A 72089-nucleotide genomic window follows, 5' to 3' on the forward strand; every position below is an offset into this window, starting at 1 on the left:
CCCCTGAAAAAAAAGTGATTACAATTCCTTTACCTTGAATTCTATGAAAGTCAGGGGTAGAGCTAGGGGTGGCAGCGTACATTAAAGAACTATGGAACATCCTCACTACAATTTCAGTTAAATTTATTGACAACGACAACATTGAATTTATTTTTGAACAACATGCAGACAAAAAAGTAGTCTTGGAAGGAGGTTTATGGTTCTATAAGTCAAGCTGGATTTTATTGGAAGAATGGTTAGACTTTGCTACCGGGGCAGTAGAGAAAGTATGGACCCAACAAGTCTGGTTGCAGACTCACATGATCCCACAAAACATGGTAGAAGACACAAGAATTTGCTTCCTAGCAAGCTTTGCAGGGAAAGTTGTTCCAGATCAGGAAAAGATCAGCTCGGGCCACCTTACGAGAGGCCTTTATGTCCGCAAAAAAAATCATCATCAATTTACAGGAGCCCCTCTACACAAGTCATTTCATTATCTTCTCTGGGAAAACTATCTAGCTTCGCTACTGCTACGAGTTGCTACCAAGGGTATGTACAAACTGTGGTTTAGTAGGGCAGGTTTAGTACAACTACAAAAGAAGAGATCCAATAATCAACAACTACAAAGTCTTTCTAGAAAACCACACAATAAACCATCCGGGTGATTGGTTATGAGCGGAGCACAAGCAAGATGCTCCCCTAAATATTTTGACCTTCTCTTCGCAGCTGCATGCCCCGGAACCTTGCAAAACCAGACATGGAGACCATGGCTCCGATGAAGATACTGAAGATGAAGACCGATGTCCCCATAAGCACAGATGCCTTAACACATCTGGCGAAGGTCACCAACAACACAACACAGTTGAACTGAACACTTGGTCTGAGTCACACCCTCAACTCGGCCCGAACACCCAAGGCTAGATGGACTTGTTGTATGCACAAGCTCTTCCAAGCCACGTGTGCCACATGCAGAACATTGTCAAAACCTAGCTGAAGGAACACTAGTAGTGCCAACTAGTGAAGCTTCTTTTCAGCACGTTTCGGGAGGTGGCCACGTCTCTTACTATCTCACGAAATCTGGCCAACTCGGGGCCTACAATATGGCAACGGGAAAGAGAAAGTGTGGACCTTCTTTTAAATATGTTGTAGATTCCAACTCAAAATAGCTAATGATAATAGTTAAAGGACAAATATCACAACTCCACTTAGGATTCCCGATGGATGGAAAAGAGTTCAACAATCCCACAGTGGACCAGTTTCAAAGCTCTTTGATGAGCCCAAGAATTCCAACAACAGCTTCTTATCAACATCAATCCAATAATCTTGCATTGGACCAATACATGACTAATTTGATGGCTTTCAATTCTCACTGTAACAACCTCTCACTTGTTCAGAAAAACACGCCATATCTCCATCAGGTACCTCCTTTTCTTACCTTCAGCTTCCAATTGAAGATAGGTTATTTCTTTTATGAACTATTCTTTTATCATGATCTTTCTGGCATGGAACATAAGAAGAGCAAAAAGGCTCCAAAAAGGTTAGAGATCTCCAAAGCTTGAATGCCACTAAGAGACCCGACCTAATTTTTCTAAGTGAGACCAAAATTACTAAACAAAAAAGTGAGGATTTGATCAGCAACCTATACTTACAAAACTTAGTGATTTCCGAGGCTCAAGCTCAATCTGGTGGCCTTCTATGTGGTTAGTCAAATAGTCTACAAATCAGGGTTATATCAGTTAGTAGACACTTGATCCATCTTGTAGTAGAGAATGCTCCACCAAGCCACCCATGGAATCTTCTGCTATTCTATGGCCATCCTCAGAAAAGCCACAGGAATCTCCTTTGGAAACAAATATCATCACTAATGGATCAAATGCAACAGCACCCTTGTCTCCTTCTAGGTGACCTAAATGATATTTACCAACTTCATGATCAAAAAAATTTTAGAAGTGCTCCTCCAAAACTCTCCAAATCCCTGCAAGAACTAATCTCAACTCACCAACTAATGGACTTGGACTTCTCTGGTCCTTGTTATACATGGACAAATGGTCAAATGAGACACGGTAAGGTTCTAGAAAGACTAGATAGAGCCCTAGCATCCACAAACTGGGTAAGATTGTTCCCAAATGTTATTTCCTTCCATCTCCTAATCATTTCCATAGACCATGCTCCAATTAAGCTAAACACTTCTCATATCCAATCAACCTTTATATCTCAATTCCACTTTCTCCCATTCTGGTCAAAACATCCAGAATGCTCCTCTGTCATTGAGGAAGTTTGGTCCAAGCCACTCCAAGGAAGCTGGGGTTACAGGGTGACACAAAAACTCAAAGAATGCAAAAAAAAACCCTGAAACAATGGAACAAAGAGAGTTTTGGAAACATCAGAGATCATCTACAAAAGATAGCTCTCAAAATATCAAATTTTCAAATGTCATACAACTCTACTGATCACATGGATGAGCTAAATTCTCTAAAGAACTAGTATCACTACTAGCTCCAAAAAGAAGAACAATTGTGGAGACTAAAATCTAGAGAGCTTTGGCTCAGAGATGGAGATAAAAACACAAAATTCTTCCATCAATCAGCAAAATGGAAATACTTAAAGAATACAAACCTATGGCTACAAAAATTAGATGGGTCATGGGTGCATGAGAAAAAGAGCATCTCTAAACTTGTTCTGCAATCCATACTTCAAACAGGGGACATACCAAAAAATTTTGATCCCAACTCCTTAAGTCATTTGTCAATCCCATGCCTAAAACCACATCAAATAGAATCCCTATTACAAGAGTCAACAATGGCGGAAATTCACAACATAGTGCAGCAACTACACCCGCACAAAGCTCTAGGCCCCGATAGCTCACAACTTATTTTTATCAAAAGTACTGGAATATTGTGGGGGAGGATATTTGTGCCTTGATCAAGGATTTCTTTCGATCAGAGCAACTACCCAAAGAATTAAACAACACAAATCTAGTCTTCATACCAAAAATCAATGCTCCATCAAATGTTGCTCATTACAAGCCAATCAGTTTATGTAATGTCATCTACAAGATCATTTCTAAGTGGATGATAAACAAGATGCAACTGTTACTACAACACCTCATATCACCAACCCAAGTGGGTTTCCTCAAAGATAGGAAAATAACAGATAACATACTCTTAATGAAGGAAGTCACCCATCTCTTGAGGACACAAAAAAAAGGAAAAGGTTATGTGGTAGTCAAGCTCGACATGTCAAAGGCTTTTGACAGAATGGGTTGGCAGTTTTTGAAAGCAATTTTAGGAAAAATGAATTTCCCAACAAAATGGTGTAATCTCATACATCAATGTATCTCCATCCCCACCTACTCCACTAAAATTGGAGGGAAAGCCTTTGAACATTTCTCTCTGCGTAGAGGACGTAAAGGAGATCCTCTCTCACCCTATCTCTTCATCACTGGCTTGGAAGTTCTCAGTAGGCTTCTGGACCAAGCAAACATGAATGGAGAACTCAAAGGCATAAAACTGAGCAGGAATGGACCTGAAATTACACATCTGCTATTTGCAGATGTAGTTTTCTTCTGCCAAGCAGAATTATCACAAGTTAAAACTCTGGTAGACACCCTCAAAACTTTCAAGTTACTTTTTGGTTAGAATATAAATCATGGAAAATCGTCCATCATGTTTAGCAGTAATGCGGCAGGACACTACCAGAAATTTATCTCTGCAGTCCTACAAGTCAGAAAACCTATGGTTGGCTCAAAATACTTGGGGTTAAAGATTGGTACAAAGGACATAAAATCCCCTCTCACCAAGAATTGGTAGAAAAAGTAAACTTGTGGAGCTTAAAACTTCTCTCACAAGTTGGTAAGACCACTTTAATAAAAATAGTGGCACAATCAGTGCCAGTCTACCCTATGTTGACCACCACATTGCCAAAAACAATTCATAACACACTAGAGAAACTCCTTCGGGACTACTGGTGGAGTAACTCGAATACAAAGAGCAAACACTAGATAGCTTGTCAAAGTTATGCTCAACAAAAGACCAAGGAGGATTAGGACTCAGAAAACTCTGTCAGATGAATAAAGCACTCTTTAGTAAACATGTATGGAAGTTGTTACAATTTCCAAATTCTTTTTGGAGCCAGGCTATCAAGGGCAAATACATTCCAAGTACAAGCCTACTCAGAACTAGAACAAAGCAAAACAACTCCATCTGGTGGAACCAAGTTCAGAAAATTATTCCAGAACTGAAGGAAAGCATGCTCTGGCTAATCAAGGATGGAGCGAAGATAGAGGTCTTCCCTGATCCTTGGGTTCCTACTTTAACAAGAAGAACCCCAGTGGCAATCAGTAATGGCTCCTTACACCATATGGATCTTAGAGTGGCAGAACTACTAAATATTATGGCTCATGGAACTAACAATCTCTTACAGACAGATTAGAGGCCAGTCATATTCGAAATGTCAAGGAAATAAATCCAAATCTCTACTTGGAATCCAATACCCCAATATGGTTGAAAACCTCAAAGGGAACCTTTTCTGTGAGCTCCACGTACAGAAATCTAACAGTATCATTGGCTTCAAGATCCTCATCCTTCTTTGATTGGAAATTTCTATGGAAACAAAATCTCCTTCCAAGAGTGAAAATCTTCATGTGGAAATTCTTATAAGAAGGGCTGTTAACCAAAGACAAGTGCTCTTTGTGGCTGCAACTGGAAGAACTAACTTGCTCCTTCTGTAAGCAAACCAAAGAAACATTTAAACACCTCTTCTTCACATGCCCTTACGTGCGAGCAGTATGGCTTCAAAATCTCTCAGGCCTCAATCCAGACAAAATCAAAGAGAAACCACCCCATGAAATCATTCTGAATTGGGGCGATAAAAATATTTTCAACTCCCACTATGGTATCCATTGTCTTCTGTACAATCAGCATAACTCTATATCTGCTTTGGAAGGCTCGAAACAACCTAGTGTTTAAGAATATTCTGATGAGACCCTTGAACTGCTGAACAGCTTGCGAAGTTATCAGCTTGACACCCCTACGCAAAACAACAATACATGTATTGCTCCCTCTAGCTTGAATCTCACGCAAAATATGTTATAGGTTGATGGATCTTTTGATCATTTAACAGGAACTGCAGGAAGAAGTTTCATCTTCAAAAGAGAACAAGTGAAACCATTGTTGAAGGGAGGTCATGCTGGGCGGTTTCAAGTTACGATTCAGAGATAAAAGCTTTAATAGTGGGTCTTGAAGCAGCTTCTACCTTAACTGACCAAGACATATATATATATACAGTGACTCCTAGAAGTTAGTACGTTTTCTGAGTAGCAAAGAAGCACCCTCTGAATGGATCAAGCAACTCCAGTGGCCAAAGCTCAGAAAGCTTATATCACTTTTTTGCTAAGACACTTTTTGTTCATGTAAGTAGAAGTCTAAATAGAGCTGCTCATGGGCTGGCTTATTCTGCTTGTAAAGACAAATGGTCATAAACTACAATCCTATATTCTGCTTGTAATATAAGTGACTTTTTGTGAAATAAAAAACACTGCCAATATGAATGGGAACAGTATTTGAAAGAATAAATACATGTCAGCCACTAATCTACATTACAACTTTATGAAAACTGTCATATATTAAGTACAGGTGGCACAAAACTGCCGTGTGTTATTTGTTTGAATGTTTCTTACCAGTAGAGATGGGTTTGTGTTTGTTTTGTCTCTGTTGAGTGGGTTTGGTTCTAAGAGTGATAGGATTATGGTTTTATTTTGACTGCCTATTGCTCCTTATTGTATTTGGTCTACAAGGAATGCTCGAATTCCCCCCGACCCCGATGTCGGCTGTGGAATCGGAAACCAGAAGTCTTCTTGAAGGCTTGAAGTTCTGCCTAGAGTTGGATATCACTTCAGTTGTAAATTGTAATTGAGGAAGACGTAAAAAACGTAATTCAGGCTCTGTTGGAGAATACTATTTCTCCTGTGGCAAATCTAGCATCTAATTGCCAATTGCAGAGCCATTCTCAGCTCCTTCAACCTGTTCTCAGTGTGTTACACACATGGTCTGTTTGCCCTGATTTTCTTTCTGATTGTATCTCTTCCGATGTTTCACTGAGTTATCCTTAATGAATCCGCTTACACTGGCTTCAAAAAAAAAGGTCTGCCTTTGTTTGGCGTCTAATTAATGGTTCTTGTAGTAATGCTGTAGGGAAAATATGCAATTTATACTAGTGTTTTGGAAGCTGAATTATCTTCTATTTTGAAGGTTGTGGATTTTGCTCTTTCCGAAGTGTTTTATAAATTTTTTGAAGTCACAACGACTTGGTTGCGGTGCAAGCTCGATCTTAATAGTCTTCAAGTCTTCAACCTAAAATCCCTTGATTTTACCTGGATATTGTGCAAAAAAAAAAAAAAAAAATTGTCTCCTAAATGAACTTTTCTAGGTTATGTTTTTAACATTTAAATGGGTATTTGTCTCTTTCACCCTTCCTCCTCATGTTAAGGCTTTGAGGGTGAAATCTTTTTAGGTGGGAATTATGTTCGGAGAATGTGCCTCCCCCTTGGAGGTTGTTTATTAGAGGGTGTTTGGTTTATGGTTGTATTGATGTTTTATTTGGTTTACAAACACAACTAGGCATTTTGTATGTATGCATGGTTCCAAAATTAATAAAATGATTTTCTTTTAATACAACTTTTTATAACTTTCTTAACTAAATAAATATGCTATAGCATGACATGGAAGCAAATTTCAAGATATCAATATAAGGCACCATGCATGTATGAATGTATCCCTGGGTCAGTACTGGTACATATCTCACTCACACACCAATATGATTAAACGGAAAAAGTATGAACAGGCTCAAAGTAGATTTTTAATTTTCATTGTAGAGTTATAAACATTTAAAATGTCTAAAAATCCAGATTTTATACACCAATGTCAGTCTATAAATTAACATTAATTCCGAACTTCCACCTACCCCAACAGTACTTTTAGCCTACAGGCCCAAAAGTAAATGGTGTACATATAAACATCAATCATCCCATCAATGCTCAATTATCAAGAACCATAAACAAAATAGTCTCTGTAGTTTATATATATAAACATACCATCCTTTTTCAGAAAATAAAAACCATTCTTTTTGAAAACCATATCTTCCACGTGGTTAAAATTTTATAATTTTGTTTACTTTGTTTGTACAGTTTAATTTTAGGGTAAACTCTATATATCTTTTATTTCTCTCTCTGTTAGACTTCTTTACAGGTTAGGCTAGGCCAGGATTTATCTCTTTATTAGCAGGATACATTTAGGCCTGAGCCTCCTCCTATAAAGTCCAAAGCCTAGTCGGTGAATTGGGCAAAAGACTTTTTGTGTTTTTTTACTCAATAATTAAATTGATTTATTAATTTTAAATGACATCAAAATCGAAAAATATTGAAAGATCTCACTATATATTATATGACTTGAAAAAAGAAAAGGTGAAATAAGAAGCAAACGTATATTATATATTTTTCGCTTTTTATTATATATAATATTATTAAAATGAGGGCCCAGCCTGATAAAAAGTTGTACTTAATATTTTAGGCCCAAAACCGAAGCTTGCAGATCTAAAAGTCGGCCAAGTTACTTGGCCATGAAATACTAAACCTGACAAAGAATAAGTCGGCCAAGCTACTTGGCCCATGAAATTGCCCAGAAAACAGAAATCGCTCATTCTTTGATGTGTGAGTGATTGAGATTTCATCAGTCTTAATCATTTAACTTTTTTTTTTAATTCTAGAAAATGTAGGATGTAAAATGAGGTACCAAATAATATCTAAAACGGAGGCTGTCAATTATTACCTCGCACCCAAACTTTGAATATCCCTAATGGTATTAACCATTAATGAGCAATTATGTTTTCTCAAAGGAAAAATAAAATAAAATAAAACAAAATTGCCCATTATATCCCTAATGGTTAAGTGTGTAAATGGATGGAATTCGAATAAAATAAGATAATATCCAAATTCGAATCCGATTAGAAAAATTGATATTTGACCGACATTATAAATTAATATTTGAATTTGAATTTAATTAAATATTCAAATATTTAATTCAATTCGAATTCTACCAATTAATATTTTAGGTAATTAATAAGTATATAAAATAAATATTTTATTTATATAAATATATAAATTATTTATATAATTTAATTATTATATATAAATATATAAATATTTTATATATTATATATAAGAATTAAATAATAGATCGAGTTCAGATATTTATCGAATCAAATCAGGTCATATTTAAATTTGAATCTGATTAACTATTCAATATGTTCAATTATGTCGAATTTCAAATTCTAAGTCAAATTTTCAAATGCCGTTGGCACACATACTAATAGTGCTAAGTATGAGTGATTAAGATTTCCATCCGGTCTTAGTCATTGAACTTTTTTTTGGATAAATTGCCAAAATCTCCCCTGTCTGACTATCGCTGAAATCTCACCACAAGTTTGGTAATTGTCTAATCTCTCCTGAAATTTCGAACACAGTTATAAGTAGATTCTTCACCGATGAAAGCCACTATGCAATGTTGGTCGTAGTCATCTGGGTTTTGGGAGGGGTGGACTGACCATCTTAACCCTTGTCATTTTTGTACAAAATCGCCACCCTTATACTTAAACCCACATTCACTTATAAAAAGATAAAAAATAAAAAATAAAAAATAAACCCACATTCTCTTATATTTGTCGATTTTACCATTGCATTACGTAATGGTCCCTGATATTCTTTATCACCAATACTACAATCTTAATATTGACCATGTTAAATTTTGTTGATTTAATTGAAGCACCCATTTACAGCTCAAACGTGATGCTCTACTCCAAAGAACGGAATGTTCCAAGCAGGGTGGGCCACAAAATCTTAAGCCCGGTCCATTACCTCTTGAAAACTGGAGAAATAATTGATAGTGCAGAGAAGTGGAATAGAGTGGTAAAGAAGAGACAGAAAATTGAAACAGCTGATCAGAGAATGTTGACTGAGCGCCCCTTGTTGGATCCTTGGTAATAACAACTTCCTAATCTTTCTTGCTTCCTCTGTTTCAAATCATGTGCCATTGCCTTGATATCTAACGCTTACTTCAATAGGGCACAGGTTTATTGGTTATAGTTTCCCTCTCTAGATTACCTTGTTTTTTGTATTTTGCTCTGTAGGGAACTGATAAACAAGGAGTAATGGAATCTGCTCAGTGAAAGCATATATAATCTAGCACTGATAAAGGTCATCGGTTTTTTTGTTGATTGAGCTATTTATAGTTTGCATTGGAAATAAATTTTGCACCCAATTCAATTTTGAATCCATTTGTTTGGAACTATGGTATGTATGCAAGAATTGCATTTTTTTTTTTTTTTGTCTGCTTCTATGCTTATTAGCAATTTAAGTCTTGCAATATATATATATATATATATATATATGTAAGTGTGATGCAAAATTTATAGACCTTCCCCAACCTTGATTCTTTCTCATATAAAGTGGGGATTTTTTTAAGCACCAAATGAATACACATCACAGGGGGGAAGGGGATTAAGGGTGGTGAAGCATGTGCACATGAGATCCACTAACGCTATGTTTGGTTTGAAGGAAAGAGTAGGGAAATGAAGAGTAATCTATACAAGATTTATAAAGATTTCCCTTCTTTTCCTTTCCTTTCCCTACTCTTTCCTTCAAACCAAACATAGCCTAAGTCAACTTCAAAGCAAAAAGTAAAGCAAAAGTTACAATAAACCCATTTGCATAAAATTAATCTTTCCATGCCCTGATCACAACATACTTAGTCCAATACTTGGACGGAAGGAGAAAGACGTCCTAGAGAATAGAATAGCGGGGATGTTATTTATAACATAGATACGATGAGTGCTTACATCTCAGGCTAAGCCATATTCATAATTTCATACAGCACTAATGAACCAGCCCTTTGCACTCTTGGGCAAAAGAAAATAACGAAATTTCCTCTCTTAGTTTAGTTCTGAAGTAGTCCTTTAGTCTTGAAGTAGTCAACGCATTGATCGTAAATTTCTTCAATTCCATACTTGAAGCTGAAGCCTTCTTTAATGAGCTTCTCGGAAGGAAGGATCAGCTTGGCTTTTGTAGGGAAATCTCCAAAGCTGCAAGCAGTTATTAACATGAGCAACAAAGTACGTAGTACTGCCCTTGGACGGATGATTAAAACTTAAGAGTGTGTAAATAAGATGAGGGTAGGGACTCACTCAGTAGGGACTTTGTATTGGGGATATCTTTCGCTCAGGAACTTGGCAAGCTGAGTAACACTTGTGTTGATGGGGCAACATATGTATCGACCAGAAGCCATTTCATTCTCAGCTAAGAATATGTGGGCCCGACAAACATCTTCCACGTGTGCCATCGATATTGAACCTGATAGCATTTGCATGCCTTTCAAACCGTTGATCAGGAACTCGTTCCCTGTTAAAAAATGACAAGCATGCCACTGTGGTGAAACTGAAACCTTTCATTTCATACGAAATTAATGGAAACTAAATGGGCTTGGCCCAATCCAGATCCAAGCTCATAATGCTACGCAATTTAGGCCCAGGCTCACTACAAGAGAATCAGTGTCAGTGTCAGACTCAATTAAGGTCTGGTTGTGGTTGGGTAAGACAGGCACAGCTTAAACTGATGATGGATCCATGGACTGTACTAACATTTGCATCGTAAGTGCAACTCAGTCGGAATTGGACAAGAAGTTAAGACGAGAAAAATGTTGACTCAGCTACAGACCTGTGAGCAAGGACATGGCAAGGCAAGCACTGCTGGGTACGTCCAGGGTAAGAGATGGACCAGCCATGAGAGAAGGGATGATGGTAACGAGATCAATCTGGTTTTCTTGGGCGAATTTCCATGCTTCTTTTTCAGCTAGTGTCTTTGACACTGGATAACCCTGTAGATGCAGCAGAGGAGGTCATTAGCTAGAGTTCCTTTAATTAATACAAGAAGAAGGAACATAAGACAAGACAGAAAAAAATACCCAAGTCGGTGGCTTCTCTGACGTCAGGAACTCGGTATCACTCCAGCAACTCTCGTCCATTACGAGCCCTGTTCCAGTCTGCTTATTAATGGAAACAGCGGCTGCCGACGATGTCAAAATCACTCGTTTCACGGACTTTGATTTCTTGCATGCTGTTAAAACGTTTAGCACCCCTTGAATTGCTGGCTTGATCATGTCATTCTGTTTCAATCAACAACATTAATTTGGGATCGGAGTTTTAAACAATTCACTCTAAAATCCTTAATCTGTTATTAACTTGAGAAAAAAGAAAAGCAATACCGTTTCGTCATTGTTGTTGAGACAGAGCAGCTGTAAGTTGCCTCAAAAGGATACATATATATATATACAAAGAAAATAGCCCTAATCCAACGGCATCACATTACCTCAGGATCCGGAGAAGCAAAGTGGACTGGAGTAGCGACGTGGAAGACAACGTCGCATCCGGAGACAGCGGCATCGAAGCTCCCTTCATCAGTTAGGTCTGCTCGAAAGAGTTTTAATTCTCCCAAACTTTGGAACTCCAGGAGGTGAGAGACCTTCTTCAGGTTATCTACACAGTAACCCCGAAATTAAACAGAGTAGATAAGTAAAGTGTACATACATTAGTCTTCATTGTACCGTGAAGAACTTTTTAGTCAGAAATCATCTGTAATCAACGTTAAACCTTACCGGCCGAGACAGCCAAGAGACCACAAGAGCATGGAACTTCCTAGGCACTCTTGTGATCAAGACAAAAGGATAAAAAGCCAGAAACAGAGGAGGAGAAAAAACGTATAGAAACTTCGAAGAAAGGTAGAGCTAGAAAGAGGAGGGAAAGGAATAGACGAACCAGGGTCCCTGACAGTGGTGTTGACAGAATAGCCCTTCTCAAGCAATAATTTAACAAGAAGAGAGGCGACGAAACCGCTGCCTCCGACGACGCAGGCCGTCCTTTTTAACACCGTCTCCGGTTGCGTGGCCATGTTTCTACTATAATATAAATTTGCTTTTCTGTAAACTCGTGGACAGTTTAGACAACAAGGCCGAGAGATGTCTGCATCCTCGATACCACCAGCGTCCTTTAAATACACGGAATAAAAGTTGGGAGAAAAAGAAGAAAGAAGAAGGTGAGCACGTGATCTGCCAAACCCACCCGTAAATCAAAAATCGAAGTACTTTTGGCGATCAAATAGAAATTCGTAATGATGCTCTGATTCTAATAGGTTACTCCGGAAGTGTAGGGGAAAAACAAATCTCAGCGAAGAATAATATTTGTGTTACTATGTTAGTTGGGTTGTTGAGAGAATCGTAGTTCATCACGTGTTGGACCTTCTCAGGTGACGGTTAGGTGGTGCCATGTTTTCAGGGATCGTTTGGGGTGATCATGGGCCGGGCCGGGCTGGAATTTTGGCCCATATCCCAAAAAATTTTATACTTACCGATATGTCCTTCTGTTGGAGTGTTGAAGCTTTTGGATTGGCGGAGGAAAACATAGAGTTCGTTGGGCTTCTTGACGAGTTGGCTAGCAGGAGGGGCAGAGGAAGTACGAAGGCTGCTGAGGCCGAGGGCCACTGGAGTCCGAAGTGATGAAGGCCGAGGACTGGTGAGGTCTGCTCGAGGTTGGCCAATGCTGAATACCTGTGAGGAAGGCAACGTCAGATGCCTCGGGTGTTAACCCAAGGCGGGGACTCTAACGGTCAAATTAGTGAGCGCGTAGCCAAGAAGGCGGATGAAGTCCGAGGAGTTTGGATGAGGTCATCAGTAAACTAGAGAGCTAAAGAGCTTGGAGAGATGAGAATCTGGGGGCCCTTTACCTTGGTGGAGTCGTGCCCTATTTATACTTGGGGTCGCTTGGTGGCGGACGGACGCGGATGGTCAGGATGTGATTCGGCCCTGAGCAAGTGGTCATTAAAGCTCGCTACATGTGGTCATGCCATTGGTCCCATGTTGGGGGCACCGACTTCCACCCTGCCAAGCGCGCTGATTGGCTCCACCATCAACCACGTGTCAACATGCTAATGGTCCTACCTAAAGCGCCTACATCATTTGCCCCCCACTCTCGAGGCTGCGGTGGAGGTCTTAGCTAAGGACCTCGGGTTTGGTTGAAGAGAGTGTCGTTCTTGCTGGAAGGTAGGAATGGCAACAGGGCGGGTATGGGGCGGGGCACCCCCCTCCCTGTCCCCGCCCTGAAGTCAAGATACCTTGCCCCGTACCTGCCCCGTCCCCAGTGATGTGGACGGGTTCGGGGCTAAGGCATCCATTCCCCATCGGGATGGGGAATCCCCGAATTTTCCCCGCTCCAAGGCAATTATTTAAAAATTATCTATTTTATGGACAATTTATACATAGGATATAGGAATTTGGGGGTATTTTAGAATTGAATTATAATACTTTAGGGGTAATTCAAAAATAAAATTATGGGATCCTAGGATTTTAAGAATTTATGGAAAATTTAGATATATTTTAAATATCAATATTAAACTTAGAGATATTTTACTAATTTACCTTGCCCCGTCCCCGCCCCAGTTTTATAGGGTAAATTGCCATCCCTATTGGGAGGTGATAAGTGGCATTCTAGGGCGAGGACTTCGGTTGTAGCCAGGCTAGAGAGAGCAGTATTCGGGCACGAAGGTGCTGGTCCCGATTTCAGAGTTATTGAGGATAGCCTGGCCTAGGTGCATGGAGACGTTGGCTAGGACCGAGGCCTCGTTGGAGGTGATCTAGACTATGAGCGCATGGACGTCATCCTCAGCTTTGAGGGTTTCCGTTAGCTATTATGCTAATTCTGCTCATTGAGGAGGTTGTTGGCTTCGGCTTCAAGGAGCTCGATACTGTGTTTCCTACGAGTATGAGGTGTGCGTACCCCCAGTCGTGTGCTTCAAATGAGTTGATGAATTCGTGCGCTGGCCAGCCATTGGCTTCTGGCCGGTCACCACTATGTGAGGTGTAGACTGCAAATGAGCGTGTCATGGCCACGCACGAGATGATTTCTGGCATCAGGTGTTTTTGCGCGCGTGAAGGGTCTCGACGTTGAAGGTCTGGGCCATACCCGAGATGGGCATTAGGTCGTAACCATACACGAGACGGTGGTGGTGTACTTTTGCATCCGGTGTAGAGAGCTGGTCGTTCAAGTCAATTTGGTGGAGAGCTGAGTTGAGTCCCTAGCGGCGGAAGAAGTTTTGATGTGGGATGGCCTCAGCTTCGAGCTGAGTTGAGTCTCTTTCTCATTGGTAAGCATCGGTTAGCTTGTGCTTGCACAAGGATGTCACTGACCGCTAGGGACTTGTTGCTTGAGAAGGCCCAGTGCTAGAGAGGGCGTTGGCAAGGGCCCATTCAGCAAACAGGCATCGAAAGGGTGCCTCGACCAGGAGGATGCATCGACGAGGAGGGTGCCTCAACCAGGCTGCCTATAGGGGTGGCTGAGGTGGTTACTTGCTGCGTTGCTTAGAGGATTCTTTCGTTGACTATTGCACTTCCACTACTGGTTACTTGTCATGCCGTCAGTTTGTGGCTTCTACACCAGGTGGGCGAACGTGAAGTTGCAAGCATCTGAGGTGGTACTGCCCTGAGCTGAGGTGTGGTTGTCACCCAAGGTGATGTAGCGAAGTGAGCCTAAAGAGTCATCGGCGAGCGGCTAAGGAAGACATGTTCGAGGTCTCAGTTGCCTTCATCGAAAGCTTAGGTGTTTATACCCGCCGAGGAGGTATAACTGTCTGAGGGTCTACTTGCTGGGCAAGAGTGGACGTTGTGAGCACTTGCTTTGTGTTGCCCGGCGTGGAATTTTTGCATATCTTGTACCTTTGTTGCGGTTACGTTTCTTCTGTGTGGGGGTTAGTGCCCCCTTCCGAGAGGTCTTAAGTTCCAAATATTTCATCACTCAATAACCCATTTGTTCGAGCACCCAGGTGGGTAGGGCCAAGGCCGAGCTTCATTGCCGTAAACATGGGGCCCCCTTCCTTAGCGAGAAGGAAAGGGAGGCACACGCCATAGCTCTCCTGGACACCCTTCCTATGGGGGACAGGGCACTTGAGCTTGTGCGCGGCCAAGGCTATATGGAGCCCGCCGGTGGTAAGGACCACCTTGGCCTTAACAAGGTGGCATTGTTCCCTTCAACATGTCTGTTCTTCCATGAATTGTGCCAAGCGGGGGGCCAATGCCAGTTCTTGAGCCTGGATGAGAATTTGCTCGCTTAGAGGGTCTCTCCAAGGTTGAGGCCAAAATCAAGGGCCACCCCATTAGCTACGGTCGAGATCCAATGGGTCCCTGTTGAAAGGGGTGAGCAAGCATGTGACCTCTAGCAGGCCGTATGCCTTGGGCCGACATAAGGTCTAGGTGTTTAACCTCGATGAAGGTTGTATACCATGGCCAAGTGGTCGTCCGAGGGCTTGTGGCCTCCAGAGGGTCGTATGCCATGGGTCATCGTCCAGTCCGAGTGTGTAACCTTGGTGAAGATTGTATGTTGTAGCTAACTGATAGACCGAGGTGGGGGACCTGGCGACAAGGCATATGACCTCCGTGGATCGTGTGCCATGGACCGAGGTCCAGTACGAGTGTGTAACCTTGGAGAAGGTTGTATGCTGCGGAAGGTCGCTCGATCGATACGAGAACGTATACACTAAGGCTTTGAGGCGAGGTAAGAGAAACTTACTTTGTTACAAAATGTTTACATGGTCAGTCGAGGCCGAGCTTGTGGCTACATGGTCCGGCCTGTGGGAATGCCCAAGGCCGAGTTGTTGGTGATAAGTGATTACATCTGTTGTTGTTGTGGCGAGGTGATGAGGTCACTGTCAACGTACTGCTTCAATTTTCCACGACAGATGAGAGACTCGATCTTGTCTTGGTGGTCGTAATAGTCCTTGGTGTTGTGGCCGATGTCGTGGTGATACGTGCAGTATTTTGCTAGGTCACCCCTCTTGGGGTTCCTCTTTCTCTTTCCGGGCCACTTCATATACTCCTCCTCTCCTACTTGCACGAGGATGTGTGCTCGAGTGGAGTTAAGTGGCGTGTACTGGTCGTAGGATGAGGCCGACGGCTTCCTATTGTCGTCAGCACCGCGGTTATCTCCGTGTCGGTGGTCACCATGGTTGTGATCGGCCTCTCCACCTCGGGGCTCGCCCGACCAAGTCTTCCTTGGTGATGATGTACTTCTACGCCTTTCTCAAAAATCCTGCCTTCATTCTGAGTAGTGTCTTGTCGATAGAGCCCTTAAGGGTCAACCTAGGGAGGAGGCCTTGGATTGCTGCAAGCATGGAGACCATGGGATTGAGGTCGCAAACCTCAAGCTCTTATTTCTTGAAGCAGTCGATGTAGAACAGTAGGCTCTCGCCATGTCATTGTCAGATGGTCATGAATGAGACGACGCACTTCTGGCATCGTCAGCTGCTAATGAAGTGGGCGAGGAAAAGATTGGCGAATTGGTCCCAGGAGCTGATGGAGCAAGGCGAGAACCCAGAAAAGTAACGCTAAGATACCCCCTTGAAGGTTGCCTAGAAAGCTTGGTACATTAAGGCGCCGGAGTACCCATACAGGAGCATGAGTGCCCGGAAGCTCTCCAGGTGTTTGTCTGGATCCGAGGTTCCATCATAAGTCTCTAGTGTGGGAGTTTTGAAATGATGTGGAAAAGGTTCCAAGGTGATGGCGGCTGTGAAGGCGTCCATCTTGGTTGAGGGGTGTTGACTTGTTGAGGTGTCACCTCGTTTCTCCTTGACTTGCCAAATTTTGTCTTTCACCACACCAAGTTGTGCCTACAGGTCGGCGATCTTCTGGCTGCTAGGTATCTCAACCTCATCCTGGTCTTCTCAGCAACGGGATGAGCCAGCTACGTCTTGGTTCTTTTTGGCTCGTTGGTCGTTGAGGTATTCTCGGATGTCTAAGGTGCAAGCTAGAGAGACGAGGCATTGTTTCTCAGCCCTTAGAGGGGTTTATGGTGGTCCGATCGCCCGCCTTCGTCTCGAGGGCTCTCTTGTCTGTGATGGTGTTCTTGGCTTTGGCGGTGGTCACGAGACCGTGCTGAATCGTTCTCCCATCAGTTGGGAGGTCAAAGGGTCCTTGGCGGCTAACCCACACTTTGGCTGCTCTTGCCGAACTTTGAGGGGTTGGCCTGGGTAGGTCCGATAGGTTGCTGATCTGGTGGAGCTCGCGAAGAGCGTCCACGGTGGTACCCTAGGCTTCCCGCAAGGTGGCCACCTTGCAGGCGGCCTCCCGCCGATCACCACACCTCGTCTAGCCTTTGCAAGATGTCATCAAGCTGGTTGAGGACTTTCTAGACTGTTGGTTCTAGCAATTTCGCGGAAGTTGAGTTGTACATTAGGGGAAGTCTTGGTAGTCATTCCCATAGATGGCACCAATTGTTGATGCTTGGATTGGCCGAGGACAATTCATTTTGCTTCCTAGACGAGCTGGCTAGTGGGAGGGGCCGAGAAAGTCCAAAGGTTATTGAGGCTGAGGCCGATTACCTACGAGGAAGGGAACGTTAGAAGCCCCGGGTATTAACCCAAGACGGGGATCCGACGGTCAAGTTAGTGAGGGCGTAGCCAAGAAGGCAAATGAGGTCGCTAGTAAACTAGAGAGCTAGAGAGCTTGGAGAGATGAGAATTTGGGGGCCCCTTACCTTGGGGGGGTCATGCCCTATTTATACTTGGGGTTGCTTGGTGGCGGATGGTCACAGATGGTCAAGATGTGATCCAGCCCTGGGCGGGCAGTCACCCGAGCTCGTCGCGTGTAGTCGCGCCATTGGTCCCGCATTGGGCACTAACCTCTGCCCTACTAGGCACGCCATTGGCTCTACTCTCGACCATGTGTCAACACGCTAATGGTCCTGCCTAAAGCTTCTACATCAATTAATTTTGAATCTAGTCATTTATGCGGCAGAGATCAATTCAGAAATCACAATATGGGAGTCCCTCCTAACAAAAGTTGTCCCAATCTGTGGCGGAGCCATGATTTTTTTTGGAGGGGGTGGGCAAGTTAAACAAGAAAATGAAATAGGGACCAGAAGAGTGAAGAGAAATGGAGTGGGAATGTTTGAATTTATTATGGATTCTTTTAAAGAAAATAGTAAACAAATATTTTTATTTTGGGAGTTGGAGAGTTAAAGAATGATCCTTAACATTTCAGTTGGGGAAAAGGCCCCACTTTACTACGTTTTTAACCCAGGCTCCACTTAATAGCTATATAAATGATGGCTTTAATAAAAAGTTTGGGGGCCAAGGATGAAGGACCCCCACCAATATACTTTGCTCTGCCCCTAGTCTCAATACTCTTCAAACATGACCTGTGTCCCCACATCTCACCATAAATCTGGGATCCACCCAATGTTTTAAAAACCGATCCGGAGGTATATATGTATATATACATGTACAAATATATCTATTACCAATAAATAATGTTTTAGATATGATATATGTATTATTTTATATTTAGTTTATGTTTTTAATTTAGTTTAATTTTTTATTTATAAAAATATTAAAAATTATGTTTTATACCAAAGAGTGTTTTTTTTTCACGAAAATAGTGGGTCAAAGCACCTATGGCCCCTTGGGACACATAGATCATAAAAAGTTACCCAAAATAAAAATAAAAAAAATATCACCTCAATCAGACATCAAAGTGCAAGGTTATGGCCTCCCGAAGTTCGCATACATAGTTAGTATGCAACCCACGACCCGATCACTGTGTTGATTGGGTCAATGGTCCAATCATCCAGATCGAATTGCTTCACATTTCTTCAGGTTTTACTTGAATCAAACCTAAAATCTTGACTGGATGATGGTTCAAGTGGTTTAAATGGCTAGAAAACAGTAGATTCACCACATGTGAGATGTGGGGATGCTGCACCACACATTAAGATTGAGATCCCTTATCATGGAAGTCTTCCATTTCCATTGAGTTCATATTGGCGCCCCACATAGACACCCCACATGCACATCTCAGCATGCATTGGGAGGAATATGATCTGTTCCTCACACATGGGTGCCTCATAGGCACATACACCGTGCGGTGGGAACATTTCCCGTGAATAATAACTTATAAGTACGAGAAATATTCCAAATGCATGGTAGGATGTGCGTGTGAGGTCGGTGTGAGATGCTTGTGAGAGGAGCAGATCCCCTCTCGCATTGGAAACATCTCTTATATTTGTCATTGGGAGATGTTTGGGATATACTATAGGGAACCAATGTGAACTTTTTGGTCTCATGGAGAAGGGCTTAAATTTCTCGTGACTACTCAGTCCAGACCCTGTGGGGAACAAAGATGTTATTTATTATAGATTGAGACTAGAGAAGTAACCTGTGCTCACCACGGGAGTGAGAGATAAAATAAGATGTTAAGTAAAAGTTGATAGGGTTATTACATGTAAATTATCTACTACTTACCAATTTGATAACTTAGAATTGTCTATTTTTAACTCATGCAAATGTATAAAACAAAGAGGACTTTACTTTTTGACATGAGGTCTATAAGGGTTGCTCACAAACTTACTTGGGACATGAATATTTATAAATCCACACCAATTTCTTAGGTTGTGCTTGGTTTGAAGGAAAAAAAGTAGGTAAATGAAAGAAAAGATAAGGAAACCTTTACAAACTTTGTATAGGTTTCTCTACTTTTCCTTTCCTTTCCCTACCTTTTCCTTCAAACCAAACATACCCTTAATGTAATAAATGCATAGCAAAAGGCACTATCAAAGGTTTTTGATTAATTTCTAGGAAGTTGAATGAATTATAAAAAGGATAAATGTTGCAACCATCTAAAATTAAAATTACAAATCTTAATAAAAATTTTCATAAAAAATAAAACAATGTTGCACATGATGACAAGTACTTAAGTCAGGTCATGGTAAAACAAAATAATTCATCTTCCAAAATTAGGAATCATAAGGGGAAGACAGAATCCATTTTCTTGTACTTAACCTATAGAGCACTCGTCAAATAAATATATTAACAAAGTTTTTGAAAAGTTCAGATTTTGTTATATTTGAACTAATAAGTTTAGAACAAAGCAATAAAAAGATATACCCAAATGAAAGCAGTGGTTAAATTGTTCTCTGCATCCAACTTCTTACATCGGTTAAACAACTAAGCGGCTATTTGGCATAAGTACGTTTAAGGGCCGATTCGTTTCTTAAAGAATTGGCTAACGGTTAAAAAACATTTTGGGACCATTTTAACCCAATCTGTTTGGTTCTGTTTCATGCCACATCAACACTGTAAAACTTTTCAACCGGAATCGACTGTGAATGCAAGTCGTTTCTCCTTAGTGTTTTTTTGTGGTTCACATTATCCCATGCATACACAAACATGTTCTAATCTAACGGTTACAGATTTGCATATAACAAAAATATATTGAAATCTATTCAATATTCAGCTAAAGAAAATTACAAATTTTATTAAAAAGTTATTACATATATAAGTGATTATTAAATAGATATTAATCACTAAAAATAATAATTAAAATGTTATTATACAATTAAAAATAATATTAAAAACTTGTATTTTTTTAGGGAAAACTAAGATTAGGGATGGCAATTTCACGGGAATTTTTGGGTATCCTACCCATCCCAACCCTAATGGGACCCGTTTATCAAAACCCTATAGGGTTTGGGTTTTGACTTTAAGGTATACGATACTTGATACTTAGAATGCATAAATATGAACCTATCATATTATATATCATGCACAAATTTATAAATTTTAAGTACTAAAATAATTATACTATTATTAATATTTTTTGTATAAATTTCTTGGAATTAAAATCATAATTTGATGTAAATTTGGATTTGATAGACTGTTTATTTTATTTGGTTATAAAATGCTAATTTTAAATATTACTTTTTTTAATTTTTAATTGGAACTTTTAATCATATATATGTATTGATTGTTTTGATGAACACAAAAGTTAATAAAATTTATTTTATTTCATTAAATAACACAAAAGGCGAGATAGCTTAGTGGCTTAAAGTAGTGCTAATAGTGTGTGATCTAGCAGCTCCAACTCAAGGTTCAAAGTATTGATACGATACGTATTTCGGTCGTATCATATCGGTAGATAGAAACGACTGATACACACTTTTTTTAGTTTTTTTTCAAAGTTTGGTTTTTGGGAAGCTTATAAGATGTTTTTTATTATTAAAAAAACTTGGGGGTCCGAAACGAATACGATACGCCCGATATTGGGAATATCTTTCGTTCAGCAATTTGACAAGTTGAGGGACGCTTGGGTTGGTGGAGCTACAAATGTATCGACCAGAAGCCCATTCCTTTTCGACTAAGAAAATGTGGGCCCGACAAATATCTTCTACGTGTGATATTGAGATTGAACCTACTAGCATTTCCAACTCTTTCATAATGTCGATAAGGATCTAGTTGCCTGTGATGAAATGGAAAATTGAAGTTGTGGGTTCACAAAATTGTATGAATAATATGTTTTCAATGTGTAGCTACAAGGACTCTGATGTGGGTGTGAGGACAAATTATATGAGGAAATCCGATGTATTATTATTCTTCACGAGGTGAGAGGCTCTCAAATAAACATAAAGAAAAGAAACTAAAATGATAGAAATAAATAAATAAAAAGAAGTCATAGTTGTTTTGTGAATCCAATTTCCTCTTCGCCGAATCCCACCCACTTGATATCACTTGAAAGCCTTGCATTGGAAGTATCTCCCATAGAATGAAAACATACAAATATAGGTGTCGTGCAGTTGCAATCATGGTTTTTAAAACCGATCCAGCAATTGAACCGGTGAGGGTCCGATTACCAAGTTGAATGATCAGACAATACGACCAAAACAGTTGGCCCGCTTTGAAAAAAAAAATTAAAAAAAATTAAAAATTTGAATAATGGTTAAAATCGTTCAAATAGTTAACCGGCCTAATCAGCAGTTTGCTGACCCAAATCAACGGTTTTGGGAAAAAAAGCAGTTTTGGGAAAAGACAGAACTAATCAGATGACCAATTCCCAGTTTTTCTAGTCTGACCGTCCAATCCAATCCAATTTTGAAAACCATGGTTGCAACTTGCACCGTGTTATGAGGAGAAAATCCGAATTCTTGTCTTGTTACCGGATTTTCAATGGATTGGGAGTACTCTCTCCTTTTTGGAATAGGAAATTTGAATTGTTGGAGTTATTCTCTCAATTCTCTCATTCCTACTTGTTATCCATTTACATTGAGCATGTATATTGTTGGAAATCAAGGTTTTTCCTATAATGTTTATTAATTACTTAGAATCAGATAGAATTTACTGTATGTTTAACTTGTTCCCTTTCATTTGTACGAGAAAAACATAGGGATTCATTTCACCAACATGACATAAACGATAGACCTAAAACCAAGCGATAGACTAATGTGCTTAGTGTCATTTTGGTCTTCGAATTTTAAAATATGATAATTCAGTACCTGAAGTTTCAAAATGTGACAATCTAATACCTGCCATTAACCCGTAGTTAATTTGTCATTGACATTTGAAAAAGACAAAAATGCCCTTCAAGTGTCATTTAATTTTCTTTATCAATCATCCAAACATTGACAAAACATTAATAGTTCCAAATCCTTGCTTTCTCCATTCAAGAAAGTTGGGGTTACATTTGAGAGGCATATGGTGACCCCAACTTTCTTGAATAGAAGAGGCAAGGATTTGAGACTATTAACTTTTTTGTCAATGTTTGGATAGTTGATCAAGAAAATTAGATGACATTTGAAGGGTATTTGTGTCTTTTTAAAATGTCACTTAATAGTTGATTAATAGCTAATTAACGACAAATACTGCTTTGTCACATTTTGAAGCTTCAGGTATTGAATTGTCGTATGTATTTTAAAGTCCATGGACCAAAGTGACACTAGACCCAAAGTACAGGGCACTAATCGAGAATTTTCCCTACTTTTTTAGTAATAAAAGAAAATCTATATCTATGTATCTATATATCGTGTGTGTGTGTGTGTGTATATATATTTTTTTGAATCTTTTATTTTTTTAATTCCACATAATTATCAACCCATTAAGCAAACAAAGAAATCACATAGGCTTAACTATTTCTAACATCCTTAAAGAAAGAGGCTTTGCTTTTCTAATGTTTAGCCAAGTGGTGCCACTTTCCCTCACTTTCTCCTAAATTATCTCTAACTCTTATTTATCTCTTAAATCATCTCTAGTTTAGTACATAGATTATCTCCTAAACTATTTCTAATTCCAATTTATCCTATCCTCCACTTTTTATCTATATCTATCTAAAGAAAATTTCAATTAAAAAAATTCAGATTATTTAAATATCATAACAAAATTACATAATAAATTTAAAATATTTATTCAAAACACAAAATTAATTATAATAGATTTAATAGTATTCATATTATTGATAACTCTATATTTTTAAATAATTCATCATTAAATTATGTAGTAACAATATAAATTATAGTTTTATGAACTATTCAATTTAAATTCTATTCAAATAATAAAAATTTAACATAAAAAACAACATTATTTAAATATTTCAATAACTAAATATCTTAAATAACAAAACATTAAAAATAGACAAATAATTATATAAAAATATTTAATATTATGTAATAAAATTCAAATAATAAATATTGTAAATATTTTACATATTATTTAAATATTTAAATAACAAAACATTTAACATGACAAAATTTAAATAGCTAAAATAACAAAATTATGTAATAAATTTAAGAAATTTCTTAAAAGTAGAAAACTAATTATAATGGATTTCATAATATTCATATTAATAATAATTTAATATTTTACAAAATTAACAATGAATTATGTAATAATAGTATAATTCTAATTTTATGGATTATTAAATTCAATAAATAGTTAATATTTTAAAAATTAAATAATAATATTATTTAAATAACTAAATAATATTATAAATAACTAATTTAACTTATATAAATTAATAATTATAGAAAATACATTTCAAAAAATGAATACTTATAAGTAATAATTTTACAATAATAGTGTATATTCATTATATATTTATATATAATAAAATTAATATTTATTTTATTTTCAGTAATTATTTGTTGTACTTTTTAATAAATATGTTTTCAATAATTATTTTTGTTTTTTTTATTTAACAGAAAATTGTGAATTATTATTAGAGATTAAACAACTATTATTTAAATTTTGAAATTTAATTTGTCGTACTTATTGTATTTTTCGTTATAAATTTATTTTTAGTACTTATATATTTTTTGGAATTTATAGTATAACATTTATTATAGATTAAACTATTATTTGAGATTACACTATTTATTGGCTAATTTAACATATTTTCAGTATTTATTGTATTTTATTATATATCTATTATATTTTCATTATAATTTTATTTTTAATGATTGTGTATTTTTGCTATAAATTTTCAATAATTATTAGAGATTAAACTATCGTTATTTATTAGAGATTAGACTATTAATATAGTTAGAATTAGGAGTGTTTAAGTATTGGTTTAGTTCAGTTGCAGGTTGTTTTGGCAACCAAATTGACCTGGTCAAGTCGGGAGTTTGTCTCTCGAATTTGGTTAACCATTAGTAAAAACCTACTAACTCAAGTTGTATCGGTTTGGGTCTATTTTTGGTTTGCTTTGTTTGTTCGAAATACTTAAACTTAAAAAATTAATTTTTAATTTAATAAATTACAATGATATTATTAAAAAATAAATTAGAAAACTTAAATTAATGATATGAAATATTTTAGACTAAGAAATGTGGGAATTTTTCCACATTCCCATATTAAAAAATTAAATTTAAAATATTATATTTATTTATTTATGGTCGAGTCGGTTCAATTTTGGTCGTTTTATAAATGACCAAATTGAAACTGACCTAATTTGGTTGGGTTGGAAAGTTGCTAAGCCAAAACCTGTTGGAAATACTAGAAAACCGACCAATTTAGGTTGAGTTCAATCAGATTGGTTATTAAAAAAGTTAAAATATAAAACAATTATATACTCTTATGTATTTCTATTATTTAACTTTTTCTTAACAAGGCTCGTGCATCGTACGGGTCCCTGCTAGTATATACTACAATAGAAACATGTTACGTCATGGACTGAGATTTCTCCCTTACCCCAGCGGAGAACTCTTAGTCCCTATTCATTTTAGCCTTCCTTGCCTCCTCGTGAAGTCACCTTATAAAAATTTAATATTAAAAAAATATTATTTAAAAATTTCAATAACTAAATATTATAAATAACAAAATATTAAAAATACTTAAATAATATATATAACAAAATATTTAATATTATATAATAACTTTAAAATAACTAAAATTTAAATAATAAAAATATTTAAATATTTTGCATTTTATCTATATATTTAAATAACTAAATATTTAATAATGAATATTTAACATAACTAAATTTTGAATAGACAAAATAAAGAAATTATTTAATAAACTTAAAAATTTTAATTAAAGTAGAAAATAATTATAATAGATTTCATAATATTTGAATTAATAATAATTTTGTATTTAACAAAATTAATAACGAAATTATGTAATAATAGTATAACATAATTTTATGGATTATGAAATTCAATAAATATGTAATATTGAAATGACTAAATAATGATATTATTTAAATAGATATATAATATTGTGAATAACTAATATTACATATTTTAAATATTAAAAAATTAATAAATGAATCATATCTGAAATATTATTTTGAAACAAATAAAAAATATTAAATAAAGAAAATAATACATTTAATAATATTTGATTATAGGAATATGAAATATAAATAATTTAAAGTTTTTTAAATATCATTGAAATAATGAAAAATAGATTAACTTTCAAAAAATGTTTTTAATAGATATTAAAAAATATAATAATAATTGCTATATCACTTAATAATTCTATAAAATAGTTTTAGAAAATTGATATTTGTTCTAATCATTTTAAAATCTTAATATATATTTATTATATATTTTATATATACTAAAAATTATATTTATTGTATTTTTAGTAATTACTTATTATACTTTTGTGATAAATATGTTTTCAATAATTATGTATAAATTTATTTTTTGTTTATATTTTGTAATAAAAATTTTCATTAGTTATTGGAAATTAAACTATTGTTATTTATTATATATATATATATATATGAAATTATTAGTTTATCTAAAATTAGGAGTGTTCACAGGTTGGTTCGATTCATTTGTACATTGCTTGGTCAACCAAATTGACTTAGCTAAGTTGGGGACTTGGTCATATGAAGCCAACCAAACATTAGTGAAAACTATCCAACTTGGATTATATTAGTTTGTGTCAGTTTTCGTTTGGTTGGTTGGTTCAAAAGATTTAAATTTAAAAAATTAAATTTAGAAATTCTAGTGGTATTTAAAAAAAATAAATTCAAATTTACAATATAAAATATTTTTGACTAAGGAATATGGGAATTTTCCCACTTATATATATATATATGGTTGGATCAATTTGGTTTTTGTTAGTTTACAAATGGCCAAATCGAAATTGAGTGGGTTGGGTTGGGTTGAGGGTCAATCCAATCCTAAGTCTCAATTCTCAAGCTTAAGCTTGGTCCAATTTAAGGTTAAGTTGAGGTTATCAACTTAGCCCAAATCAACCTTAACTAAGCATCTCGGGCTTAGGGATGTCAATTTTTACCCTACTTGGTGGGGTATCCACACCTACCCACCTCAATGGGGCGGGTTTTTTTTTTTTTTTGAAGGATGGGTTTGGGGCAAGTCAAGTTTTGGAATTCCACAACTCGTATGTTACAGGTAGGGTATGGTATTAAGCTAAACCCGATCCCCTCAACCTGCATATTGTTTGAAAGAATATAAACTTCGTGTACTAGGTGTTGAATTTAATAATGTTTTGAATTAGATATAAAGGATAATTGATGGTTTTATGTGTTCTTTTACATTTTAATCAAATTATTAGAAATTTTGTTGTTTATTTATGTTATTTTATTTATTTATTGCTTTTATATAGAAAGAAATAATAGGAAATTATATGCGGGTTTTAAAACCAAACCACCCCCATTGAATATAGAGAGGTTTTTGCACTTTCATGTACGGGGAGGGTTTGGATTCTCAAAATCCAATCCACTAGGTGGGTAAAGTCTAGAATTTACAAAACCCTCATTGAACCCACTATGTTGCAATCCCTGCTCGAGTTAGGCTTGGGCTTAGGCATATTGAATTTTGTAGCTCAAATCCAACCTGTACAAAAGCTTTGATCGGGTTGGGTTTGAATTGGATACACCCAATTTGCACCCCTGGCTCTACTTGAAACTAGTCCCAACTATTTTATTAAAAAGAGCCTGGTGAGAAAGAGTCCGCATTCTGTGCATCCGTGGGTGCTTTGGACGCGTGAACCTGCGAATTGGAAAAGGACATGTCGTCATGCTAATGTTAACGTGTCACGTCTGTTTGGGTGTTAACATGGTCTGATCGGTTCAATCGGATAGAACCAGTTGCGACACCAAAGCTCACCGAACCCTTTTTCCATTGGTGGCGACATCCTTTCTTCTCCTTTCTTCTCCTAAAAACTTCATACAATACCAAGAAAGCGAGCCAGCACCACCATCTTTGCAACTTAGTTGCCATTCCCGTCGCAATCCAAAAGACGGAGGACAGGAACAAAACCTCCAGAACAGAAAAACACTACAAGAAAAACCGGCTAAGCCGGCGGTTGTAAGACGGCAGTCATAAGAAACACTGGCCTTGATGCATCAATGGTGGCCGTTTTATCATAACTGCCACCATTGAATTAAACCGAAGAAATGGTTAAAACAGGGTGGCGGTTCAGTGAACTAAACCGGCGGTATTTGCATTGAACCAGCCGATTCAGTGATTAAAACTGGTTCAATGCTTTCCCTCCATTTCTAAAATCACATGGAGCCGCGCGATTTCTACGAGCAATATAACTCCACTTCCCTACTTTCTCTCCTGTACAACTATACTTCTCCACTTTCTCTCCCACACAACAACAATGATATAGAAAGTTTCCTTCGTTGATCGAGATTCTGAATCATTGAGGTCGGATTTATATTCAATCGACGCATTGAGAGCTGTGAAATTCAACAAATAGTCGAGAAAGGTACGTTCATCAACCCCTGTATTTTTTATACCCCATTCGTCTTTCTCTATAAATTATAAAACCCTAATCTTGCTTTTTTTTTTTTCATCTTAGGGCGAGAACAGCTACTGCTCTGCACTAGTACGCAGAAGTTCAATCTATATTTTCTTTATGCTCGTGGTTTTGATTTCTTTCCCCTTAGTGGTGACGAGGCTCTTAAAACTTTTTCAAGAGGATCTTGCGCTATTAGATATTGTAAGATCCTATACTCCATATTAATTTATTTACGCTATCTGCTTTTCTTGCTTTGGTTCTTATACGAAGATGAGTACATGTGTCGTAGATCAAGTAAATGCAAGTTTTTTTGTTGCATTGGTTCTATACTCCTAGCACCAAAATGATTGCTGTTCTTGTACGTTTTTTTGTACGTCAATTGTAAATTTCCGGTTTTTGCATGCTGATGGATTCTTGAATTAAGTGCATTGTGCATTGGTAGGATCAATTATACTTTTACAGTTCTAGTTCTTGATAGTTTTGATAACACTTAAGTTGTAGTTAATTCTGCTTCAATATAGTCCTTTCTTCAGTGAATTTGATTTCTTTGTAAATATATGATTCACCAAGAGAGTCCTTTTTTTGGGATTAATAGCGAATTATTTTTAGTGAATCCTAGGTTTGATAGAAAAGACATGTTAATTTTGCTTTGACGATAATGCTCAAGTGGGTTTAGGGTGGTCTGTTAATTTGATAGGGTGAAGCGAAATTTGTGCTTAGAAAGCCATGTTAATCTGTTGAACTTAGAAAGCCATGTTAATTGCTAAAGGTAAGTTTGTTAAAAGGAGATTTGTATTAACTTAATATTGTACAAATTCACATATTACAGTCATTTGGGCAGGCCTATTTTTTAAACCGGGAGAAGAAATTTCTATGAGAAGGCTAACAGATTTCCCTTATGTAATGGTTTGTTAGGACATCTTCCCATGAGTGAGTCTGCTCCATTTGTTGCAAATAGTAGGTTTCTGTGCAATTAAAGCACTTCCCTTTTACATACTGTACAAATTGTGCTGCTTTTTCTGGCTTTTGCAAGTAAATCAAAATGTTTGCATATTTGAACACTAGCACATGGAAGGATAATTGATTGGCCCCTGCATTTATAGTAAAAAATGCCAACAATGCTTGGACTTTCTTTCAGGGACATAAGATCTTTTTCTATATCAAATTCTTCTGAGAATGTTTAATAGTTTTTCCAGCTAAGAATTAAAATAACACTTCAGTGGTGTCTCATGGAATTAATATCTGCATCATGATAGTAAGGAGAATAATGAACTCTTGTCCTCCATATAGCCATATGTGCTCTCTGTGCAAGAATGATAACGCAATGATGGCACAACAAAGGATAGATGCTAAGAATCATTTAGAAAATCAAAATTAAAGACTGAGGCCACTATCTCTAGTGAGTTTAAAATAGTACTTGTATTACCTAATCTTGTATGTCAGGATTGTTTAAGCTCTCTGGTCTCTAGGAAGAAAATGTGATTAATGTATATTCTAATAGGTCTTCTATTGACTATCAATTGCCTTTTGGGTAGGATGTTTAGATATTATATAGGGAAGACTACTGAAGTATCCTTAGGTCCAAACTCCAAGGAGTAAGAAGAATATGGATAGGTCTGACCAATCCAACCATGGTCAGACTGGTGATGTAGGATGTATAGAAACTTTTGTTTTATGGGCTTGGAACAGGGTTTGGGAGTAGACCTGTTCATGGACCGGGCTCGGGCTTGGCTTTTGCCAAAATTTGAATGGGGCCCAGCCTGAAGCTTGAGCCTGACATAGTGTAAGTTAGGCCCGAAGCCTGGCTCGTGAACAGGTCTATTTGGGAGTTAATTATAAATCTGGAAATCATGTTTAGAGTAAGAAGATTTATGAAGAATAGGATGGGTCAGTTATCTATTAAAAAAAGTATAGGAAGGGTTGGTACAAAAGCGATTTTAAAAAGGAAATTAAGAAAACAGAAGGGAAGAAGGAGTCAACACCAACCAAAGCATGGAGTCTGCACCTTCGCTTGTTTGAATCACTCCAACAGCAGTAATAGAAAAAGAGAATATACACAATGACAAATTAACGGGAAAATGGAAGGTTTTATAGGATCATCTTTGATAGGGTGAAGTGAAATTTGTGCTTAAATGGGTTGAAGCCAAGGTAGTGCACTGAGTAAAAGCATTGGATGCATTTGCACCTTTTACAATAGATGACATCATTAGGAATTGGTAGCATGTCACATCCTCTTCTATAATAATTCCCTTTTTTTTCACAGAAACTCTATTCTGGACTTGTTGGCATTGAGTACTATACAAAGGCAGAATTATGAACAATACACTGAACAGAAGTCATGTAGCCAACCCCACATAGTGGACAAGGCTTAGACGATTGGCTAGATTAGAAACAACAGAGTGTTCATGCAGGATCATGGAAACTTGGACACACTTAAAGGGAGATTAATAAATGTGAATTGGGGCTGGACACTAGCTACAAGTGAACACCATGTTAAGCCAATAGCCTCACAGAGGTAGGGTGAATGGAATTTAGAAGTATTGAGGATTAATTCTCCAATGATGGAGTTTATAAATTCTTAGTGGTGGCTAGGCTAGAAAAGGCTAGCCTGCCCTCAAGGGGTGCTTGGAACATGAAAGTTGTACCTTATTTTTACAATATATAATTATATAAAAAATTAATTGTGGCTGATCAAAACAAGAATTCAGCTTTTATCACAAATACAAGTTTCTTGTGTTCAAGGATAATCATAATTGATTAAATTCTGAGTGGATTGTACACCTTTAGCTAAAAGGGAAAAAAATCACAAGTCAAATATATACTTATATTAACCAATCTAAAAAATCAATACTTTTATTATAGCTAATATCAACTGAACAGAAGATAGAAAAAATACTAACCTTTCTGCAAGCATTGCTGACCCTTCTTCAAATAGTTCTTCCACTATACCTACAGTTGACAGGCTTTTTGCTAGTTTATTTGTAGAATCAGAGGACCTCTTCCTGAATATAAGAGCTCTACGATTATTCTGCTTTTTGGGAGGGTCTACATGTGTTCTTCCCTAGTGAACACAGGAACCAATTTCTGTAGGCTGATACTTTGACTATAGACTGACAAATTTTGTTCTAATTTCTGTAGGTTGAACTTTAACCTACCCACTACCACCAGCAGTAGCTATAGTTCTCTACCCTGGACACCCTGAGCTTTACTTTTCTACTCTTCATTAAGAAATTTGAAACTAGTTAGCATGTTGCCTTGAGATAATCAACTATGACTGCTATAGCATACCATTTTTTTAGGAATTTACTAGAGGGAACCAGACAAATGAATGATGTAGCAATCCACCAAGTAGGTTATTACTAAATCATATTGAATTTGATAGTCTCCAAACAAACAACTTCAACTTACAATCTTTTTCACACACTAGATGGGGTTCTCTGGATCCACAAATCAAATTCAGTTTACACATTTCAATGCAAGTCCAGCTAAGCAGGCCAGCAATTCAAGCCAGTCACTACTCACTAGCATCTCAACCATTCACCAACTTTCCTAATTGTGATTCACATCCACTGTTAGTACTTGCTAATGAGTAAACAGAAAAGAAAGAATATAAAAACAATTAATCAAATCAACAATAATAAAAAACACCATTTATGCCCAACTCTCACCCTTCAACTGGAACACTATCCTTTATATTCTCTTATGACAGCATGGATGTCCAATTTGGATATGGACTCAGTCAAAGAGAAAGGCAGTAAACAAGAATATCAGAATGACTGAAATTACTGAAATCTCTGGAACATTTTATCTGTCGACCCTCATAAGACCAATACTAAGGAAGTTGAAGACCATGCTTCTTTTTGCAGAAATGTTGTGGGATACTTCCCATACAGAAAATCATCAAGAAGCAGTGACATCGATAATCCTCAAGACCCTTATTTTCTCATATTATATTCTGCAGATGCATTCTATAAAGGAACTCCTTCCAACTTCTCAGAACTCCCACCTCTGCTACTGCTACTACTGGAAGAGTTGTATTCTGAAACATTCTAAATTATTCAGTAGTATTTATTGCTGACAAGTACAATGCTAGAGTAGAGATGAATCTCAAACAGATCTGATTGACAGTGCTAGGGAATAATTTCAGTTGCCGATCCTTAGGAATGGCTTATCATTACCTTTAGGACACAAATCAAGATCAGATAAATGAAAAAAGCACCAGATTGGAACTTAGCCTGCCCATTGCCAGGTTAGAACTTCTGTTCTTTAAGCTTAACATACCACATGCCACTCCTAGTTGTATTATAACTCTTCAATCTGCACCCTCAGATATAGATAGTTATCTTGATATGAAAATAAAGTAAGAAGCTGAGTGCTACAATGCACTGATGTGTTGCAGCCTGTCCTGACCCAGATCTCAGCGATCACATGCTCGGCATGCTGGACCTTCTCAGCCCGAGTCAGATGTGGGTGCTAAATTAAGTGCTGAAACAGAATATCAAGCTTGCAGATCTATTTTTTAAAGCTTTCAATTAACTTAGAGTAGATTTTGTCATAACCATATTATTGGGGTAAGGGGTAACCTTGTCATTGTAGTGGAGTATATCAGATAGCTAGGGTGGTGATAAATTTTTTTGATAATTCTTTTCCTGTTTGGATTTTATAATAACCATTACCGGTTAAATTAGGAACTTTTCATTGTACTGGTCGTCTTTGGAGCAATCAGTCATATAAAATGGATAGGAGCTGGATTAATCTTCCAAGGTACCCTTCGTAGTACATAGCCTCTCTTCTAGGAATAGATTTCATTATATAGTATTTGATTTGATAATATGTTATTTGGGGTTTAATGCATTATGTAATCCAACATATACTGAGGGAGCGCAAAAATTTATTGAATTTGCTGTTGTTAATGGATCTTGTGGTAGTAGGATATTGTGTCCATGTAAAAAATGTGTCAACTCTACATTAGAAGATAAAGATGAAGTCTTGGGGCATTTATTGTGGAATGGGATGATGCCAAGTTATACTAATTAGACTGAGCATGGGGAGAAGAAAAAGAATCTTAATGGAAATAATGCACCAAATGTGGATGTTGATATGCATGGAATGTTGCAGGATGTTTTTGGAAATCAGACCAAGTGAATGAAGAAACTGAGGGACTAGGTCTAATACGGTAGCTAAAGAATATTGCAATTTGCTAGGTGATGCTGAACAAGATTTATACCCAGACTGTAAAAAATTCACAAAATTATCACTTATAGTGAGGCTATTTCAGATTAAGTTCCTTTGTGGGTGGTCTGACAAATCGTTTACCATGTTACTTGAGCTATTGAAAGAGGCTCTACCAGAAGGTGAGGTATTGCCGAGTTCGTATTATGAAACAAGGAAGATCATAAGGCAACTGGGTTTTGACAATACTAAGATTCATGTGTGCCCTAATGATTGCATGTTATATTGGAAAGAAGATGAGCATAGAGACACTTGTAAGGTTTGTGGTACTTCTCGATGGGATCCTTTTACAACACAAATAATGGCAATGGGGCATCTTCATCTAAATGTAAGGGAAAGATTCCAGCCAAGGTTTTACGCTATTTTCCTTTGTGACCAAGGCTACAGAGGTTATTTATGGCAATGAGGCATCTTCATTCGCTTTGATATTATTGCAAGAAAGCTTATTTAGTATATTATTTTTTTGGTTCAGCATTTTTTTTTTCTTTTGATCAATAACTGGTTGTTGAGGAACAACACCTCCTTCAGTGCAGTACTCATGTACCAAAACTGGGTGGGATGTTTCCATTGAACTTGTTTTTTGCTAAACTTATTACAGAAGCTGGTGAGTTCCCAAAATTTGAAGGAATCTGGCCCTCAAACTGGTTGTTGTTGAGGAAGATGGTGTCCAGTCTCTTGTTGAAAAGCTCTTTCGGGATGGGGCCTGAGAAGTAGTTGAATCTTAGGTCCAAGTAAATGAGGTTTGGAATGAGTAGTCACATGGCAGAAGATATGAGATGCTAATGTCTTTGTTTGCAGAATGGTAGGTATCAAAACAGATTCCTGGATAATTATTTGAATACATATTTCTTTTTTCCTGGATGCTTAATTATTTGAATAGATGTTTGCAGTATGGGACGTATGCAGAAGATCTGATTGGCCAGAAAGAGAGGAATGCATTTCTCAAGTTACCTTTGATAGACAAGAAGCTTCTGATACAGTCATGGATACTTCTGATTCTGAAGATTATGATGTGAAGTATATGATGGAACAAAATACTATCATAGTGGGGAAGGAGTTACTAATTAAATCCCATGAAAGACCTCACTGGTATCTTTCCAATGCAGAGGTGCAGATTAACTCTGGGAGGATTCCCATATTCCCATTTAGCAGAAATCTAAGGTACTTTTAATTTGAGTTGTAAGATACCCTAACATGTCATTGTGTTATGTTCTGTTTATGATCCTTTCACATTTTTCTAGATTTCCTTCTATATGATGATTCCCTTGAGGACCAATGAGAGGTGGCCTACTAAAGATTATGCCGGTGGGGAGAGAAATTAAGAATTTAATTACTCTGACTGGTTTGATTCCTTGCCTTGCAAGGTTTCGTATGGTAGAAGTATTGAAGTTTATGATAATATTCTGTAAAACTTGCAGATACACAAGATTAATGGCTCAATTAGAAGATAACAATGCCGGTAAGAAACTCATTCAAATTGATGTCAGTTCAGACACTGTTTGCCCATGGTGTTTTGTTGGCAAAAGAAATCTGGATAAAGCTATAACTTCATCAAAGGATAGATTTGATTTTGAGGTTCACTTGTTATTATTTTTCTTTTTTCCTAAATTGTTTATTTTTTCACCACATGCTGGATTTACTACTGGTTAAATTTTCAGATTAGATGGCATCCATCCTTAATCCTTCTGCCCCAAAAGGAGTTAACAAGGCAGAATTTTACAGAAGGAAGTTTGGATCTCGGGCTGAACAAATTAAAGCTTGGATGGCGGAGGTTTTTCTCATTTATCAAATCACTTAATATAGAGTTTTTGTTTCCTTTGTTTTGTATAGTTAGTAAAAGCATTTTGAAAGCTTTAATTCTTGCAGATATTTCGTGGTCATGGCCTTGATTATGACATGTCTGGGCTTACGTAAGCATGAAATGTGGCTTAATTGTAGATACCATTATGTAGGAGAAAGATGGCCTTTGCCAGAGTTTCAACTAACCATGATTCAATAATTCAGGGGGAATACTTTGGACAGTCACAGGCTCATAGCATTTGCCACCTGATAAGCAGCGTGCTCTTATGGAGGAATTGGGTTTGGGCTACTTCACACGGGGAAAGTATATAGGAGATCGGTATGTGTTATAAACTTGGTGTACTTTTTTTTTTTTGATAAACAGTGTTTGTACTTCTATCGTTTTGTTGGTGTAAACTTGGTGTACTTCTATCTTTTTTTTTTCGGTAACAGTGTTTGTACTTCTATCTTTTTGTTGGTATAAACTTTGGTGTACTTCTATCTATGAACGGATGTTTGCCTTATAATGTGAACTACAAGGGGTCTCTAAAATTAAGGTTGCACTTTTAACAGATATGCCATGATGGAGATGGCATTGGACTCTCCTGATCTACCTATGGAATGCTCTCTGATCCCCATTTAAAAAGATGTAGGTGAAGGCTGCATGACCACATTCTTTCGTTTATTCTGTTGCACTCGCTGTTTTCTCCGAAGTAATATTGACCCTATCGGGCCAAGTATGGGAGCTATCAAAATTGATACTTGGATACTTATTTGAATAGATGTTTCTTTTTTCTTGGGTGCTTATTTGAATGAATGTTTATTTTTTCGTTTCTACTTTTTAGTGCAATGATACTTGGAACACCTTAGTCCGACCAACGATTCATCCGACAAAGCGGCTTGGACCTCGAGCCAAATCCACTTGTCACATCTTAAACTCCTCGTACCAATCTGGACCCCTAGCTAGGGGAGTGGGGGGCAATCAATATAGGGTGATTTGGCTTGACTTTGTAATAGGGGGACACGTGGACACGACCTGATCAAAAGATGATGACTCAGCTTAACGAGTCCACAGCAGATCAAGCTCGGGTACCCAACCACCCTGAGCTAAATTGACCTTGGAACAAGCTCACCTCGGGACGAGATCGACTCGATACCAGATCGCAAACAAGAACAGCTCGATGCTAAGGCACTTCAGCATCCAACCCAGTTCAGGATTTAAAGACATCAGTTTGGGGATATCGGCACGCCACTATGTGGTGATCCTGAAAATCCCTCTGACGGTTCCTGGACTTCACGGGATCACGCCGCGTAACAACCAACATTATCTCCCCCGACCGATTCAGGTGGACTTAATAAACCCTATCAGTTATCCCCCATTAGCATGGAAGCGGATCTCATCGTGACGAGGATCCCGGAACCACTTTGCGAAACCCGCGAGGACTCCATTATACAAGGGCTCCACCCCCCGGGGGTGCAAGGTATGCATGATTTTCCTGCTCTCAAGCTCTCTACTTTCAAAGCAATTTCAGCTCGCTACTAACCTACTGACTTAAGCATCGGAGCGACCTTGCCGGGTTAGTATCCCTGAGTTCTCTGATATCCTTGCAGGTTCAGTCCGCCGTCCGTCTAGAAGCCAGATCACCTCCAGCTGAGAGCAGCTACACCGCACTACATCAGAATTCAAATCAAAATCTGTCATAATCACAATCGGAATGGTTTATTTTCATGGTCTGTTTGGTTTAGAAATTAATTGAAATGGGAATTCATTTTCAAATGAGGAGGGGGAATGACCAATGACCATTCCCTCAAATGGGGAATGTGATTAATAAGAATGAGATTCCGATTCTATCCAACAGACAGTTGGAATTAGTATGAAGTATTTTAAATGGCTTTCAGGCAGCAGCTTATAACATTAGATGAAAATCGCATTTGGTAAAAATCTGGAGACAAAAATAGACTTACTTTTTCAAAAAAAAAAACTTACTAAACCCGTAAATCGACGGGTTGCTCACTACTCAACGCAAAGCCCTTCCAATGGGGGTAAACGAAGCGAGTATTGATCTAACAAATTTAATTAGACGGTCCAATTCTTATATATCCATCGTCGATCTTTGTTACATTTAATTGGATTTTAATTTGGAATTAATTACCTCGGGGTCCGGGGAAACAAAGTTCAACGGTGTAGCGACGTGGAATACTAAGTCACACCCGGATGCAGCAGCGTCGAAGCTTCCCTCATCAGTTAGATCTGCTCGAAAGATTTTCAGGTCTCCCAGACTTTGCATCTCCAGCAGGCGAGAGACCTTCTTCAGGTTATCTACACAGTACCCGTGAATAATTTTTAGCCACATATCTAACAAATGTTAGGGCGAGGGCATGGACAAACGGAGAAAGAAGAAAGGTATAGAAACTTGGAAGAGAGAAAAAAAAAAAAAAAAGAGAAAAAGGAGGGAAAGGAAGAGACGAACCAGGGTCCCTGACAGTGGTGTTGACAGCATAGCCCTTCTCAAGCAATAATTTGACAAGAAGAGAGGCAATGAAGCCGCTGCCTCCGACGACGCAAGCCGTCCTTTTTAACACCGTCTCCGGTTGTGTGGCCATGTTTCTACTTTCTGCAACTAATAGTATTCTCCTGATCGACGGTATTAGAAAGAGATTGCTGATGATGACAAACCCAATCCCTCTCCCCAAATTTTAAACAAGGCCAAGAAATGTCGGCAACATTGATAATTTGGTACTACCGGCCCCTTTTTAACAAGTAGAAACCCCTATCCTTTAAATACAATCAATAACAATTATCAAGTAAAAAGGATAAAAACAAAAAGGGAAATTGGAAATTCACCATGAGTTTTCAGCTGAATCAATCACAATTGTTCAAAATGTAAATTCACCATGTCATTAATTTTTTTTATTTTCCAAAACTCACATTCATTATTGCACCTTTAATGCTTCTTGATGAGGGCGGATTTGGCCCTGCAATCACATTATGACACATGGCACCTCATGACAATTAGGTGTAGCCCGACACTTCACAGGCAGCTTGACACCTCACAAGCAGCTCACCAGCAAGTAGCTCAGCACCTCACAGCTCACCACCAGGCAGCTCGCCACCAAGCAGCTCACCACCTCACAGGAAGCTCGCCACCAAGCAGCCCGAGACTTTACAGGCAGCTCGTCACTAGGCAGCTCACCACCATGTAGCCTGGCACCTTATGGACAGCTCGCCTCCTAGTCAGACCGACCACTGCATGATAATTCCAAGGATCTCACCATCGTACCCCGCGTCTTATAGGATCGTACCTTGTAACGGCTATATTAGCTCACCCACTCCCCGATTCAAGCGGAAAATGGGCAACCTTAACGGTTGGTGGTGTTATTCCCAACTAACACAGAAATAAATCCCATCACAGCGGGGATCCAGGAACTACTTCACCGAACCCGTGAGGAATCCAATATATAAAGACCTCACCCCCAGGAGCGAAGGTATGCGTAATCCCTGCTCTCTAGCTCTCTCACAATCTAATACCATCTTTAAGCTCGCTACTAAGTGCTGACTTAACCATCGGAGGGACCTCGTCGGGTAAGCCACCCCGGGTTCTCTGATTCATCTCTTGTAGGTTCCTCAATTCCCGTCGTTTCTGGTAGCTAGATCATCTCCTACAGGGAGCAGGCGGATTGCGCTACATCATTTGGTGCCATCTGTGGGAAACTACTACTAAAAGCCCTTGTCTCCATTCAAAAATCTCAAGCTCAGAATCAAATCCATGGTTTCCTCCAGCAACGCCGGACAAAACAACGAAGTGAACGTCTCCGAGGGGCAACCTCAGTTCTCGTCTGTCCGCATAGGTCAGTTCACCGTACCACTTACTGCGGCAGGAGTCCCAGCGTTGACGATGCCCCAAGCGACTGCACAAATGAATGTGCCACTCCCTCCTGTAGTTGGCGCGACATTCACTGAACCCTCTGTGGTTCTGTGGGATATGCTACAAAAAGCTAAGTTTTCACCTTTTAGAAACTAAAGCTTGCACTTTCAAGTTTCCATTTTTTATGAACTCAAAGACTATGCATGAAGTGCTAACAGACTAAGCAGCTCTACCAACTTTACTTTTAATTCAAATAAAACCTTGTCAATCCTCTTCGCGAGGTCCCCTCTACAAAGATGAGCTCTTTGTGGCTTTCATGGGAATTGGCGGCCAACGGACTGCATGGGCACCCTTGCTGGTCGAGCCTTCCAAGGCTCCCGTGCGAGCTGGCGACCTAAAGTTAGTAGTGCTGCCCCCATTGGTCGAGCTCCTAGTAAGGTGCCCACCCGGCGACCTAGCGCAGTGACCTGCACGCAACCTGGCGGCCTGCATGTGGCCCAACGACTTGCACGCGGCCTGATGGCCTGGCAGCCTGGCACATGCACCGACTTGGCGTGGCTTGGCGTAGGCGTTGACTTGGCGGCCTAGCCCAGGCGCGAACTGACGAACTGATAAAAGACTTCCTCACCACATAAGACCCAGTTGCCTCTTCGGCATGGGCAAAATCAACCAGAGTGGACTATAAGTCACTCCTAGAGCCTAAGGGCTAAAGTACCGAACTGGTGAAGACCTCGACACCAGATAAGACTCAGTCGCCTCTTCGGCATGGGCAAAATCCATGAGTGGACTATTAGTCGCTCCCAGAGCCTAAGGGATAAAGTACCGAACTGGCGAAGACCTCAGCATCACATAAGACTTAGTCGCCTCTTTGGCATGGACAAAATCCAGGAGTGGACTACAAGTCGCTACTAGAGCCCAAGGGCTAAAGTACCGAATAGGTAGAGACCTTGGCAGCACATAAGACCTAGTCGTCTCTTCGGCATGGGTGGAATCTAGGAGTGGACCACGAGTCGTTCCTAGAGCCTAAGGAATTGAATCAACGCTTACGAGCTCATCGAATTTCAGGCCAAAAGGAGAAATCTACTCCCTTCGGGAGTGGGGGGCAAATGATGAGGGCGGATTTGATCCTCCAATGACATTATGACACATGGCACCTCATGACAACTAGGTGCAGCCCGGCACTTCACAGGCAACTCGCCACCAAGCAGCTCAGCACCTCACAAGCAGCTCACCACCAGGCAGCTCGCACCAAGCAGCTCGGCACCTCACAGGCAGCTCGCCACTAGGCAGCTCACCACCAAGCAGCTCGACACTTCACAGGCAGCTCGCCACCATGCAGCCTGGCACCTTACGGGCAACTCACCTTGTAGTCAGACTGACCACCGCATGATAATTCCAATGATCTCACCATCGTACCCCGTGTCTTACAGGATCGTACCTTGTAACGACTATATTAGCTCACCCACTCCCCGATTCAGGCGGAAATGGGCAACCTTACCGGTTGGTGACGTTATCCCCAACTAACACGGAAACAAATCCCATCACAGCGGGGATCCAGGAACTACTCCACCAAACCCGTGTGGACTCCAGTATATAAAGACCTCACCCCCCAGGGGTGAAGGTGTGCGTAATCTCTGCTCTCTAGCTCTCTCAAATGTAATATCATCTTCAAGCTCGCTACTGAGTGCTAACTTAACCATCGGAGTGACTTCGTCAGGTAAGCCACCCCGGGTTCTCTGGTTCATCTCTTGCAGGTTCCTCAGTTCCCGTCGTTGCTGGTAGCTAGATCATCTCTTACAGGTAGTAGCCAGATTGCGTTACATCAGTTCTTAATAGAGGTGCCTATGTCAACGTAAATAACAACTTTCATGACCAAATTACCCTTGAATGGTAAGTTAGAGGAAAAATGGTCTCTTTCAAATTTCAATTTTCTTTTTTTTTTGCATTTTTAATATTTTGTTATAATTTCCAATGTTTTTTATAATGTTTTTTTGACATTTTTCTATTTTCTACAATCTATATTTTTTTCTGTTTTTCTACACTTTATTTTCTGATTTTGTTTTTCAATTTCTATAGTTTCTATAATTTGAAAGTAATTTTTTATTTTGTTTTCAATTTCTATAAATTTTTATATATTTTTTGTAATTTCTATGATTTTATGTAGTTTATATTTAAAAATATTTTTTTGAACTTTTCCTTTTTTTCATGTCTAAATATTAAAATGGTAATATATTAACACCCTTTAATTTATTTTGTATATATTTTATATTTTTCTATGAAGGTCAAAATGGTAATATATTAATGCCCGTTAGTCTATTTAACACCAAGTTAGTGACATGGTGAGTTTTAGACGTTTTGAAAAGTAATGGTGAATTTAAGAGAAATGTTGAAAACTCATGGTGAGTTTTAGACAATTTCCCTAACGAAAAAAGAAAGTGACACATTTCTGTGAAGAGCAAAGTGTCATCCGCCCAGTATGATTTAACATTTCCTCCGAAGGGACAACGTTAAGTCCCACATAATGGTGAGTGGTGATGCCTGGAAACTAAGTGAAGATAGAGTCGTATATATAGAGTAAGTTTTCCATTAGGGCTATAAACAGATGAATTCAGATCGAATTTAGGCCATGTTTGATGATTAAGTACTTGTGAAACAAGTACTTAAAAGTACTTATTTTAACAACCACTTAAGGTTGTTTGTTAACCCACTTTTCAAATCACTTATTATGTTTTTAAGCACTTATTGGAGTGGGAATGTTTGGTAAGTTACTTTTCCTATAAGTGTTTATATTGACACAAATGACAATTTTAGCCCTCACTTCACTCGTACATATATACAATGATCAAAATGTTTGCTTGAGGTCAAGAAAGCTTTTCCTTTTATTCATAAAGTTAATTTCATGTAAGCAAAAAATAAATACACGTTGCCTGTTCACTTAAACCAGGCCTCAGCACAATGCCAATGTGCAATGCCCAATTCCCCTTTGCAACTGCAACTGGGTGTCATAAGATCGGAAGGAACCTTAGACGGGCAATCTGAAACAGAACCCAAATGACAGATCCTACAAGCCTTCTCTCCCTCCCAACTTTCACTGCTGAATTTTCCACCACGTTTAACACCAATGACACATGTATGCTTCTCTAGTTCCAGAGACACCTCACTCGTCTCCAGCACATTGTCCTTAGCTTTCAAACCCCCACCTTCTCCACTTGCACTTTCACCCTCTGCAGGTGCCATCACAATTATAGTTTGAGGAGCTGGATCAGTCTGACTCAACGAAGAATCCTCAACGACCCCTTGCCGATCACATACCTCTTTATCCATTACTTTCTCACTCACCTGAACACCTTCCAACTACCTCCCTATTCAAAAATCAGAACCTCCCCAACTGCAATATTTTTGTTCTTCCATGCGTCCGAATTGATATCTAAACCCCTCAATCGACAAACAACCCCCTCGGCCCCTCCCCCCAACACAAACACCTCCTTTGCAAATCCAAGCAACTCCCAATTGTCAATTCCTTAATAAATTCCAATTGTTGGACCAAAGACGGGCACCTTTTGATCCAAGCAACTCCCAACCGTGTTGTGTAGGCTACCTGCAATCTTAACCTACAGCGTAGAGTATCTACAAGGCCATGCCAAGTTCTTGAGATCCTTCATTGGTTTAACCGACCACGAAATCTTCAGAGTCATCCTTGTCTATCCAAATATCTTCAATGTCAGCAAGGAGAGGACATTGCGTTTGAGAATCGAGTTCCTTAAACAATGTGGGTTGAGTTCCAACAATATCTTTAAGTTCTTGATCAAGGCACCATTGTTTTTGAGTTCCTCGTCAAGTTCAAACGATATCTTCAAGTTCCAACGGTATCTTTAAGTTCCAACGACAAACATCAAATTTCACGGAACCAGTTTCAGTCGAAGCTTCACGACTAGCTTTGGCAACCCAACCAATTCGCCCAAACGACAAGTCTGCTAGCCACTTTTCCTCACCGCTGATCGTCGTCGGTGGACCTGCAACTGGTGCGCCGCTACCTGGGTTTGATGTTCGAATGAATGGAGATGGAGGAGGTATAACCCTCGCATGGGGGTACTTTAGGCATTACAAAAAATTATTAGGGACTGGTTCGTCCCATTTTTTGGAGAAGTACTTCTTCAAGAAGTACTTAATAAAAAGCCAAATTGAAGTCACTTTTTTAAAGTACTTCTTTAAAAAAACTATTTCTTCCCCACTTTTTTACGAAACACACAAAACCACTTAATGTGTGGTCCCAACTATTAAAAGAAGTACTTCTTAAAACTTCTTTTAAGTGTTCTCAAACACTACCTTAGTAAATACCTAAAATCCGATCCGAAATCTCATCATATTTGAACACCTCGTATTCGAATTTAAATCCTAATGGATTTGAGTCAGATTTGATTCAACTTTTATATATAATATACTGAATTTATTATTTATATAAAAATTCATACATAATATAATATAATATATGTTTATAATTTTAAATATAATTATATAAAACTTATATATTAAATTCTAAGGTAAATTATAAATACTCCTATAATATAGGCTCAGTCCCAATATTTTAATTTGCAACAAATGCCCCCTTGAACTTTAGACATGAGACAAAGATCTCTTCCTTTAACATTCCATCAGTTAACTTCGAAAAATTCTCATTTAATTGATTAAATTTTTTTAAATTTCTGAACTGCACTTTTTGTTATTTATTTGAAAAGACATCACCAACCAAATCGCATGAATCCTAGTAACTACAAGGAGGATTGATTGCCAAATTATTAGAAAGAAAGAAAGAATAAAGAAAACTGATTCTTGAATCCCAAAGAAGGCTACCTAAAACTGAATAGCTTCTGTCTGGTTCAACAACTTCACCACTAATCCCACTGATTTGCACCTGTAATACATTTTCTACTAGTCTTTTTGGAAAATGTATACATTTTCTATAGGCCAAATAATTTTTCCTTCTTTTTTTTGGAAAATCCTTCTATTTATAAAATTTGTACAATATTCATCAAACTTCAAACATAGAAATAAGCCATAGGTATGACCAACTCTGATACTTCAATTGTTCAATTGCAAGTAGACATTTGTTAAATTGCAATTTCAAGTAGACATCTTTCTGAATAAAAAAATTGTTAGTAATTTATGTGCTTCAGAGAGCGATGATGAGAGAGATCTCTTGAAAGAAATCTCGTAAATTTGGTTTAATCTAGTATGTGAGAAAAGCAGAGCCGTAAAACGGACCTTGATGGCCTGCGGGCCGTCTCTAGACGTGCTTCTCCCTCCTGTGATATTTTGGAGGGTCGGCCCAATACGGGTTCACGGCTCAAGCCCATATGGGCCCGTGTTATGCCATGGGCCAGGCTGATCCATGAGTCGAGCCTTAGGTCCAGTTAGGCCGTGGATCGGGTCAAAGTTATTTATTTAGAAAAATGAAAAAAAAATCTTAAAATTTTTATTTTATATGAATTTAATGTATATAATTATTTATATATACAATAATTAAATAAAATTGAAAACAATTGTTTATTGGGAGAATGACCGATACCCCCAGTGTCAGAATTTGTAGGTTCAATGTATGGTCAGGGTAGGTACTGGCTCGGAATTGATACCAATTCACGGATGGACGTGAATGCATAGAGCGTGGGTGTCGATCCATTTGAATATTTATAGCTTTGCAGTGTAAATCAGAAATCTGCATTGGACAAATCTATACTTTTCCGTTGTTTATTTTATTAATATATTATATTATATAATATATAAATATATATTATATATAAGTCATGCTGGGCCAGGCCATGCTAGCCCATGGGTCATGGGAAGCACAGCCATGTTCATCGAGTCGGGCTGGGCCGTATTGGCCCACGAGTACACCTTATCAGAAAGGCTCATTTGGTTGACCAGTGGAAATATTAATTTGAATTCTCGATCAGCCTTATAAATGGTTATGATGCGATAACAATCAACTCGTATTGGTATGATAAAAGGTGATAAATTTCAAGAACATCATACTTTTGTGTCACATTTTTTTTGGTAATCAAAAATTCCGTTTCAAGAGAAAAATTTGAAATATTCACATTGCCCCTATTTATAGAGAAGACGATAGAACAAAAGGCAGCAGCCGTGAACCCAAGGGAGGCGTGAACAACCAATGAGGATTTCATGGTTCAAGTGAAATCCCCCCCTCCCCCCTCCCTTTTTTCTTGATTTCTCATCATTTGTTGGGCTGCGATTCTACTGCGGTGGAGATCGGATCTGCTCCTCAAACCTGGCCCCTCACAGGCGCCTCACACGCACATCCTATCATGCATTGGGAACATCTCCCATATTCATTTGTTATTATTTACGGGAGATGTTCTTAATGCACGGTGGTTATGCATGTGAGGCACCCATGTGTGTCATGAGGGTTAGAATTGTCATTTTTATTGAAATGGTTCAATATAATTGATATTGTGTGATCTGGATGCTCCCTCATGTTAGGTGATTTGGACTCTGATTTAGAAGGTTCCTTGTTAGGGTCAAGCTGATGTATTTCTACAAGAAAGAATGTTAGAGTGCCCAAGTTGTCTTTACCCAGGGAGGGCACTCCGATGCTTAAGTTAGAAGAAATGTTTTAGAGAGTTATTGAGAGAATGAGAGAGCTTGAGAGTGTATTATCATACGTACCTTCTTAGGTAGAAATGAGTGATTTATATAGGTTTCAATGGTTAGAGCTCTTTACAATGGTCTTACCGTCTTGCAGAGCCGTTTCCGCTTAGTTGGGCGCATTAATATGTCGGTTGCGAGATTTGTGCGGAGGTTACATTGTGCCCAAGTAACTCTGAGGCGTGCGATGCGGTAGAACGATTAGGCCGATTTAACAGTCGAGGTATTAACGTCCCGGAGATCTCAGGCTAGTAATGTGTTATCGGTCCAAGTCAGTGGGCTCTCCTCATAGGTCATTGTGGATTCCTACAGCTTGGTTGGTCTTTGAGACAGGTTGCTGTGAGTTAGGAAGCCTGTCAGTTCGGCCCAATCAAGGTGGAGGTTGGCCTAGGTGAGGTGCTCCAGGCATATTTGCTTACTTAGCGTTGAGGTGTTACTTGAAGGCCATGTGTCATGAGGCAATTAGGAGGACCAAATTACCCCTCATCAATTGCCCCCCACTCCCGAGTTGACATCAGCTTGGAGAAGGGAGTAGCTCTCGATAAGGTAATTGGTTTGACTGGTTCGTAGGTTGCTCGACTTGCTTTCTTGGTCCAGTCTGAGGTTGGGTGAGACCTATGTAGTGCTTGACCCATGACTTGGCCGCCCATGCACGGGTCCAAGGCGGCATAGAATCGATGGGAGGGCGGTGCAGGTCAATGACCAATGGCCACTTGAGTGTAAGGGATATTGGCGGTACAAGTTGCAGCCCAACGACCAAGGGGCAATCCGATGTAAAGGAGGAGCACTGCAGCGTGATGCATGTCAATTGGTCAGTGCAATGACCCTTCAACAGATGGCCTAGGCTCTTAAAACATCTATAAATGGGGTGGAAAATGTCAGTCTGGTTAACACACTTCACATTCTAACCAAATTATTCCACGATGGAGCAGAGTAACATTACCACTATAATTATTCCACAAAGGGAGTTGCTTAACTTGATCCTTTGCGAATTGAATGCACATGATGCAGAGTGGATCATGAGTTCTAGAAATGGCCTCTATCAAGCAACCATGGCCTTCAACGTGCGTGGTCACGAGGTATCATTTACCAGCGAACTCTATCCATCGTCGGGAGATAGTAAACAAACAACGGCTGCTATAGGAATCTGCCATATCAGAGAATCCCACCACGTTTGTGTGGTGGATATCACATACCCACAATACCGCAACGCTCTTAGGAAAAGCTGGATCCTATAGAGAGATGTGGATGCTTTGGTGTAGGAGAATTTGGCTTTGCACCAGCAAAATTTGGAACTTGGATGCGAGGTCACAGAGATGAGAGCACGGGCCGAAAGTAGTGTATTGAGCAACAATCTGTAACGTAAAGATAATGGTCAACGTGGTTGCCATCGGTGCATTTGGTATTGTGAAGGAACTAATCATATCTAGTAGCCAGAAATATTGATTAGTAGTTATATCGTCCCTACCGCACCCTACCCCACCCTTATGTTTAGTACCTATTTGGAAATTTTAATGTTATTAGTTGTATCGTCACTATCTGGAAATTTTAATGACAGTAGTTGTGTACTTTTGATACTTATTTGCACTTTTGATACTAGGCCCGAGGCATCTCCGCCTCCTTTGGGGACATCTAGGAGACCTCTCCCCACCCCATGGAAGTGGTTTCACCACCAATCTACCCCCGCGGCCCCCCTTTGGGACTACTTCTCGAAAATGGCGGAATCACCCAAAGGCCACTTTGGCGGGTGTGGAGGGGTTCGATGGCTCCGAAACCCACTCCCTCCTACTGCCACTCACCCACGAGTATCCCGACACCTTCCGATCGCCCATTAGCTTGACGGCCCAACCCGACGGTGGGAAATGGTAGTTCTGCAAAATCATTATTTCCCACCGTCAACCTTCCCCATTGGCTTGGGGCATCTCCACCTCCTTTGGGGACGTTCAAGAGACCTCTCCCCGCCTCGTGGAGGTGGTTCCGTCGTTTGTCTACCCCGTGCCCCCCTCTAGGATCGCTTCTCAAAAATGGCAGAATCACCTAGAGGCCACTTCAGTGGGTGTGGAGTGGTTCGATGGCCCCAAAACCCACTCCCTCCTACTGCCACTCACCCACCGAGTTTCCTGACACCTTCCGATCGCCCATTGGCCCGACAGCCCAATCCGATTGTGGGAAATGGTGGTTTTGCAAAAGCATTGTTTCCCACTATCGACCTTTCCCATTGGCCCAGGGCAAAATCACCCGAAGGCCGCTCTGGGTGGTGCGGAGAGGTTCAATGGCCTTGAAACCCACTCTCTCCTACTACCACTCACCCACCGAGTATCCCGACACCTTCAAATCGCCCATCGGCCTGATGGTGGTTCTGCAAAAGCACTATACAAAAATTTACATAGTTAGAACTGATCAATCTTAAGCCCTATACAAAAATTTAAATTGTTAATATATGTTCACAATGGTAAGATGAGAGAAAACAAAAATAAAAAGGTTTCCAATCATCCTCATAACATATGCAATTCATGAGCTATGGTTCCAAATGATTTGAGCCCCTATTTGCCACCTAATAACATCGATATTTCCCTACAACAAAGGTACTACATGTTAGTACTAACATGAGACATTTAGGTATGTGCTAACAAACGAAATTCACATGTTCTCACTGGATCGAAGTCAAAATCTAAACCCTGAGCGATGCAATCCATGTACTTCATAACAAACACCCCACACTCGCTACCACTACACAAAAGATACATCACTTTTTGACTCAATAACTATTATACAAGTACCTCTACACCTAAGCATTGAACATATAACAGTACCCAAACTGTTAGGGGGATGATTCCATAAATTCAAACGACCAACCGGTGATCCCAGGGACAAATGGTGCCAACTTTTCTCTCAAACTTGTTTGTTGCCAGATAATGTAAAATTGAACAGACACATAAGCAATCTGACTCATTATCTTATACCCAATTAGTAGTGTAAAAATAAACTCACGATACATACCATGGATTCTGCATAAAAGTCGTGGAGGCTGCTATTTAATGAACTATAGGCTTTGATTTTTTGGTTCAACATATTCACCACTAGTAACTGCTAGTGTGACCCATCGGATAAAGGTATTAAAACCTTATTGCACGTCAATATTTCATTGGACTTCAACCACTAATACAGAACATCGTGGCGGACACTCAAGAAATACAATTGCATTACAAACAAATAACATTGGGATTATATCACAAGATGCATCATGAGCATATGGATTTCAGTCACATTGCAATCAACAACCCATACCAATGTCATTGAAGACACATAGCATATCTTGATGGTGTTGGTGTTTCTTGCCATCAGCAAAAACCCATACACATCAATGACCTACACAACCACACACGTCAAATCAGCCACATTGCCAATTATCCTTATACGACATGCAACACTCCCTTAAACCAAAATAATACTTCATCGTACACCCATGCTTTTGGTTCAAAGAGGGGTAGTAAACAATCTGGGGTAAAAAATACAACACCATCACTCCATACCAATTGTTCGTTGCCATAACCATTAATCAACCCCATTACACAATAAAAAAATAATGATACAAACAAAATCTAGTTTAAAGAAAATCACTTAAATAGACACAATCTACTATACAGTCATGTGCATTTGCCTTCTCTTGGGGTTCTTCAAGAACCATTTCACAACATTTAGGTCCTCCTTTGGGACCAAGTCCTTCATCTTAAAAGAATTCCACAATGATCATGCATCCACTGACTACAACAAATATTCCACTAGTCACTATAAGCAAATCAAATCAAACCAAAACAACCCTACAAACAACATCAAGACTACACCAATGGTTATCATTTCACCTTCCCCTTCACTTTTCTTTTGGACCCTACAGCAATGGCAAACTCTTTTGCTACCTACCCTTGCTGCCTAGGAGCTAGGTAGGGTGACACCATCGTGCTACTTTCCTTTTGCTCTCCCCTTTCCCGGGGGAACTTATGTTTGTAAGTTACAACAATGGAGGGAGAGACATTAAGAATCTCGCAAGATGGGGCTGCAACGCTAGTCCTTTCAAGAAATTGCTCTGCTCTTGTGGTGCCGTATGCAACTCCAACAGGCAAGTTTGCACCATAATAATCATCGTCTGGCACGTAGTTTGCCAAACCTACCAACCCCTCACTAAATAGTATTGCATCAGGGTCCAATCCATTATTTCTCAATATTCTACGAAGCCTATTAACTTCATCACGAAGTGCCTCATTCTACTTTCTTGTCGTGGCATACTCTTTGGCCTCCGTACAAAGAATTTGATATTCCATAGATTCCATGCAAGATTTGCAAAATTCCTGAAAATTTAAGTTAGAAGCAATTTAACAAATCTCAACATTAGCAGCAAATCAACTTGTATATAACTCAAAACATGTATGCTACGTTAATCATCTTTTTGCCCACACCGACACCACCCGTGACCAGCATCCTCTCTATTAGAAAATGGTTCCTCACCCACACTATGGCCTCCTTGGACCACAAACTACGTATGAACACCAAAAGTTAATAACTACCATGTACTTAGATCACATAAAGGACCCCACTATAAAGAAAAAAAAAATAATATCATTAATTCAACTTACACAACCCCCCGACCGAACCTCCACTAAGGTTATCTCATCGCTATTAGGGTTCAAAACCTCAATAGCCTGTAATAGGTTTATAAATCCATATGAGATCTTCAGTTTCCACAAAACTAAATAAATAAAAACTGCAAACACCATAAGTAGAGGAATAGAAGTGAGAACCGTTCCCGGCCTAGCTTTCTTCAACAAATCAGCTCTCTTCAACTTCCACTGATACTCTATATTCCCCCACTTAAATAGACGAGGATTGGCATCAAAAACTGAAAGACTGAATAGCGTTGTGTGCTCGTAAAGCAATGCCTACAAAAAAGAAATCAGCCAATAAGCGATCATCAATTGAATGAGAATAACATAAAGAATAAATAAAAAAAATGAATGTCATCCACACTAGCTATCAACATAGCACTGCATCCAAATAGGCAGCCGCTATACGAGGATGAGCCTCTGCTCGATCCAACACCACAACGAGAAACAAACTGATCAAGAACATCGACCAAGAATTCATGTACACATTTACCCCATGCATAATCATTGGTATGCTGTAAATCGTCAACATATCCAACCCAGAAGGAGCTCACCCTCGAACTACCTTGGGGAAACAACACACAACCAAATAAGAACAGAATAATCAATTTCACCACCTCCTCAATGTACTCCTCACTATCTAATAGTACAATCTTTTTTATCCTACGCCACACCGGATCCAACTCTATAGAGGTAGAGTGATTTTCATCAAAGCCAAAAGATTTTTGTAACAATCCATTACCAAAAAATCCTTCTAATAGGGAAACTGTACTACCCGACAGACCAAGACCCGTTATCAAGGCAACAACAGCCTCGCTAAATTGTACAATCTTTTCACCAACTATAAAGCGCTGGCTAGTCAAGTCCCATAGTTATACTAAATAACTGAAAATGGACGTCTCTACAATCACCTGTGGAAGATCCAAGAAGTTTCCAAAGGGAGTCTCTTGGAGCCTTCTCTTGTGCTCCAAACTTAGAGATAAACTTTTTAGCATCTCCCTAATCGTTTCGTGGAGCACCTAGTCCTAACTTTGTCACCTGACATTTTTCTGTCGGGAATTTAACACCCTACTGTTAGCACAAGTAACAAACAAAACATAGTACCATTTGAATTTCATATAAAGAATGACAAAACTCAATTGTCACTCAACAAAATCGAGAAATCAAATTCCAACAACAAACCAAGAAATCATAAAAACCAAAATAAATGAACTGTACAAAATGCAGACACAACTAGATGCTTATCGCACTCAAAGCAATGGAACATGTGAGGAGAGATGAAGCTTCAGTGATTAACGACTCCAAAAAATGGGGAAGACATTGTAGCTTCGAAATGGGGAAGATGTTGTAGCTTTGGTGATGGGAAGTGAAAATCCGACGAAAAATGACTTTAAGAAATTACCTTCGGTGATGAGAAATGAAGCTCCAGTGATTAAAGGCTCTAAAAATGGGGAAGATGTTGTAGCATTGAAATGGGAAAGACGTTGTAGCGCCAGTGATGAGAGATGAAGCTCTGAAGCTCCGGTGATTAACAACTCTAAAAAATGGGGAAGACACTCTAGCTTTGAAACGGGGAAGACCCTGTAGCTCCAGTGATGAGAGATGAAGTTGCAATGATTAACGACTCTGAAAAATGGGGAAGACACTGTAGCTCCGGCTATGAGAGATGAACCTTCAGAGATGAAATGGCTATGAGAAATTAGCTTCGGTGATCCGGTGATTAATGGCTCTGAAAAATGGAAAACAGGGCATAGGTTCGAAATGAGGAAGAAGACGATGAAAATATGCTATAGCTTTTCGTAGAGCTCCGGTGATCTGGTGATTAACGACTTTGAGAAACGGAGAAGAGGAAGAATGTTGTAGGTTCAAAATGAGGAAGAAGACGATGGGAAGATGTTGTAGCTTTCGGCTCTGAGAAACGAAGAAGAAGGTCAATGTTGTAGCTTCCAAATGAGGAAGAAGACTGGTGATCTGGTGATTAATGGCTCTAACAAACGGAGAAGAGGGTGAATGTTGTAACTTTCTATAGAACTCCGATGATCTGTGATTAACAGATCTAAGAAATGACAAGGATGTTGTAGGTTCGAAATGAGGAAGAAGACAATGAAAAAGACGTTGGGGTGGAGGGTTATAATGGATACAACACTAAAATTATGATAACGTGGGGGTGGCATTGATTTTGATTTCCATGCGTTCTCAATTGATATTTCCATTTCTGAGGGGGAGCTACCCAAAGATTTCCCTAAAAAAAAAATTAAACTCTTTTACGTTGATTAGAAGGCAAGGAATAATTGGAGAAGAATCGGTAATTGTGGTACCACATACGACACCTTATTGTAGAAATCTCCCATCATTAGGTGGTGTTTGGCATTGGCGTTGTTTTCTGAAAAATGGTATCACATTGGTGCCATGTCAAAATAAGAAAAAAAAAGTGGTGTTTAAGAAAATAGCCTTTTATTTGGTATCATTTTTTTTTTCTAACTTGCTCAAGACCACACCTTGTAAATCGGTAAAGTGTGGTTTGAAGAAATGTTAAATTTAATGTTTTCTGAGAAAACAGTCTATTGCTGTCAGCTGTGCAATGATGTGGCATCATCTTGGGTGTTAGATAATATAGAACAATGCTGAAAATGGTTATACAACTATAATACCAAACAAAACCAGTGATATTTTTCCAACAAAAGCATTGATGCCAAATAAAATACAAAAACCTCTCCTGAAGTGTTTAGCAATCATAAAAACATTTCCTATAGCTTCACTTTAACAAAAATCTCCCATTTATTTTTCAAAAATTCAACAAAAACATCCCCTTTCCTCAATCACCAAAACGGAAAGTTAAGATGATCATTATTTTTCAAAATACTTATTTTACCCTTTTACGAATTAATGTGCATCTTTTAGCAATTCGATAGTAGAACCAAATTGGTTAAAAACGGGAGTGTTGGCCAATACGGTAACTGCAAAATACCGTACGACGTTGCTGGTTTCCCGGTGGACTCATCGGTCGGTCTGAAGACGATTATCAACGATGTTCGCAGTGGTCATCATTGCCGAACGAATCGCCACTGGAGTCCAATATGGGTGGGCAGATTTCAATAAAGCTGCGGCACCGCTTACGTGTGGGCATGCCATCGACGTTCCAGACAAGATGTTGAATTCAGTATTCCGGCTATCGGAATCTAATCCGATCGGACCTACGGCGCTGGTCCAGGCAGCTAGAATGTTTACTCTGGGTGCGATCAAACCCAGTTTGAGTATCTCCGGAGTTAAACCATTGGGTCCACGACCAGAGAGCGAAGCCACTACTGGCGCGGGCTTGATACCGACCACGGTCCCACCAAATGTAATTGCGGCTGTCGGAAGCGAAGACGATGAAATGTAGGACTTCACCACATCTCCTTCGTTGGCACCGACAGCACAAGCTGGAAGCAGATGAGCGTCACCGACGAGGCCTTCACGTTGGAAACTCCGTTGGTGAGAATCATTCCCACACCGCCCGCTTTCTTGTCGACCAAACCTTTGGCAACTTGGAGACTACTTAGACAACAATTTCCCCCTTGACGAGGCTGGGATCAAGACAGTTCTCATGTAGAGTGAAGTAGAGAGAATGCCTGATTTACCGGGATAAAATAGATATACATTAATTTGGTAAAAAGGTAAAATAGGTATTTTGGAAAATAATCAATTTAGTCATTAACGTCACTCCTTGTAAAGCCACAAAACATCATCATAATATGTTTGATTGCTTAGGCCGACTGATAATCCCGTCCACTCACCTAGACTGAACAATGCAAGGAACACTTGACCAAACTTGCACTCTCTTGCTGTTCGTGCAATCCTGGAGAACTTGTTTTGTTGTGCTATTGATGCATTTGATACAATATAGGCCCCGTTTGGTTTGCAGGAACAACGATTCACTATAGAATGGGCTATTATGATTCTAACAGTTTGATTGGGTGCATGGAATGGGAATCCTATTTCCATTTCTGCTGGAATGACATTCCTCATTTGAGGGAATGACCATTCCCTGTCCCTTAGAAATAAAATTTTATTCTTGCTGATTCTAATTTTCATTTTCATTTCCATTATTATCCGAATCAAACAGACTATGGGAATAGACCATTCTGTTTCTGATTCTGAAGGATTTTAATTCAGATTCCGACTATCAATCAAACGGATCCCTAGTCCTGAAATATCACCTCTGCATTGGAAGAGGGCTATAGACCTGGTTCGACTTTTTGTCAACTGTACCGTCTTTGTAAAAGCCTGTGCTTGGTCCATTGGCTGCGAGAAAAGCCAATAGTTTATTGAGATTGGTCTTGAATGGTTCCCCATCTGTATAACTATTTCCCAAGGAACATTGCCAACCAATGTTTTAAAAAACAACCTGAAACCGAAACCGTTCTGGCCACCGGTTTCTAGGTCGACGATTTGACTGTCCGATTTGAATGGATAGCCCATTCTGTCAAAAAAAAAAATATAAAAATAACATGGACTAATCGACAACATTAAGAACAATAGCAAAAGGAAGTGATGAATTGATGGTACCATTCTGATGATGAACATATCCACCTCTCGCTTTCTACTGAGATGGTCTAAGAATAGGATGAACATGCATGCCCTTTTTATTTTAATATTACTTGCACACGATTGCGTCAAATAGAAAATGATTTTGAGTCGGCCCGGCATGGCTTGCCATGATGGACTGCGAGTCATGCTAGGCATAGCATGATCGTATGGGTCGTGCTAGGCCTAGGGTTTTAGGTCCATGGGCCGGTATGGCATGGTGCAACTGAGCGGGTTGTGCCGCCCATGACCTGTGGCACGACCCATATATATATAGTATGTATATAATTATATATATATATATATATATATATTATATATTATAATAATGATATAATATGTATATAATTTTATTACATTATCTCATTTTATTAGTGCATATATAAATAATCGTATACATTAAAATTCATATAAAATAAAATTTTAAGATTTTTTTTTTAATTTATGTTAAATTTTCATTTTTTTAATTTTTAAAAAACATGGCTTAATTTGGGAGTACGTATTTGTTCATGTTTCTGTCATTCATGTATTGAGCCCTGTGGTGATCTTAAGACAGCGCATTTTTTAATTCTATGTTTGTGTGTGAGCACCGATCATTTCGTATGTCCCATAATTTATCCAACTTGTGTTTTTTTTTTTTAGTGGTTTCAAGGTTTTGTGTTTGCTCACTTCACTTTCCACTCTTCCCTTCGTCACGTTGGAAAGGTAAGATGTGCCTATGATGTAGTAATGAGGCGCCCGGTGTGAGGGATAGATCCCAATTTGAAAAAGAGTATTTTATAATTATTAGGCCATGCCGCGAGGCCCACGAACAAACGTCCAACACTTGCCACCACACACCAAGGTGGTTTACTTTGTTCATTTCCTCTCGCAATACTTTCCACTCACATGTCAGGAAATCTGCTTTCTTCTTTTTAATTCCTGAAACCTCCTAAGAAGGCATGAAGTAATTTGGTCTTTATAATTACTTCCCTTAAACTTTCTGATATGATTGCAAGTAGGCCTTTTTATTAAAATCTTTTAATAAAAAGTATTAAAATGTTTAAACTTTCTGATATGATTGCAAGTAGGCCTTTTTATTAAAATCTTTTAATAAAAAGTATTAAAATGTTTAAAATGTTCATGTAGTTATTTTTTAACAAAATGCTCTTTTTTTTATATATTTATACTTCATATCAATGGCTAAAAGTTAAAACTGTAACTTTAAAATTCTTTTTTTTTCATAAAATTTGTATTATTTTTGTGCCGAGAAACCGGAGTTAATAGCAATTGTATGGATTACACATTCCCATGCTTGTTGTAATCTTGTTAGAGGATTCCAACAAAGGAATCTATTTTCGATTATGTCAAAAAGTTCAAAAGAATTATTGCAATTATCAAACTTTAAATTTTAAGAGAGATTTCGACAATAGTTAAAAAACTGTAAGAGAGGTTTAAGCAATTCACCCTAATATTTAACATAATGAGAAAATATAAAAACATAAAAACTATCTGATGGAGCATCAAGCATCAACTTTGCTACTACGTACTTGGACCCCGATTAATAGGGACTGGGCCCACAATCCCATCCAGATTAATGTCCGAGTTCAATTAATGTATATGTATATTTCGAATGCTGCATTTGGCAGTGCGATTAATAAGGCTTTATGTCCTTGTTGCGATTAAAAAAAAGAGATAAATCCGGTTTTGGAGGTTTGAGTAGTCGATGGCTCTCTGACAACCTCCTTTGGTTTAGTATATTCCAAAGATTAAAGTTTTGGTGTTACAGAAATCAAACCTTTTAAACGTTGGCTCTCTAACAACCTTCTCTGTTCCAACTTCTTCACCACCAACCTTAGCATTGTAAGCACCGGACAACCTTAGCATCAAAGTCTAGCGATCAAATGTGTCATCTTGTGGTTGAAGACAACTTCAGCGTCAATGGCTAAGCACCTCTATTTCAAGTGTCGAGAGGTTGAAGACAACCTCTTATTTTATTAATATCATTTTATTTATTCAATTTTTTGAGGATTTATTTATTCAATTAATATTATTTCTTAATATTTAAACATTATTTTATAATATTTTCTTTAATACTACAATATTTCAGTCAATTTCTTGTATTATTATTTAAATAATAATGTGAGAGTAAATTTGTATAATGCACATTTTTATTCTTATTTTTAATAATAACTTGCTTTTCTATTATTATTATTATTCTTATTAGTAGTAGTAGTAGTATCATTTATTTAAAGTTTTTATTTTATATTAATACTATCTGATGTTTTCTATTTTATAATTTTTATTACTATTACTTTTATTAATCTCTTACATTTTATTATATTTATATTGATTTTTGTTTTTACCTTTTTTATTTAATATTTTCCAATCTATTTGTAATATTTTGTTTTAGTCTTATATTATTTTTTAATAATGTTATATGATTTTTATATTTTTAATTATTAATACAATTATTATTGTATTTTTTTTACACTTTTCATTATAATTTTAGTAAATTTTCACTAATTTATTATTTTTTGAGTTATTATTATTATTATTATTATTATTATTACTACTACTACTACTACTACTACTACTACTACTATAATATTAATAAATGTTTACTATTTTATCTCTTTTTACATTGTTTTATCATTTATTGATGTCTTTGACATGGTTTTTTACTATTTATATATTATTTTTATCATTAAATTATCTGTTTTATATATTTAATTTTATTACCATTATTGTTTTATTTTCTACATTTTATTATATTTATAATAGTTTTTACTATTTTATCATTTTTACATTACTTTTATTTTTTATTGATACTATTTATTGATTTTTATCATATTTTATATTTTATATTACTTTTTTAATATTTTTATATATCCTATTACTTTAATTATTTTCAATTACTTTTACTCACATAATGACTTTTAGGGTTAAATTTGTAAAATGCAAACTTCTCAAACGTCATAGCATTCAGATTATTGTACAATCCTACTATATCAGATGTCTACAAAGGCATTAAAGTAAAATTTCTTCTAAATGCTTTCAAAGGTTTTTTGCCTTTTAGACTTCAAACTTTAGATTTACCGAATGCCACTTTATTAAATCGGCTTATCAGACCCCAAAAAAAGTTAAAAATTGTCGATTCAAATAAGGAGCTCGGAGCTCCTTTTTTGCTTAACTTATTTAATCCCATGTTTTAGAAAATATTTCTTTTTATTGATTTAACTCTATTAATGTTTTAAAAGATAAAAATACCCCACACATTTTTTACCAAAATTTTTCGGCTTAAAACCATGACTCTTGTTTCTTTGGCACCAGAGACATTTGTAGCATTTCCAGTCCCCCACCGAGTAAGCAACTTCTTGTTTCTTTTTCTCTGCATTTGTTCGAATCTGACCTCTAGGTTTCATTTTTGTTTCGATTGAAGTTATCCGCATAGACTTAATTTGGAAGGCGTATAAATACAAATATGTAGAGTGTAAATCTTTGTATTTTGTATATATTTATACTATACATATTTGTATTTATACTACTTTCAAACTGAGCCTTATGGAAAAACATGAACATTTTTGGGTGATCTAACTAGGGCTACAAATTTGAGGTATAGAGGAGTAGCAACTCCTATACTTGCATTGAATCGGTATTCCTTAAGTTTCCCAACTACCTAAACCTTTTAGGGGGTGTTCTATAGTGTAGATGAGAAATTGGGTAGTATGTTTTAATTCACACCACACCTATGGTGTGGATGAAAACACACCACACCCCAAATAGGGTAATTGTTCTACACTGTGGACAAAAATGTGTGGACCAATTCACACCACACCTCTATGGGCATTCTACAAGGTGTGGTGTATTTCAATCCACACCTTGTGTTTGATTCCATGCATCTCAACTACAACATTTAAGATAACCGATGCCATTAATCATTAAAAAACAATATTATATTTTTTAGTAATATGCACAATATAATATTAATAGTAAATTGCTAAGAATTTTAATAATTAATAAAATTAATATTAATAATAATTGATAATATTAAATAACATATAATAATAATAATAATAATAATAATAATAATAATAAATGAGTAATAACATTAATGATATTTTATAATATTAACAACAATATTAATAACATTTAATAATAAGTAATAATATCAATAACAATTAATATTAATAAAAGTAATATTCAAAGCTTAATAATTAAAAAATATTAACATTAATTTGAATAATATTAATAATATTTGAGTAGTAACAACTTTTGTTTTCAAGAAAATTTGAAAACAAAAGGCAAGAAAATAACGAAGAAAATATTCTAAGAACATGCCATAGAGGATCTCAACGTCTATGTTCTAACTTGCAGAAAAAGAACACCAACGAAAGAAAAAAAAGAAGCCAAGGGGTAGTCGGAGAAGGAGCACTTACTGCTCGCGGTTCAGTGCAGCAATAGTTGAAGTTGTAGAAGCAAGTGAGTGAGCACTAATAGTCGGAGTTGCATCGGCAAGAGCAGAAGAAAACAGTGGCGACTAAAGAAGCAATGTGGCAGTGCTCTATGAGATACTGCAATGGTAAAAAGAAATAGGGCTAGTTTAGGATAAATATCATATGTGAAACACAGGATCAATGCTCATAACATAAAATGGGATTGTTTGGTTTGATCCACGAGAAAAACCCGTGGATGAGATTTTGGCCTATGGTATGAACCAATCCACAAACAAGTGAACCGAATATCCTAAACAGGTGTTGTGTGTGCCCAAATGCAATATCTCATAGACATTCCACAATGCCAAACACCACCTTAGTTTTCTATATCTCGAAAACTGCAAACTGATAACTAGACATATTCATGGGCCAAGCTTGGATTTGACTTTTTTTCAAAATTCTAATGGTCCCAGCCCGTAAACAGTACTACTGGTAAAGCGTCCATTACTTCCATTGGTGTAAATTCCTGTGTTGATGAATTAATGAATTGAATTGGTGTTAGTGTCGCTTTTTTCTTGTTAACGTTTTTCTTTTGTATGGTAAGCACTTGTAGGAGGGGGGTTTGTTAAAAGTAGTAATAAATGAACAAAAGACAAATAGAAGACGTCAAGAGCTGAATGGTTACCACATTTACGATACTGGCCATTGGATTGGTCACAATTTGTTGTGATATCATAGTCTGTCTCTAACCGATAACGAAATCTGTTCAAGAGCTGAAAAGTCGGTTAATAATAAATAGGGAAAATTCTAATTAGTACTTGATGTGGGGTGACCCAATCTAGCACATTCGAGGCTGGGAGGCCCCATCCACGAGCACTAGATTCGAGAACGAGATCTGCTACAGCAAGGGTTACCTGTTCCCCTCATACGGGCCAATTGCGAAGCATTTACATGATCCTACCAAGCCCGTTGTATGCTTCTATATGGCTCCCATCTCAGATGTTCATCTCCAACTATTTCCAGGCAGTTCAAGTATAAATAGGGGTGCACCCCTCCAGGTAAAGGGGGTGGGGGGCAAATCGAATACAATCTGAATCTGGACCTGGTCTCAAAAACTATATTTTGGTTCCCCTCTTCGTACCCTGTACTAACTTGACCGTCGAAGACTCTGCCTTGGGTTTTCACCCGGGGCCTCTGACATATTCTGTCTTGACGTAACAAGTTGAGTAGAAGTACCCCTAGGCAAGAAATTTCCCCCAAGGTGACCGCCCTATCGAGGAGTCAACACAATCGGGCCTGCATGGGACCACCAGGCAATCAGTCCCCAGCCTCGGCCATGCGTAGTGGACCAAGCCCTCAGAATCGGGTAGTAGTTGTCCAGCCGGCCCGCTGTCCCGAACCTCTAAACCTCCCAATTGAAGTGAGGACAACCGTAAACCTCCTAGCCAAAGGGAGGAAGAATCAGAACGATCGGAGGATAGCCGTCAGCCCTTCGAACAGCATCATCGATGCTGAAGGGCCAATCTGAGGGATGAAGGCAGACGCTCCGATCACCCCAGCATCCATTCCAGGGTCAAGGGCCGGCGTCGAGCCTCTTCCCCTCATGTCTTAGACATCCGGGACGTCTTGAATGACCACTGCGCTAAGCGCGAAGCATGATGTCTCAACTCCAAGCACTCCGGAATCCACATCGAGCACCATCATGTCCATGAAGGTCGGGGTGGTGCGCAGGCCATGCCCGACCCCATGTTCGCCGAACTCCGAGCTGAGCTCAGTGCTATCAAAGTCGAGCTCCAACAAGTTAAGGAAGGCCAAACTAACACCTCGGCCGGACAAAACAACTGCCCAGGGAAAATGGATGCCTTCTCCTCTGACATCATCACCGATCCTCTACCCCCAAACTTCAAAGCTCTCACCTTGGAGATATACGACAAGAACACTGACCTGGACGACCACCTGGAGAGCTTCAGAGCGCTCATGATTCTGTATGGATATTTCGATGCCTTGACATGTCAGACTTTCCAGGCAACCTTCAAGGGAGCCGCTCGGCGGTGGTTCTCAAGCCTCCCACCTTGATCCATCAACTCGTGGGAGCAATTTTCTAGGATGTTCCTCGCATGCTTCATTAGTAGCTAACACCCCCAAAAAAGCGTTGTCTCACTGATGACTGTCAAGCAGAAGCGAGGAGAGAGTTTACGGTCATACATCGACCACTTCAAGAAAGAAGAACTTGAGGTCTGTGACCTCGACCCCCTGGTCTCCATGCATGCCGCCATCAGTGGGCTCCTCCCCAGCTCTACCCTCAAATGCCAAAATCCAGCCAAAGACAAAGCTGGAGTTCCTAGAGAGGGCCTAGAAATACATTGCTGCCAAAGAGGCTTTGGCTACGGATGCCCATGAGAGAGTTATAGAGCACCGAGACGGAGCCCCTGAGAAAAAGAAGAAGAACGAAGACCAAGGCCGCAACAACAACAACAACAGGAAGCCACCAACCTCAGCCTTGGATTACAATTAGTACACGCCACTCAACTCCACCCGCACACAGATTCTGGTGCAGATTAGGCAAGAGAAATATATGAAGTGGCTTGAAAAGTTGAAGAAGAAACCTCGCCAGGGGAACTCCAAAACATACTACAATTTTCATTGAGGTATCAGCCATGACACCGAGGACTGTTATGATCTCAAAAACGAGATAGAGTCCCTCATTCATTGGGGCCACCTCAAGCAGTACGTTGGAGCCGAGGTCGGCGCCTCATCCTCCCAACAACAACACCATCACCACCAATAAGCAGCAGGCGTCATCGATGTCATAGTGGGAGGCACGGCCTCGGGTGGAGCATCGGCCTCGGCCTCAGCTTGCAAAGCCTACGCCAGGCAATTGAACATCTAGGGGCTGACCCCCAAGAAGCAGAAGCAAGAACCCCTCTCCTTCATGGACGAGGACTTAAAGGGGGTAGCAGTCCCCCATGACATCTAGGGGCCGACCTCACTTCATAGTCAAAAGGATCCTTGTAGACAGTGGCTCCACGACCGACATCCTTTTCTATGAAGCCTTTGAAAAGATGAAGATAGCACCGAAGTACTTCCAACTAGTAGATGCCCCAACAAGTGACAACAAGTGACAAGCACCGAAGCACCGAAGCACTTCCAACTAGTAGATGCCCCAACAAGTGACAACAAGTGACAAGCACCGAAGCACCGAAGCACTTCTCCAGCAACATCATCAAACCAGAGGTCAAGATTTCCTTACTAGTCATAGTAGGGATGAAGCTCCAACAAGTGACAAGGATGACAGAGTTCCTGGTCGTGAAGATTGGCTCACCCTACAACGCCATCATGGGGAAACCAACTCTTCACGCACTCTAGGCAACTATCTCCTCCTACCACCTCGCCTTGAAGTTTCCCATTGAGCACAGTGTCGGAGTTGTTCGTGTGGACTAGCATGCCGCCCATCAATGCTATGTGGCAACGTTGAAGGCCAAGAATAAAGAAGCTCTGCCACTAAAGAGTCTCGACCTTAGGGAGGAGCCAACAAGCCAAGGCCAACTGGCCGAAGACATCATCTCGGTCTCCTAGATAAGGGCAAGCCCGACAAAGAAGTCTGCGTCGGGTCCAACCTTTCCCCCAAGAGCCTATCCGAACGGTTTCCTTAGACTCAATGCCATTGTGTCATGGGGTTAATCATTGAAGCCCCGTGTGGCACTCGAATGGGACGAGTAAACCTAAGAAACAAAGCAAACACAAAAAAAGGGCAACAAGATGTCACACAAATTAGAAAAATGCTATTTGTATTGCATTAATAGATGGCAAGCACAAGTACATAGTTCAGTATCAAGGGGATCTCGTGCTTAACCTTTACATACTACCGATTCACTCGACTACCTACCTCCCCTCAAGGAGTATGTTAAGCTTTTGGGGGAGTGACATAAGAAAACATCAAAAGAGTTGAAAATCATACTAGGTATTTACAATAACATCATTGGCAGTCCCCCTTACAAGATACGTACATAGCCCACCCATGACACACATGATGACACCATGAAGGCACGCTGTAGGCACTTTTATGGCATGAATGTAGGTGCTTGATGGCGCGGTGAAGGAGTCACTTGTGACAGTCTCCCCCACTCAATTCGATCTACGTCCTTGGAGATCGGTTTTGGCTGGTCCCTTAGAGTCACTGATGCGGAAGGAAGGTTCTTCTACTATTCCACGAACCAGCTGTCGTCCAAGGCCAAGGTGTATATTTTGGTGGCATGGTTGGGTTGGCTTGTTCTGTTGGGGTTTCCTATGGCTAAGTCCTTTCCTGGCGGCCTCAAGGTATGTTAGTGGCTGGTTCAGCTTGGCTATAGGGAAGGTTTTGGCCAAGTAAGGGTCAAAATGGTATTTTGGATTGTTGGGGTGTTGGTTCCCATGAATTTTTCCACAAGGGTGACTCACAGGGCTATTACGAGATTTAACCTGAGGGATTGTGTGATAGTGGTCCCTAAATGGCTGGGTGGCACTCGCTCTCCCTGGTGGTTGTGGTAGTAGATGCGGGCGAAATTGGACACGGCCTCGGGTCTTCTGTTGGGCCCATCAGTTAAGGGCATATGAGGCTTCTGCTGATGTTGTTGCTGCTGTGGTGCTGTCTTCTTGTTGAAGTTTGCATGACCACATCTGGTGGTAGTGTCCTTGGTTGTTGCTGCCAAGTCCTTTGTCGTTTCTTGATGTGGTGTTGGATGTTGGAGTTGAAGTGCTGAGACTTGTTTCTTCTTGGTGTCAATTGAAACAATCATTTCGACCATACAGGGTAATGGCTCATCCATGATCAGCGAGACGTTTAGATAAGGTGCTGGTGCAGCTTTTGCCTACATAAAAAAGTCCATGCCTAGGACAACGTTAAAGTCATCCATGGGTACTACGGAGAGATCAATCTCCTTGTCCCAGGTGCCGACTTGAAGCCTTACTCGACGAGCCACACCTTCAATGGGTTTTGCACCTATGTTAACAACTTTGAGTCAGCTAGGCTCTTTTGAAATGGCCAAGTTAAGTCTCTTGGCCTCTACAGTGGAGATAAAATTGTGAGTGGCCCCTGTGTCAACTAGGGCCCTGGTTGGCCTCCCGCCAATGCATATATCAAAATACCTCAATCCTCTCTTGACTGAGGCTGGCTGCTTCGAAGTAGCCCCCTTCTTCATCATGACATTGAAAAGTTGGAGGGCACCCACTCTTGGTGCTTGGGTACTCCGTTCCCCATCACTCTACTCATCATCACTTAGTTTGGCAATGAGGGCATTCAACTTCGCTTGCTTTGGGCAATTCCTGGTCAAGTGCTCCTCCCCACAAATGTAGCAAGTGGGAGGATGACTAGATCTCCCTTGATATCTGTTGTTGTAGTAGCTTCAACTTCCTTGTGGCTGCTTCCCTTTGTGGTGCTCAACTAGATTGTGGTTGAAGGGCTATTTCTCCTTTGGGGGTCTTGGTTGTCTATCTCCCCCAATCGAATGTGTGGTACATGGGCTGACTAGTCTACTTCCTTCATCATCCGATAGTCTCTATTCACTAAGTTGTTCAGCCACGGCAATGGCGGAGGCAAGATCCTGAACATTACGTCGTTGGAGCTCGAGCTTGGCCCAAGGCTTTAGGCCATCCATGAAGTTGAACAATAATTCCTTGTCTGACATATCAATGACTTCTAATTTGAGGGCTGAAAACTCTTTGACATATTCATGGAGTGAGTCTCCATGCTTGAGAGTCTTCATCTTGCGACGAGCGAGGTACTCCACATTCTTTGGGTAGAACTGTCTCTTCAGCTCTCATTTAAAGTTAGCCCAAGTACGAATAACACACGTACCACGTTCTATGTCAACACACCTTCTGCGCCACCACAACATAGCGACATCTGTCAAATACATAGTAGCAGTACACACCTAAGTCGTTTCATTAGTCACATTGGCGGTGACAAGTTACTATTCCATTTGCCACAAGAAGTTGTCAAGCTCTCATGCATCGCGAGTACCCGAATAAGGTGTTGGCTCCATAATCTTGATGTGGGAGGGAGCATGTGCAAATGAGGTGCTGGCTGGATTGGCAACAACCCTCTTCAGGGTTGCACATTTAGTTTTGAGTTCCTCTAGTTGAGCTTGGATGTTAGAGGAGGCACACAGATGACTTCATTGAGGCCCACTCCGCTTTCATTTCATCTAATTGGGCCTGAACAGTCATTGATGTGGAGATGGTTTTTCTCCACGTTGCCCATTCTTTCTTCATCTCATCAAGCCTGTCTTGGACCTACGAGTTGGATGAGCTGGCTTCTTGTTGGAGCGCAGTGCTGCAAATTTCCTCGAGTGTGCCATTGATTATGTCACGGACCTCATCCACGACTCCACTCAAGCGACCTTCCATCTCAACCAGTGTATTGTTCATGGCTTCAATGTTTTGATGCAGCTCATATATCAAGTCTCGCATCTCACCTACGGTGGCTTTGCAGTGTAGCATGCGCAAGTCAATGGCTGCACACTTGTTGGAAGATTTCTCACATTTGCTGGGCTTCGGTGCCTTGTCCTTTCCGATGTCGTTGGCAGGTGCATCGTCGGGCTCATGGGATGTGGAGAGTCCATGCTCAATCTCCTCCATGATGTCCCTGTTGTGCTTCATGTTGTCGCTCGTGTCACATTCGAATAGCTAGGAAGGAGCTCCTGCTCTAATACCAACTATCACAGGGTTAATCGTCGAGGCCCCATGCGACACTCAAATGGGGCGAGTAAGCCTAAGAAACAAAGCAAACACACACAAAAAGGTAACAAGATGACACACAAATTTGCAAAAGGCTATTTGTATTGCATTATTAGATGACAAGCACAAGCACACAGTTCAGTGTCGAGGGGATCTCGTGTTTAACCTTTACACGCTACTGATTCACTCAACTACCTACCTTCCCCCAAAGAGTGTGTTAAGCTTTTCGGGGAGTGACATAAGAAAACATCAAAAGAGTGGAAAATCATACTAGATATTTATAATAACACCATTGGCGATCCCCCCTTACAAGATACATACATATCCCACCCATGACACACATGATGACACCATGAAGGCATGTTGTAGGCACTCTGATGGCTCAAAGATAGGTGCTTGATAGCGCGGTGAAGGAGTCACTCGTGACATTTGCTTGGCCCATCGCTAACATGCTGGGAATTGACCCCTTGGTCATTACACACAGACTGAGCGTGGACCCAAGCTCTAGGCCAATTTGGCAAAAGAAGAGGAACATCCCGGAGCGTTGGAAGGTCATAGAGAAGGAAGTTGAAAAATTACTCGACACCGACTTCATCCGAGAGGTACACTACCCTAACTGGTTGCCAAATATGGTTATGGTAAAAAAAGCCAATGGGAAGTGGCGGATCTGTATTGATTTCATAGAGCTTAACCAAATCTGCCCCAATGATAGTTTTTCTATGCCGAGGATAGACCACCTCATTGATGCTACTGCAGGGTATAAGTTAGTTTCATGGATGCCTTCTTCGGATATAATCAAATAAAGATGCACCTAGAGGATGAAGAGAAGACCTCGTTCATCACTGAACATGGCACATACTGCTACCGTGTGATGCCCTTTGGCCTCAAGAATGCTGGGGCCACCAACCAACACCTTGTCAACAAGGTTTTCAAAGAACAAATGGGGAAGAACATCGAAACCTACGTGGATGACATGGTAGTGAGGAGCCTAAAAGCCGAGACCTACATTTCAGACCTAGCTGAGACCTTCGATACCTTGCAAAAGTACAACATGAAACTCAACCCTAGCAAGTGAGCCTTCGACGTCACATCAGGCAAGTTCTTAGGTTCCATCGTCATTCAAAGAGGCATTGAGGCTAATCCTGAGAAGATACAGGCCATACTAGACATGGCATCCTTGTAGATGGTGAAGGAGACCCAAAAACTAACTGGCCGAATAGTATCCCTCAATCGCTTCACGTCAAAGTTAGCCGACCGCTGCCTACCTTTCTTCTATGCCATCAAGAAGCTGAAGGAGTTTCGATGGACGGAGGAGTGCTAGTGTGCCTTTGACGAGCTCAAGGTGTATGTTACTTCGCCTCCTCTCCTCGCTCGGCCGGCCGAAGGGGAAACCCTATACTTGTACCTCTCGGCCAGAGATGAAGCAGTCAATTCAGTCCTCATCAAGGAAGATGGTGCGCAGAAGCCAATGTACTATGCCAGCAAGGTCCTCTGCGCCGAGACCAGGTACCCCGAGATAGAGAAGTTGGCTTTCGCCCTATTGGTTTCGGCAAGGAAACTCCAGCTGTATTTTCAGGCCCACACCATAGTGGTCCTGATGAACCAACCCCTCAAGGCTATCCTCGCTAAACCCAAGACCTCGAGGCGCCTGATGAAGTGGGCCATCGAGTTATCTAAGTTTGACATCCAGTACCAGCCAAGGTCCACGATCAAAACACAAGCTTTGGCAGATTTCATTGTAGAATACACCTTGCTAGGGACCGCAAATGCTCCACAATTGCCCTGGAGTATGCACTAAGGTTCAACTTTCTAGCATCAAACAATGACGTCGAGTACAAGGTCCTCCACGCTGGTCTGCATCTTGCTAGGAACCTCGACTCCTCATACATTGAGGCCTTTAGGGACTCTGAATTGGTGGTGAATCAGGTGAACAACGAGTACGAGGCCAGGGGATAAAGTATATCCAACTACCTTGCCAAAGTCTAAGATTTAGCCTGCCACTTCTAACGCTTCTCCCTACAATGGGTCCTGTGAGCTTAGAACACATGTGCCAATGCCCTCTCCAAGTTGGCAAGTACCTTGAGTGGAACTCCTGACCAGGTCGTGCACATCGAGAAACTACTTTGGCCCTTCATTGAAGAAATCCAAGTACTCCCCATAGATGTTGAACCTTCATGGATGGATCCCACCGTCAACTTCCCATCAACTAGATGGCTACTCGAAGATAGAAATGAGGCAAAATGATTCAGACGACAGGCAGAGCGCACTACACCCTATTGGAAGGGAAACTATACCAAAGATCCTTCACCTTGCTTTACTTCTAATGCATTCGTTTGGAAGAGGGAAACTATGTACTATGAGAAACACGCGAAGGCATATGTGGTAATCATCTTGGCGGGAGATCCCTAGCCCAAAAACCCTAAGGTAGGGCTAATTTTAGCCTACCCTCCACAAGGATGCAACTAGGTTGGTGGGAAAGTGTGACCCATGCCAGGGGCACGCCAACTTATGCCACCGATCGGCCACTACTCCCTCAGCCCTCAGTAGCCCATGGCTCTTCGCCAAATGGGGCATGGATCTCCTTGGCCTCTTTCTTCAAGCCACAAGGGGTAGAAAGCACCTCGTCATTGTAGTAAACTACTTCACCAAGTGGGTGGAAACCGAGCCCTTGTCTACCATCATGGCGCAAGCCATCCAAAATTTTTTTTGGAAAAACATCATTTGTCACTTCGGTCTACCCTACATGCTGGTCACCGACAACATGAAGCAATTTGATGGTGCTAAGTTCCAGGAGTGGTGTGCCTCCCTCGGCATCAGGCAACAATACACCTCGGTAGGCTATCCTCAAACTAACGACCTAGTTGAGGTCACCAACAGGACAATACTGGATGGATTGAAGACTAGATTAGACCGAACAAAAGGCTTATGGGCTGAAGAACTAAACAATGTACTATGGGCTTACCGAACTACGCCTCAAACAACCACAGGAGAAACTCTCTTCGGCTTAACCTACAACACAGAGGTAGTAATTTTAGTATAGATCAACCAGCCGACACTTCGAGTTGAGGCATACAATGAAGCCAAGAATGATGAAGCCCTCAGAGTGAATTTAGACCTATTGGAAGAAGCCTGAGAGCAAGCACAAATAAGGGTAGCCACTTACCAGCAACGAGTGGCCTGCTACTACAACTCTAGGGTAAAAGAAAGACACTATCAAGAGGGAGTCCTTGTCCTCAGAAAAGTCAGTCCTTGAACCCAAAGTTGGAAAGCTGGGCACCAATTGGGAAGGCCCCTACAGAATCAAGCGAGTTGTTGGCCCGACACTTTTCACCTGGAGCACTTAGATGGAAGACCTATACCTCGGACGAAATGACGCTCAAGACGAACCAATGCGTTTGCCCAAAGCGACCCGTTGGTCCGGGTGGCCCCTTCTCATGAGCATGCATACCGAATCCTCAGGCCTCACAGGCCCCTCGGCTTCAATGATCCTCGGCCTAAACAACCTTTGGCTTCACAGGTCCTCGACCTAGACAACCTTTGGCTTCATAGGTCTCAGGCCTAAATAGCCTTTAGCCCCCTAGGTCATTGGCCCAAATGACAACACCAGAGCATTCGCACTAAGTGCGCCTCCTAGGTCACCTGTCCGAAGCAGTAGTGCCATAGACCACTCACAGCCCCAACACAACTTATGAAGACGAACCAGGCAGAGATGCGAAAGAGGATGCCACTAAAGGGTACACCTCGGCTATCGGGTCCAATGGCGCTCACCATTACTACTCCCATCAATCGAAGCCGAACTTTTCTCCTTGACCTTGGGAGTGGGGCAAGTGATGTGGGGTGACCCAACCCAGCCCATTCTAGGCTAGGAGGCTCAGCCCACGAGTCCTAGATCCGGGGACGAGATCCGCTACAATAGGGGTCACCCTACTCCCCTTGCATGGAGCCAATTGTGGAGTATTCACATGATCCTGCCAAGCCCGTTGTACGCTTCTGTACAACTCCTGTCTCAGACATTCATCTCCACCTACCTCCAAGCAACTCAAGTATAAATAGGGGTGCCCCCCTCCAAGTAAAAGGGGTGTGTGTGGGGGGGGGGGGGGGCAAATTGAATACAATCTGAATCTGGATCTGGAACTAGTCTAAAAAATTATATTCTGGTTCCCCTCTTCGTACCCCGTACTAACTTGACCATCAAAGACTCTGCCTCAGGTTCTCACCCGAGGCTGCCTTTGGCTTTTATAGTATTCGGAGCCCTCTCTACCTTGGCCTATATACCGCAGCCTCAGCAGCAAGCTCTCTGAATCCTCAAAGCTTTCGGTCAGCCTTCGGATTCTAGGGGTGAAATTACTATATTGTCCTTGGCCAATCCGAGCACCAACAGTACTCTATATTTTGGGTTTAATATCATTTTGATTCTTAAATTTTAAAATGTGATAATTTTTTACTCAAACTTTCAAAATACATTAATCCAGTACCTATTGCTATTGTTATGTAACATTTAAAAAGACACAAATGCTTTTTAAATATCATCGAATATTTTTTATAAACCATTTAAACGTTAACAAAAAAAATTAACGGTCTTAAATTCTTAGTTCTTGAATAGTTCTTGAATAGAAGACACAAGAATTGATGACACTCAAATGGGATGGTTTACATAAAAAATTGGATGAATATTTATGAATATTTGAATGGATGGGACAGTTAATTTTTGTGAATATTTGAATGGTTTATGAATATTTGAATGGATGGGACAGTTAATTTTTATGAATATTTGAATGGTTTATATAAAAAATTGGATGACACAAATAATATTTGTCTTTTTCAAATATTAATTAATTAAAGATTTGACACCGTTTAAAAATTCGGGTAAAATTAGAAAATTTCCATAACAAATACAAATAGAATTCTGACAAAACGCCGAAAGGACGCCCACTCAGCAGATGTGCATGCCAAATCGAAACAGGTTTCTGGGTTCTGACAAACCGCTCATAAAACGCTGGGCTGTTAGGGCCCGTTTCGACATGAAACATGCATAGGATTGAGTGCTTGACAATTGACATGAAATAATTTAAAAAAGCTCCATGCCTCCAACTCCAGTCTCTATCATTACCAAAAAAAAAAAAAAAAAAAAAAAGAAAAAACTCCTAAATTGAGTGCTTGACAATTGACATGAAATAATTTAAAAAAGCTCCATGCCTTCATGATCCATATAATATAGAGTCCAACTCCAGTCCCTATGATTACCCAAAAAAAAAAAAAAAGAAAAAAAGAAAAAACTCCTGCCTCTGTTTTAAATCATCTTCATACTTCAACACCAACACCAGTGCGACGCCAACCGATTTTGGAATAGAACTTGGAAGGCATATCGACATGGAAGGTAGAGATCAGCTTGGGGACAAAACAGACAGCACGGTGTCCTTCTGTGTGACGGGCGCAACCGGTTACATAGGATCTTGGTTGGTGAAGTCTCTCCTCAAAAAGGGCTACAAGGTTCACGCCACCGCTAGAGATCCAGGTTTGTGCTCCTCTTTCCCGTCTTCTCCCTGTTTGTTGTTTTCTTGTAAGAATTGGAGGATGCTCATCTCACTTCACCCGGCTCTATGTATCTTATTCATCTGATGATCTATCTAATATAGAGTATGAACAACACTATATATATAGTGTGTGAAGTCTGAAGTCTGGTCTTCAGAATGAAGTCTGAACAACAACACTATACATAGAGTATGAACAAGAACACCGATACGACAATTTTTAATCATCACGATGAAGTCTGAAGTCTGGTCTTCTCACTTCTGACTAGACCTGACTGCATGATGGGTGGTCTGAGCAACCTGTACTATGCAGTGAGACTTAGGATTGAATCCCTTTGATGGATCCATCACCACTCTCATCCTCTTTGATTTTAATTCTCTCCATCCACCATGACTTTTGTCCCCAAATTAAGAATGTTCCGGCGGGCCGGTTGCATAGGTTGAGTTGAGGGATGATCGGTAATCGTGGGTGAAGGGAGGGGAGGTCTCCACCAAATTTAGGACTCCATTGGTTGGACATGAACGTATGCCACGTGCACGGAAATGATTGATACGGATAT

General features: G+C 39.5%; 4 protein-coding genes across 11 annotated transcripts in view; 1 reads left to right on the plus strand and 3 right to left on the minus strand.

The window, feature by feature from the left end:
- Positions 1 to 9720: 9720 nt before the first annotated feature.
- On the minus strand, positions 9721 to 12323 carry LOC148878060 (anthocyanidin reductase ((2S)-flavan-3-ol-forming)-like). Its single transcript, XM_088948389.1, has 6 exons — positions 11839 to 12323; positions 11393 to 11559; positions 10989 to 11189; positions 10742 to 10901; positions 10213 to 10426; positions 9721 to 10110 (listed from the first exon to the last, which is right to left on the minus strand). Exons 1-6 carry the CDS (start codon positions 11969 to 11971, stop codon positions 9966 to 9968), a joined length of 1020 nt encoding a protein of 339 aa, XP_088804515.1. The 5' UTR covers positions 11972 to 12323; the 3' UTR covers positions 9721 to 9965.
- A 16556-nt stretch (positions 12324 to 28879) lies between these two features.
- On the minus strand, positions 28880 to 37872 carry LOC148878061 (anthocyanidin reductase ((2S)-flavan-3-ol-forming)-like). Of its 6 annotated transcripts, none has more exons than XR_016100370.1 (4): positions 37588 to 37872; positions 37270 to 37436; positions 36661 to 36787; positions 29174 to 29408 (listed from the first exon to the last, which is right to left on the minus strand). XR_016100370.1 is itself a non-coding variant. In XM_088948411.1 (3 exons), the coding sequence occupies exons 1-3, from the start codon at positions 37718 to 37720 to the stop codon at positions 29322 to 29324; spliced, it is 387 nt and encodes a 128-aa protein (XP_088804537.1). In that variant the 5' UTR covers positions 37721 to 37872; the 3' UTR covers positions 28880 to 29321. The 6 variants fall into 6 exon arrangements, 3 of the variants coding, with proteins under 3 accessions (XP_088804537.1, XP_088804528.1, XP_088804545.1); XR_016100369.1 differs by lacking the exon at positions 29174 to 29408 and adding an exon at positions 31435 to 31654; XR_016100367.1 differs by lacking the exon at positions 29174 to 29408 and adding an exon at positions 31435 to 32144.
- A 4041-nt stretch (positions 37873 to 41913) lies between these two features.
- Positions 41914 to 42306, minus strand: LOC148878062 (uncharacterized). The gene has a single exon (XM_088971512.1). The coding sequence runs from the start codon at positions 42304 to 42306 to the stop codon at positions 41914 to 41916; it is 393 nt and encodes a 130-aa protein (XP_088827638.1).
- A 28699-nt stretch (positions 42307 to 71005) lies between these two features.
- The window catches only part of LOC148878063 (NAD(P)-binding Rossmann-fold superfamily protein), an 18718-nt gene continuing 17634 nt past the window's right edge, over positions 71006 to 72089 (plus strand). For all 3 annotated transcript variants that reach the window (XM_088948458.1, XM_088948465.1, XM_088948452.1), the window contains exon 1: positions 71006 to 71513. In XM_088948458.1, the coding sequence (XP_088804584.1) occupies positions 71369 to 71513 (145 nt within the window). In that variant the 5' untranslated portion in view covers positions 71006 to 71368. The remainder of the gene's footprint in view (positions 71514 to 72089) is intronic.

Source organism: Nelumbo lutea, chromosome 1, assembly GCF_056320005.1.
Source record: "Nelumbo lutea isolate HS-2025 chromosome 1, American lotus-T2T, whole genome shotgun sequence".
NCBI lineage: Eukaryota > Viridiplantae > Streptophyta > Magnoliopsida > Proteales > Nelumbonaceae > Nelumbo > Nelumbo lutea.

Bases quoted from the DNA above. Each gene is read 5' to 3' on its own strand.
- LOC148878062 (XM_088971512.1), bottom strand. From the start codon at position 42,306: ATGGATAAAGAGGTATGTGATCGGCAAGGGGTCGTTGAGGATTCTTCG.
- LOC148878060 (XM_088948389.1), bottom strand. From the start codon at position 11,971: ATGGCCACGCAACCGGAGACGGTGTTAAAAAGGACGGCCTGCGTCGTC. The intron at 11,190-11,392 runs GTAATGTGATGC...TGATTGAAACAG, and splicing joins TTGCTTCTCCGGATCCTGAG to AATGACATGATCAAGCCAGC. The intron at 10,902-10,988 runs GTATTTTTTTCT...CTGCATCTACAG, and splicing joins CAGAGAAGCCACCGACTTGG to GGTTATCCAGTGTCAAAGAC.
- LOC148878061 (XM_088948402.1), bottom strand. From the start codon at position 37,720: ATGGCCACACAACCGGAGACGGTGTTAAAAAGGACGGCTTGCGTCGTC. The intron at 37,437-37,587 runs GTTCGTCTCTTC...GGTACTGTGTAG, and splicing joins CACCACTGTCAGGGACCCTG to ATAACCTGAAGAAGGTCTCT. The intron at 32,145-37,269 runs GTAATTAATTCC...AGAATGTTTCAG, and splicing joins TTGTTTCCCCGGACCCCGAG to AATACAACTCTTCCAGTAGT.